This window comes from Pseudorca crassidens, chromosome 3 (genome assembly GCF_039906515.1).
Source record: "Pseudorca crassidens isolate mPseCra1 chromosome 3, mPseCra1.hap1, whole genome shotgun sequence".
Taxonomy (NCBI): domain Eukaryota; kingdom Metazoa; phylum Chordata; class Mammalia; order Artiodactyla; family Delphinidae; genus Pseudorca; species Pseudorca crassidens.
Window position 1 is genome coordinate 113,295,745 of NC_090298.1, and position 71,015 is coordinate 113,366,759.

Genomic DNA, 71,015 nt, shown 5'->3' on the forward strand with positions numbered 1-71,015 from the left:
ATGTGCAGCTACACTACCTGGAGAGGGGCGTAGAGCAGTGATACAGGTAGGGCAGGTGCTGGGAGCTGGGCTGTTTCCACTCAAACCCTGACTTTTCTGCTTTCTGGCTTCCTCACTACTCTGGCAAGTTGCTTCACCTCTCCTGGCCTTTCCTTCCTCATCCGTAAAACAGGAAAAATAACAATACCCAACCCACAGGATGACTTTAAGGATGGAATGACTTAATGCATGCAAAGTACTTAGAATAGCACCTGTCGTTGGTAAGCTATAGCTCTCCTTTACTAGGCTCTGACTGTGTGTGTGCGCGTGCAGGCACACATCCGCTCTCCTCCCTGATTGCTTCCCTGCATCCCTCTCAGGCTCACAGCCTTTCCTAGACACAGCCGCACCTGGGGGAACCTCAGAGGCAGAGACCTCCCTGCTTTGGCTGTCCTTAGAAGCAGCCATCCAAGTCCCTTTAAGTGCCTCCTCTTATTGCAGCATTTACCCCATTCACGTCCAGTCAAACATCAGGAGGCCTCTGAAGGAAAGAATGAGGAGGAAGATGCAGGAAGAGGCTGGGGAAGGGGTGTTGCACTAGCTGACGCTGACAGGTGTGCCCTTGGGCCTGCCTGCTGGGTGAGGGGGAGTGGAGGGTGCAGAGAAGTTGGGGTGGGTATCGTGGGGCACGCGCATGGGTTTAATTTTGCCCTTTCGTTCCAGGGTAAAGGAGAATGAGTTTGTTCCACCGTGTTAAAACCAACAGGCTAAATTTTGTGGCTCTCATCTCACAAGCTCCCCAGCCTACACAGATTGCCTTCTATACCCTGGATTCAAATGTCCAGAGCTTTTTGGTGGAGGCAGGGTGGTGTCAGGTTAGAAGCAATTTCTTGGGCACTTTTTTTTTTTTAATAAATGTATTTATATTTGGCTGCGTTGGGTCTTCGTTGCTGCGCGCGGGCTTTCTCTAGTTGCAGAGAGCAGGGGCTACTCTTCATTGTGGTGTGCGGGCTTCTCATTGAGGTGGCTTCTCTTGCTGCGGAGCACAGGCTCTAGGTGGGCGGGCTTCAGTAGTTGTGGCACGTGGGCTCAGTAGTTGTGGTTCACGGGCTCTAGAGCACAGGCTCAGTAGTTGTGGCACATGGGCTTAGTTGCTCCGCGGCATGTGGGATCTTCCCGGACCAGGGATCGAACCCGTGTCCCCTGCATCGGCAGGCGGATTCTTAACCACTGAGCCACCAGGGAAGCTGTCTTGAGCACTTTGAATGTGGCTCTCAGAATGGCTGCTACAGAGCCAGCAGCTTCCCCTTTCTGCTCTCTGATGCTGGCACAGCTCTGCAGCTGAGGAAGTGGAGCCTTTCTTTTCAGCTAACATGGGGGAACCTTCCGTGAATTGGGGAACACCGGCCCCAGAGACGCTGACGCCTTCCTGCTAGGGAACTGAACACCCGGCTAGGGAAGGTGGGGAGACGAGGCAGGACCAATGTTCCTTAAGGCCCATCAGAGTCTCTGCCTGACCCGGAAGGCCGCACAAGTCAGTCTAGCCCAGGGTGTAGGGTGGAGCACCCACCTAAAACAGTGCCAGTCTCTGTCTAGAATCCACTGGAAGGGGTGTGAATTGCACCAGCAGGGATTTAGGCTAGACCTTTCAAAACACAGTCCATTAATGAATCTGTAAATGTTAACTGGGTTCCTTGCTGACTTATGATGAGGTTATAAAAGAAGCACAGGTATAAATACGTGGGCCAACTGTGATGGCAGACCCAAGGGCTAAAGGCTAGAGCTGGTGGACATGGCAAAGGAGAATCTCCATGAAGTGGGAAGGTCATGGAAGGGAGACCAGCTGAAAGAACAGTAGCCCAGAAAGGTTAAGGAATTTGCCTGAGGACACACAGCTTCTCAGTAACAAAGCCGGGTTTAAAGGGAGAGTATTATACAGGTAAGTGGAAGCAAAGAGGTAGCCCAGGGCTCTGCACAGAAGAAGCGGAAGTGGGCTGTGTGAACCGTGTGTGGGGAGGGTGGAGGAAGCACGTGCCCTGCAGGAGCCAGAGCTGACCCTGGGACACATGGGAGAGCAGGCGAGATGGATGACGAAGAGGAATTCTACGAAGGACTTAGAAGCCAGGCGCAACAGAGGGAGGGCAACACCTTGGAAGTGTTTTGGTGTAGGAACCAAATTTGGTGTAGGGTGGATAACTTTTATGCTCTAATGTAGCCTTTTCAGTGTGTTCCAAGCTTTGTTCAATGTGCATGTATTTCTTTTTAAATCAGTGGCTAAAAAAGATGTTCATTTAAAAAAAAAAAAAGAAGAAGAAAATAGGCAGAGAAGTCTGGATTTTCTCTCATAAACAATAAAAGCCATTGGTAGTGTCCTAGGAAAGCAGTGCTTTGGTGAAAGTGGTGTTTGGGGAAGATAAGACCAGTAGTGGTGGGATAGATGGATGGCTGTCGATCAGAGGAGGGGTGTGGGCTGCAGGTGGTGAGAGGTGAGGCCTTGGGGATCTGGGGTATTTGAGTGGTCGATGGGGAAACAAACATCTAGGAGCAATTTAGAAAGAACACTTGTAGGGTCTTGGTGACCGATCGCATGTGCGGGGGGGGGGGGGGGTGAGGGGTGGGGGGAGAGGCAAAACTGGAAGCAGGCTTTCCAGCCTTGGGCAGTGAATACAGAAATGGAGAGGAGCTGGACAGAGGCGGTGTGAGGATTAGTGGACTTGGGAAGGCGTTGTTTCTCTGGGGCGTTTGCCCTCCATGCAGGAAAACTTGACGGGAGCAGAGGAAAGGCATGAGTAAGCTTTGCTTCTCAGGCCAACAATCGTCTGGTAAGTTCCCTACAGTGGGCATCACTCCATAAGAGTATTTGAGGTCAGGCAATTGAAGCAACCTCAAAAGTGCCTCTGGATTCTTCTCTTGTAAGATATTTTATCTGAGCCAAATCAATGCAACTCTCTTGTGAAAAATCAGTTTCCCTGGAAATAAAGTTGGGTTCTAGCCAACAAGTAGCATTTGGCAAGCCCTGATTAAGAAAGCCAGTGTTCAGAGAAGTTGTGAAAATACAAGTCATTTAGGAAGGTAAACACTGGGTACCTAATGCCATTTTAGGGCTGTGACAGCTGTTCTGTCTCTATCAGTTGTAGAGCCTGAAACTACAGGTTTATTTTAAGTTCTTGCTGTTACAAACCTGTAGACCACCCACGCCCCCTTTGCAGGCTTTGAAAGGGGAGACGAATTGAAGATGACCTGGACTGAACACAATTTCCTTTCCCAGTTCAGCGAGTGGAAGCCACCAAATACCCAACAGCTGGACCTAGAGAAAAAGCCACTTGCCAGTCACCCAGGCATCTTGACTGTCATTCACAGTGTGAGCTGGGCTTCCATGAGAGCAAAGATTTCCAATGTGGTCCTTGGTACAAATTTTCAGGGGTTTTTTTTTTTTTTGGTCAATGGCTATGTTTCTTGAAAAGTTTTATGTAAATTGAATCCTATTTTAAACGCATCTGAGCTTTAGCTATTTAACAGAAACCTGTAGGCCTGTGCTTCTCAAACTTTGAGGTACACACAGATGACCTGGTAAGCTTATTTAAAATGCAGAGTCTGATTCAGTGCGGGGTGGGGGTGGGGCAGAGGGCAGTATCTAAGATTCTGCATTACTAATACGTTCCAGGCTGCTGTTGATGCTGCTGTTGCACATCACATTTTGAGTGGCAAGGTTATGGAAAATCCTTGAAAAACCAAATCTGAATCCCCTAAATTGCACTATAATCACCCCTTAATTTTAGTAAGTGGGGATGTTACTTGCCTTTGTTTGTTGGGTGGATGGAATAATTGCAGTGTGTAAAGTACCATTCTAAGTGCTGTGTATTGTACAAGGAATGGAAAATTTCTCCCAAATTTGATTCAAGTACTCTTAAAAATTGGATATCTCATGCCAAAACCCACCCTTCCCTCTCCCTGGCGAGTAGTGGGGAACTGAATTGTAAGAGCTCTCTCATTCACTACATGGTGGCAGGTTAGAAAGCCCAAGTGTCCTCTGGGAATTATTTTGACCGTGTCACCTGTCTTCACTGATGCCTAACATCACCCAGAACACCACCCAGGGAGGATGGCAGAAGGGAGGCATGAAGTTGGTCAAGCGGCAAATGCCAGGTCTCCTGCCGACAGACCCCAGAACCAGTTTCTTTCTGTGTTTCCTTTGCGGAGAGCTTGTTGGAACTACTCACTCATCTTGATGTTGAAGCCCTGTTGTCAAGCACAGCAGGGTTGTTTTCAAAAACTAAACTGTTCTTGGTGATCTCGTAAAAGCCACAAAATGAGAAACTAGTCACTTTTATAAAGTGTCTGAAAAAGTCTAGTAATTATTGTTCCAAACAAGCCTCTCTTTCTCTTTAGTTGGTCTAACATGGAAAGAAGAGGGAAATCTTTCCCAAATGAAAGTGAGCGGGGCCAGCCGCAGTTGGTGGCAGGACATCTGGGATGGAGGACCCCTGTTCCTTTCCCCAGCAACATCTTTTCCTGTGGAAAAGCACCCCTCCCACAAAGCAGCAATCTGTGGTGGAGGAACGTGTTTACATTCACAGGGCTCTGCATTTTCTGGTTTTGGAGGGAGGCGAGTGGTGGAACACAGAGTTGGAATTTTTTTTACATCTAAACAGTAAATGAAGTATTACTGTAATCTCTTTCCTGAGCTCATGGAAAAACTCAAGTCATCGAATGTTAGTTTTACAGATCAGGGAAGTTTTTCAACGAGATTACCTGACTTGTCCCGGAGCCTATAAATCTTGCTAGAGGGAGAGCTGGGCTGGGGAAGGCACAGCTCCCAGGCTCTTACACACATGGGGCATCTTCCCTAAAACTGTGAAGCAGCCAATGCTCCCTCCCCAGGGGAGACATCAAGCCCAAGCTTGAATCTCTGTGAGCACTTCCCAGTGTCCTATGCCAAGCAGTCCTGTTGAAACAGAGAAATGTTTTGTTTTCAATCAATTAAATGATTATTTTCAGATGATTACACTTCTGTACGTGCTAACCTATCATATCTTTTCAGTGATCTCTATTACATAGTGCCATTACTGGGAGAGGTAATATCTGTTGGCCACTTTACATTAATTATATCATGTAATCTACCCTAGAGTCCTCTGAGGTAGGTTTTGTTATCAACTCTATGGGCAAAGTAGCAACTGAGGCTCCGAGGGGTTGAACAACTTGCCCAAGACCACACAGTTTGTAAGTAGTAGGACTGGGATTTGAACCCAGGTCCCCTGCCTCCGGAGCCTGCACTCAGCAGCTTTGTTTTACCAATGCCATCACTCCGGCAAGGCTGGCAATCTACCTGATGGATCCTGGCTTGGGCACCCCAGCTTTAAACCTAAACCATGAAGCAAAGTTGCTAAAGGCTACTTCCGCACTTTTCAGCATGTATCCTTCCCAGAAACTTCCTTTCATTCCTTACCCTACCCTTCTGGTCGGGACCACCTCGTTTTTATAAAGGAGTTATTTTACAGCAGCTTAGACTAGACAATCCATGGAGGCTGCTGTGTTCTTAGACCTCAGCCCAGATTTCCAGCTCATGATCTTAGCAGCCGTCCACCTTGACTCACTGAGTAGTCATTGCCAAAGACACCTCTTTCTTTGCACGAGCACTGTCTGAGAACAAAGCCAGCAGATAAGATTTTTGATGTGGAAATCATCAAAACAGTTCTTCCTATCCCCTGGCTTTTCTTCTTGAGGCTCCAGGAAAAAAAAGAAAATGATAAACCCTACAGTGAGGAAAAAGGACTCATAGATAAAGTGGAGCAAAATCGCAGGCGCCTGAGTGCTGAACTTAAAGCCACGGGAGAGGCGTCCTCCTCCCTCAGAAAGTTGTTTCCAGGAAAGTCCACTCATTCCAGACTGAAGTATGCGTTTGACAGTCCTCACCAGCCAGCAGAATGAGCCCCATCTGAACAGAGATAGACAAAGGGATCATCTCCTCCAAAGTGGCAGAAGTCCCAGCCCGGGAAGCAGCGCCCCACAGCTAGCCAGGGGAGGGACTGTCCCAACCCTCCCTCCAGGGGAGATGGGAGGAGAGGAATGAGCAAGGGGATCAGGGAAGGACCTGGCTCTCCCCAAGGTCAAAACCACCCCGGAACATCCCCTGGTCTTCAATGAGGAAGGTACAAGCTGGGGTTAGAATGTTCCAGAAGACATTCCGTAGTCTTGTGGTCTTTGGTTTGCTGACCAAAGACTAGGAACCGCACAGTGATAGGGTTCAGCTTGGACCCTCTGCCCCACCTGGCAGTGATGGTGGCTCTCTGAAGTCCTCTCCTGTGGCCTCTCAGGGTCTCCCTGGGCCCCGGTTCTGTCAGGGTTCCTGCTCTGTTTCCCCTCAATCCCTCCAGATGGGTGCTCCCCAGGGCCTGCCATCTCCTCCTCCTGTTCTCCAACACACGCGCCAGAGGGAGACTGCCCAAGTCTAGGGCTTTAGCCACCACCTGCTAGTGTGATGACTCCAATCTGCATCTTCAGTGCTCACACCTCCCCTGAACTTCAGACCTTCAAAGGCAGCTCCCTCCTGCACATCTCCACCGGAAACGTGGGTGTCTTGTCAGGCATGATACGAACGCACCTGGAGTCATGCCTCCCTCCCCACGGGCAACCCAATGTGCACCTTCACCAGCGCAGCGTGCCCATCGTGCCCGTCCTGCATCTGATCATCCCAGCTAGAGACCTTGAGGTTGTCCCTGACTCCCCACCCCGCTCCCCTCCATGCCCTCAGGTTTCCCAGTCTAGTCCATGCTACCACTGAAATCTCCCTGAAACCTGAACCGCCCTCTCCTCTCCCTCCGCCACACTCCCAGCTCAGGCCCTCAATGGCTTTTACTCCCTCTGCGCTCTGCCCCTCCTCCAGCCCCAGACTGCTCTGCTCCAGCCTCTTCTTGCTTCCCTTCCCCTCACTCTGATGATCCCCTCCTCCCTCCCTCCTTTCCAGCAATGTCCTAGCATGTCCAGGCCTCTGTAGACTGTGTCCCCTGTCTTCCACACTGACTCTCCCCTTCCTTTCTCAGATAATCTTCTTGGAAGAATCGTCCACACTCTCTATGGCGCCATCACTTCATCAAACCACCATCATCTGGCTTCGCCCTCCTGCTCCCATAGCCAAGTCCCCAGCGCCTGTCTGTTTCCTACAAAGCAGATAAGCTTCAGATCTGTGTGCAGCGGTACTCGCTGCTCACAGCCCCCTCCTTCTGGGGCTGCCCATTGCCTCCTGCTCTCTGTCAGCACTGCTTCACCTCCTTGCTGGCTGCTCTCTGCCATGCCTCCTCTCCATCATCTGTCGTCACCCACCTCTTGCTCCACACGCCCAACCAGAGAATCCATCCGCTCCCATGCCTTCAGCTGCCTACAGCTAAGGCGGACTCCCATGTTTGGATCTCCATCCCAGGATCCTCGATGGAGCCCCAGATCTTTACATACAACTGCCCACAAGACAGCTGGATGCGTCGCAAACACTTCAAGTCAGTATGTCCAAAACCACTGACCCTTTTGCGGCAAATCTGCACCTCCCTCCATGCCCCTGCCAATAGCACCTTAGATATCCCTGGCTCCTCCCCGCCCCCCCCCGCCACTCTCTGGGTACAGCCTCCATGTTCTGCCGAGTCTGTTACCTCCTAGACACCCCCTGGTGTGCCACCCTTCTTCACGCCCACCTCCACTTCCACGGAGCAAGCTCTTGGTCCCCTCCTGGTCACCTGACCTTCCTGCCTCCAGTCTTGCTTATTTTATGTTATCCTCTCCTAGCCTGCTCCTGCCCCTGGCCTGCTTCTCCATCATCTGCAGGACTCTTAGCTTGGGTCTGGGTCCTGTGACATGGCTTCCCTTCTCTCTCTCCTTGACTCTGCCTCCCCGTGCTTCAGCCAGCCGGACACTTTGAGGGCCCAGAACGCCCTCGCTTTGCCTGGCTAACTCCTTCTCACCCTTCCAGCCTAGAGCAGGTGCCACCTCCTGTCAGGCCGGTGCTTCCTCGAGGCTCGCAAGGCCCCAGCTGCCCCTCCCCATAGCAGCTTGTTTTCTGGCCCACGGGTATCCGGCCTGTGAACTTTTTCAGAAAGAGCCTGGATCTCACTCACGCATCCGTCTTTGTCTCCCCAGGCTAGCAGCTCAGGTAATTGGTGGGCGATTAATAGGTGCTTCAGTGAATACTTATCTCCCTGCCAGGTGACTGTTTGTTTACTTGCTCTGAGCTCCTCCAGGGCAAAAATCTTGTCTTTGCTATCTTTTTCCAGCATCTTTCTCACACTTAGTGCTATACAGATGTTTATGAACAGAGACATTTCTCCAAAGAAGATATACAGCCTGCCAACAAACACATGAAAGAATGCTCAACATCATTAATCATTAGAGAAATGCAAATCAAAACTACAATGAGATATCATCTCACACCAGTCAGAATGGCCATCATCAAAAAATCTAGAAACAATAAATGCTGGAGAGGGTGTGGAGAAAAGGGAACACTCTTGCACTGCTGGTGGGAATGTGAATTGGTACAGCCACTATGGAGAACAGTATGGAGGTTCCTTAAAAAACTACAAATAGAACTACCATATGACCCAGCAATCCCAGTACTGGGCATATACCCTGAGAAAACCATAATTCAAAAAGTGTCATGTACCAAAATGTTCATTGCAGCTCTATTTACAATAGCCCGGAGATGGATACAACCTAAGTGTCCATCATCGGATGAATGGATAAAGAAGATGTGGCACATATATACAATGGAATATTACTCAGACATAAAAAGAAAGGAAATTGAGCTATTTGTAATGAGGTGGATAGACCTAGAGTCTGTCATACAGAGTGAAGTAAGTCAGAAAGAGAAAGACAAATACCGTATGCTAACACATATATATGGAATTTAAGAAAAAAAATGTCATGAAGAACCAAGGGGTAAAACAGGAATAAAGACGCAGACCTACTAGAGAATGGACTTGAGGATATGGGGAGGAGGAAGGGTAAGCTGTGACAAAGCGAGAGAGAGGCATGGACATATATACACTACCAAATATAAGGTAGATAGCTAGTGGGAAGCAGCCGCATAGCACAGGGAGATCAGCTCGGTGCTTTGTGACCTCCTGGAGGGGTGGGATAGGGAGGGTGGGAGGGAGGGAGACGCAAGAGGTAAGAGATATGGGAACATATGTATATGTATAACTGATTCACTTTGTTATAAAGCAGAAACTAACACACCATTGTAAAGCAATTATACTCTAATAAATATGTAAAAAAAAAAAAAAAAAGACAATGAGCGTGTACCAAGGTGGCGGACCCCACCCTTCTCCACGGTTTCCAAGAGTAGCTTGGAGTCTAACAAAACCTGCCATATATATACATATATACACACATATATATATATATATACACACACACACACATATATATATATATATATATATATATATAGTCTTCTGTCAATCAAAAGATTTACTCCCTATCCATCTTAAAGTTAGCAAGTTGGGGGAGGAGAGAGGTGCGCGTGGAATGCAGAGGCAAGTATGATGGGTAGAATATTGTGGGAATCAGCATGGCCTGAGACCGCTGAGGCATGTTCGGACTCAGGACCCTGCAAACCTCGAGGAGGGAGTGAAGGAGTGAGGCCCCGTAGGCCCGTTGGTGGACGCTGGGGAGCACGGGAGAGAGGGGCTAGTTGTGAACGATCTTGGGCCGCGGAGGGGGAGTGGGCGGGGCGCGGGGCGTCCGCAGCCCGCCCTCCGCCCGCTCCCCGCCCCTCGGGCGGCTCCCTGCGCTCCTCTTACTTAACCTGCCGGCGGCGACGGCACTCGCACTCCCGCACCGCTCGACCGCCCGCTCCGCGCCGCCTCTCGCTCCATGGCGCTCCTCGGGCAGCTACTGCCCCTCGCCCTGGCACTGGCCCTGGGCCCCGCCGCCACGCCAGCGAGCCCCGCCAAATCTCCCTACCAGCTGGTGCTGCAACACAGCCGCCTCCGGGGTCGGCAGCACGGGTAAGAGGGCGCCCCATGGGGGGCGGAGGGACTGGGCGTCGGGGCCGTCGGAGCGGGCTGGGGGCGCCGGAGACAAAGCCCGAGCCTAAAGCAGGCTGTGTGGGACGCTCGGAGGGACCAGCCCTGCAGGAGGTGGAGGGAGGGAGGCGGGGACGATGGAGGAAAGTCAGCAGGAGGCACTGTGTAGAGGAAGCGGATGGGAGAGCTGACCCATCACCCCAACTCAGGCCAAGAGCGTGAGAGGGACCCCGGGCTTTGAGCTTCTCCCAGCGGAGAGCGCTTGGCAGCTCTCTGCCCCGAATCACCGTGGGAAGGTGGCCAGGGCAGAGAGGGAGCCCACCCAGCAGGGCACAGATTCCAGTCCAGCCAGGTCCTTGTCCAGTACCTTCAGCTGTGTCGCTGGGGCCACACAAGCTGGCAGCAACCGAGGCCCCCAGGCTCCTGTTCACCTGTCCAGGCCTACACCCGCGACCTGGCACCAGACAGTGCTCTCCAGGGGCAGCAAGGGCAGTGCGGCATCTGCTCCCCAGGCAGATGAAGAGCAGGAGAGTGCGCTGAGCCTCACACACATTGTACAGATGGGGAAACAGTCTGGAGGGGACACACCACTTCCCCACAGACCTTCAGTACGTACTGGAGCAGGGATTGGAATCGCTCTTAAAACACTGGCTGGGTTTGTAAATTTGGGACATTATCATTGCAGATATCCCCTTGAGACACTGAAGATGTGTTGGTTTTAGGGGGCAAACCCAGGCAAAAGGTCTGACCTGGTAAAGACCCTGGCCCAGACGCAGGCAGGGGTGGGCAGTGTTTCTACATCCCAAACTAGGCCCTCCCGCTTCACACGTAGCCAGGCTGTGCTGCAGCTTACAGCCCACCTGGGTGCACCGCCTCCTTTTTCACAACTAGGTAGAACTGTATGTGGACAGTCGTGTCACGGCCCGAATGCCATTGGGTCTGGCATTTGCTCCCAGGTGGTTCCCAGACCACCAAGTGACTGGGCAGATCTGTACTCAGATCAAAACTCACCATTGGAAGTGATCAGTGTTGTCTCCATAGGGCTTTACAAAGCCTTGGCTCCCCGCCCTTCAAAGCGCCCCCTCCTTGGGAGCGGTCATCCTTGTACCCTCTGCCTGTGTGTGGCCTTGTGGCCTTACTTGGCCGTTCAGGTGCCCGGGGCTGTGGGGAGGGGACTGATGAGAGTGAGTCTGACCCCTCTGCAGAGTGAAAGCCATCCAGGCCATGCTACAGCCTCAGCACCCTGCAAGAGAGAGGAGAGCACAGGGGATGTCCCGGGGGCTTTCGCGAAGTGAAAGATGCCCCTTTGACTTAGGCCGGGTACAGAAGGGTGAGGGGACAGGGCAGAAAGACGAGGGGGAGACGAGGCATAAAGTCAGAATGTGAGCACCTGGCATTATCATTGTCTCTGCCCAGCTCACCATCGTCCCTCTGCCTTTCTTACCTATGGAGCATGTCCTGTTTGGGTGCTGCAGTCCTCCTGGGAGGTTTCTGTTCCTGCTGTATCTTCTTAGGCACTAAGTCAAGAAGAAGCCCCAATAGCATGCCCTGCAGCACTGTTACCTGGAATGGAAGCTTCCCCAATGGTGTTGACAGGGTTCCAGCAGGAGCCACCTCTGTGGCAGGCCTCCTTCCTGTCAAAGCCCAGAAAAGCCACAGACCAGCTGGAAAATAGGTTTTCTTTTTCTTTTTTAAATGCAAATGCTCTTTATTTTAAAGTTCAGACATTAGATCAATTTCCTCCCTCCCCGCCCTCCCCCCACCCCTGCAGGCTAATCCTCTCGATTAGCTGCTTGCAGTGCAGTTGGAAAGGCCTATAGTGATCTGTGATGGACGGGATGGTCTAAGCAGTCCCTGGTGTGCACCCTCCCCCAATAAAGTCTGGACACGCAGGCAGGTGAACTGTGACAAACAGCTGCAGACACAGTTGCGTTTACTCTGATCTAAGTGTCCCTGAAAACCTCACAGGGCTGCCTGACTTTGCCCTTGTGGGTGGCACCCTGTGCAAAATGGATAACCGTGTTCAAACTCCCGCCATCTTTTAAAGTGAGATCTGGTGGGAAGGGAAAGGTAAGCTCTTCTTTTACGGAAATGTATGTGTGCTTCACATGGCGTGAAGGAAGAAATAATAAGCAGGCCCTCCTCACCCTTTATCACTGTCACCACTTTCGCTTTCATCTATTACCACAACACAGTGAGCTCTGTAGTGTGCGTTCCCATTTTACAGATGGAGAAACTGTGGCTTGGTGAGGTGGAGTGACTTAGTCCAAACACAGAAATATGTTGGGAAACTAGGGACTACGATGTGGTCTCTTGACTCCCGGCTGTTATCTGTGTTGCTATAGGGAAGGAAAAAAAACAGTACTGAAAGAGAAGTAAAAATGCAGTCACACTTCCAAATATCAACAACCAAAACTGGACTGAATTTTCTGAAGCAGTTGATTTTCAAATCCAAGTTGAACAGCAGAGCTGTTGTGCTTGAGGTAGAAGGCCCAGAAATGGGGTGCTCATTTTGATTAAACTTCAGCATAAATTTCCTGTGTACACAGCCCACCCCTCCCACCCCGATGTGAGAGGGAGTACGTCACAGAGACCCCCAGCCTCCGCTCCTGTCTCAAAGGGCAGCGGCAGTGGAAACTCGCTCCGCAGAGGAATGTTGGAGCCACATCCACAAGAGACACTGAAGATTTTGCCAAACGCCTACGGAAAGTTGCAGGGAATTCATCAACAGTAATTGTTTCCTGCTTGGTCAGATAGAAGAACTTCTGAAATTGTACAGCAATAAACAGCACCTACAGCTGGAGTGTGGCCAGCGGGGACTCTCTCAGGGTTATCTGGGACTGCTGTAACCTATGAATGCCGAGCAGCAAACTGAGAAGCAAGTTGGCTTCTGTAAAAATCCTCTGGAGGCTGTGGGCATTTGGTCAGACTCAGCCAGGAGCAAGGGGATAAGGGCTGTTCTCCCTGCTGGCCTGCGGTTTCCTCTCTAGCCTCAGCTTCTCTCACCCTCAGGTTCTTAACAGTAACTCACTAATGTTTACTGGGCTTCCTTGGCCCACTCACCTTTGCCTGCTGAACCATGAACTGGACAAGAGGTGACATCCAGGTGGTAGAAGAGACAGGGCAGAGAGGTAAAGGGTCAGTGTGCCCTCCCACCCAATAACCTGACTCTGAGTATTTGAGAATTGACCAAGTTCCTGCAGCCATGTAATGGGGACGGCAGGTGCTGCCCTCACTGCGGTATCAGTGTCTTCCCGAAAAACACCATGCATCTCAAATGAGGCCAATTGATTATATTTGTAAGGTATCAGAGGAAATGATATTTAGAACTGACACCTGAGGTTCTCTGGGCGTAGAGGTTTTGTGAAAGCCCGCAGTCTCTCCGCTTTGCTTTTCTCTGGCTTGTGATTCAGCCAGGTGAACTGCCTGCCTCCGGCTCAGGAAGACTGCCTCCACTTGTCACCACACAGCCACAGCTGCCTCCTTCCCCAGGGGCTCCCAGTAACTGTCCTGCCACCACATGGCCTGAGCATGGTTTGGGTCAGAACTTGGTACACCGGGTAAAATAGGCAAAGACAAAAGCCCACGTCTCTGGGAAAGCAGACTTCTCAGCAGAACCTGGGTGTTTGCGCAGGGTCGCTCAGGATGCTTCTGAGCTGGGTGCTCCTGGGAGCAGGTCATTCCAGGCCCCGCTGCACCTGATCTGGTGCTCAGCCGCATCTAGAACATGAAAGAAAGAACAAGGCAGCACACCTTCCCTCGGGGTTCTTTGGAGGGTAATTGAAGAGAAGACATACACGCCCTGATCAGTTTTGGGTTCTGTTTGGTAGCCAGCGTCAAACAAGGGCTGTATCACTGGTCAGAGGTGGACAGAAGTGTGTCACCTGGGGCACTGGAAGAGGGCTTTCTGCGGGGAGTGGGATGCAAGCCGGGGCCTAAGTAATAAACGACTGAGTTCAGTGAGTGAGCATCTCCTTCCAAGGTCCTGACAGCAGCTGGCCATGCCCCCTAGTTTCCAGGGTGGACGCTTCAGATAGGCCGTGTTTGGGAGCCAGGCAACTGCCTAGGGACGCAGAGGATGTCTGTGTGTGGAGCTGCCTGGGAGGTGCTGGGGCCCGGACCTCATGACCACGGGACCAGCAATGCCCACAGGGAGGCCAGGTTAAAGCCTGTGAAAGTTTGGGCTCCGTGTGGAGGAGAGGTGCAGAGGAAGGCTGGGGGGCCTCTCTAAGCTGCTGTTCTTAGCAAGCACACCACTTTTACTTAGCTGATATTCTCCATCTATAACACGGAGTCTAAAATTTTTAAGATGTTTGTAGTTACACTTACCAAATGTCTGTGTCAAAGAAGAATGCTTAAATGAAATTACATCACTGTATGAGATATACTTTGACAATTTTTAAATCGGTGGGGGGGGATATTTTCAGGGGGATGCTGGAAATCTAGGTCATGAAGGCCAGAATGTACCCCCAAGTCAGCCCCTGGAACCAAGACCGAAATGACTGTATCTTCTCCATATCTAGAACATTCTGGTGACCCAGGAGGGCCCACGTGGTGGGAAGGATGTGGAGGTGGGTGGACATGCTGACCATCTTGCTAACACGGCAGCTTTTGTTTTCAGCCCCAACGTGTGCGCTGTGCAGAAGGTCATTGGCACCAACAAGAAGTACTTCACCAACTGCAAGCAGTGGTACCAGAGAAAGATCTGCGGCAAATCCACGTGAGTATCTGGAACTACCCGAGACCGCCAGCCACTGGGGAGGCTGCCCTCGATGTGCACGGACTGCAGTCGCCCCTGGGCGTGGGCTAGCCTTCTGGAGCCATGAAGATGCGTGTGCAGACATGTCAGGGGACTGTGTGCTTAGGAGTGGTGTTTTTTGTAGGCTGACCAATTTTGTTTTTCATTTTTAAGGCTCCTGACAATACTTGGATACATTTTTCAGGGCTGACTTGGGATTGCAAGAAACATGAAACATGGTGTGCGTGTGTGTGTGTGTGTGTGTGTGTGTGTGTGTGCTTCCTAATCCTCACTAAGTGATACAAACACAAATATTCAGTGGAGAAGCCATCAGCCTCTGACTCTGGGAAAGAAGGCCCATTGGTGAGCTTATACCCGCTTCCTGCTCTGCAATCCAAAAGACTTAGAGCGCCTAGAAATAGGCGCATAATAAGACAGCATAGCGTATTAAGAACACAGGCTCAGACTCCCTGATTCAAGGGCTGGCTCTGCCACTTACCTGGGCAGGTGGCTTCACCTTTGGAATCCTCAATTGCCTCATCTGTAAAGTGGGAATAACAGTAGGACTACCTTACGTGATTGTTATGAGGATTGAATGAAATAATGCACAGAAGAGGCTAAATTAGGTACCTGGCGCATAGTAAGTGCTCAGTAAATGCCATCTGCTGTTATTTGCAAATCTCAGCCTTCCTCAAATGGAAGTGAGACACGGGGGGTGTGGACACCTGTGGTTACAGGAGGCCTCGCTGGTGCCTCTGTCAACACAGCACGGAGGTAGACGGCATTCACCCCAACTGCCCTGCGGCCTGCGTGTTCTAACAGAATTCTGGGGAAAGCTAATCTATTTTCGCACCAACCATCAAAAGATCTCAAAGCTGGCTCTCTCCTATAGACAGGAAGATGTGCCGTGCATAACTCCCTGAGCCACTTGTGAGGAACGGACCTTCTTCTCATCTGTGTAATGAGAGGATTAAGAGATGCTAAGCCATGATCTTGAAGCCTTCCCCATGTTAGGGATTTTTAAATGTATTGCTTGTGACTTGCTTTTGAGCAGATGTCTCCTCTAACTGAAGGAAGGGAAAACGCTCTTTCCTTGAGATGTACCTGGAAATAAATATCCCAACTTGTGACCCTGACTGTGTCCTAACACAGTTATCAACTCTAGTATGGATCAGGGAAATTGTAGATCAGGGCAGAGGTGAGGAGAGACCAGTAGCTCCCTGCGAGCCTGTCAAGGGCAGGGCCATGACAATTGGTTCCCCACTTGACCAAGCCCAGCCACAAAGGCAAGAGTTGAGTGAGCTAAGAGGACCCACCTCCCAGGTTTAGTGAACAAACAAACCCCCAGCTAGAATTCTTGCTGCTGTGGACAAAAAGAGATTATGCAAATAATATACCACACATCCTTACCTGGAACCCAAGTTAAAAAAAAAAAAAGAATACCTTCAGTACTCTTTGACTTTTCCCATGTGTGTATATTATTTACTAAAATAAGCAATTAATTACTTAATTAAACACAGAGCCAGGCCTCACATAATTGCTTCTTGGAAGATGACAAAAGCCCTGGTATCAAGCATCTCAGAGCCCTGGGTTTCAAGATGCCACCTTTTTGTTCTTTCTGGTTTCCCTAAAAATGGGACCTACTTAGGATGTCAAGCTGGCAACAGGGTGGCGTTGGCCATGGTATTTCAGGGTGGCCCGTGTTGAAGCATTTGTCTGACTAGTTAACAGTAGCTTGGGAATATTCCCCAGCAGTTCCCAGGCTGACGCTGTTGTGGATGATGAGTCGCCTTGACTTATTGGCTCTCGGTACCTGCACCCTTCTCCACTGATGTGCCAGGACGGGTGCAGGCGGCACAGCTGCATGTTGGCCAAATGTTCTTGATAAGGGGTCATTAAGGTGTGATGGTGCAGCACCAGTGAGCACAGGGCACTGGGGGAAGGAATAGACAGGTAGGTGTGGGTGGGGAAATGGAGGTGTAGAGCAGGGCCAAGCAGAGCCCAGGGCCCAGTCCCAGCCATTGAGCTGGTCTTACAAAGCCAGAGGGGATGACCTGCACTTACAACTCTGCGATGTTCTGTTGCTTTGGGCAGCTTTAAAAAGAGGAAATCGGGGGCTTCCCTGGTGGTGCAGTGGTTGAGAGTCCACCTGCCGATGCAGGGGACACGGGTTCGTGCCCCGGTCTGGGGGGATCCCACATGCCACGGAGCGGCTGGGCCCGTGAGCCATGGCCGCTGAGCCTGCGCGTCTGGAGCCTGTGCTCCGCAACGGGAGAGGCCACGGCAGTGAGAGGCCTGTGTACCGCAAAAAATAATAATAATAAAAAAAGAGGAAATGGGGACAGAAAATCATGAGTTGATTAAAAAAAAACTTCACGATCCAGGATAAGAAGGTCCCTTCCTGGAACATTGCGTGCAGCGTCAGGAAGGTGAAGCTGACCGGGGAGAAATCCAGAGAACTCAGGGAGGGAAAGGGGAAGGGGTTGGATTCATCTCCACTGTCCCCGAGAGAGCTGAGAAGGGGCAGCCTTGTAGTTTGCTTGTGCCCGGGATTAAGACCCATGAAGGGGCTGCCATCTGGGCACCGGGAATTCAGTGCCATAGCTAGTCAGGAGAGGAGAGGGTTGTGCTGGCTGGAGTTGATGTCATCCTGGTGACAGTGGGTCCTTTGGTGCATTTATTTGGGAGATGACCAGACTGGGAAACCGCAAGCATGGTTGTGGTTGGAGCAAAGAGGGCATTCTCAGCATGTGGTCAGCCTGGGCAGTGGGGATCTTCCTAGCGTGACTCCAGGGAAGAGGCTGGGGCAGAGGAGTGCACTGGGATGCACGGCAGCAAAGGTCACCAGGGGGCCCAGGACCCACAGCAGAATTTGAACTTGAAAGCAGATAATTGGCACTAAGTACAGGACCAAGGGATGAAGGCTTTGCCGGGTGAGGTCACGCAGAGACCCAGGAGCCTGGAGCCAAATGTCTGCTGCAGTGAGGCCCCGACTCCACCTCCACAGAGGGAGGGAGGGGAATGGCCACATTCAGCACTCAGCACTCCCATCAGGCCACCGCATCCATCATCTTTAGACGATAGCTTTTCTGTATTACCGAAAAGAGTCTTGGTGCTGTTTGTCGAGCCTGATGCATGGATTTTATTATAGGAAGTAGTTACCAGTGGGCCCCTATTTAGTGACTTGAGTGAATTTTATTACTTAGAAATTCATTTAACTTCGGATCCTAAAGAGCGCCAGTGTGATACAACAGCTAATCAAGCAAAGAGGGTCATTTCAGTCCTCGGTGATGATCAGTAACCATAACATTTTTACATACAGCAGCTGAAGCAGTGGTGCAGGAAATTGTGCTCAGGAAGCCTGGCTGCCTCTGACAGGCCTTCTTTGTAGAAGCCCCGGCAAGAGGGAGGTCCATTTAACAGCCAAGTCAGAGCTGACATCATGGGGATGTAATGAATCATAGCAGGAGCTCAGGCATCCTCAGTGTGGCACAGGGAGGGCCAGCGCAGGAGCTAGCAGGTAGGGGTGGCAGCTGCCCATTCCAAAAGGCTTAACGTTGTTTCACAAGCAACGCAATTCACAAGCACAGTAGCCGAGATGAGCTGGCAGGACATTCCCCCTTCTCTAGTAGCAAGCATTGCTTTGCCCAAGGGCTGAAATATTAATACTTCTTCAGCACTGCCTTCAAGTTTAGACATTTCACTTCTACCAAAGCCAGCTGGTGTATGGTCGAGATTTTCCATCATTTGGCAGAGCTGTTACCTGTAGATCTTATTCGGGCAGGGCACCCAGGGACATCTGCAGTGAAGCTGAGGAAGGGCCTTCCTTTCCTCCCTCTCCTGTATCCCACAGCCTCGGTCCCAAGAGGAAAAAGAAGAGGATGGTGAGAAGCCATCTAGGGGTGACAAGCTATCCTCAGACCCACACCAGCACCTCCTTCCCTGTTTCATATTCCCTGTGCAGCCCCCTGGGACCGCGTGGCTAACCTGCTCTGAAATAACTCAGGTTTGACGTATGCCAAACACCTCTGTTGTGCAGTGCTTCTGAAGGTTCTCTCCCATTCTGTAGACTCCTAGGAGTCAGCTTAGCTGACAGGGAATCTTGTTCTGTTGAGTATTTACATGAACCCATGTACCATTTGGGGTAAGTCCCTATGGTAGGCAGAATAATGACCCCCTAAAGCTGTCTACATCCTCACTCCTGAACCTGTGAATATGTTACCTTACAAAGGAAAAGAGACTTTGCGGATATGGTTAAGTTAAGAATCTTGGAGGGGGTGGGGGGGAGATGATTATCCTGAATTATCTGATGAGTCTAATATAATCATAAGGGTCCTTGTAAGAGGAAAGCAGGAGGGTTAGAGTCAGAGAAGGAGATATGACAATGAAAACTGAAGTTGGAGTGATGTGACCACAAGCCAAGAAATGCAGGCAGCCTCTAGAACTGGAGAAGACAAGGAGTAGGTTCTCCCCTAGGACCTCTGGAAGGACTACGGCCTTTGGTTTTAGCCTCGTAAGGCCAAATTCTGACTCTAACATCCAGAATTGTAAGATAAATTTTGTGGTTTTAAGTCCCTAAATTTGTGATTTGTTCTAACCACAATGGACCCTATCTATTAACTTTCATAGCTGTGTTATGGGGAATTTTATTACATGGGATTTGATCAGTGGTCTCCTGCAAGGCATGGCTCTCAATGAAGTTATTAACCTAACTTCAATTTGAAGTTTATACCTGGAATTTTTTAGGAAGAAGCTCCACAACTGAGTGCTTAGTAACTAATATCAAGTAGCTGGTAAGTGCTTTTCATAGGTTAGCTCGTTCAGTTCTCACAATCATCCCTTAAGGTCAGTGTGATCATTCGCCCATTTACAGAGGGGAAGACTGAGGCTCAGAAAGCCTTAGCAACCTGCTCAGTCATCCGCTGGTAAGTGGGAGAGGTCCAGTCATTCTACATGCCGCCCCCGGGGGAGAACCAAGCCCAGCAGCTAGTTTTGGTGACATGGGGGGAGCCCAAGTGAGCAGCCCTGGAGCGCCTGGGTCCACTGCCCCAGATCTCTCTCTTCAGCCCTAACACCTGTGACTCTAAGCCCCAGGGAGAAGGCCTCCTCGGGATCAACAGAGGCCCTTTGGCCCAGAGCCACCAACCTTTTCCTGGTTGCTCACCCGCAGCCTGGTGGTCATTGAGAAGCCCTGTTGCAAGGGGACTCCCTCCCTAGTCAGATGGAGAGCATGGGAACTGAGGAGACACAGCCAGCATCCAGGAGCCCTCCCCACCCAAATACCTTCACAAACCACGTGCAAACAGATGTCACCAAAAAATGTAAGTGTGTTTTCCCAAGGTTCCGTCTCATCGCTCGCCAAGCTGGACCCTGGTGAATGGGATAGTGGTGGAGTCTTTAGTGGTAGCCAGTAGGTTAAAACAAGCCCTTTTTTTTTACCAGGGGGCTCAAGATTTTCATTTTCTCCTGGGAGGCTTAAGAGAGCTCAGCTGAGTGCGGAAAATGAACCCATCCAGGCAGGCGCCTGTCTAGACCACGTCAGCCTGTGTTTGTTCAGTGATTCCCTTGGAAATCATGACACGCTGGATGGTTTACCTTCGGTCACAGGAAGCTGGCTCTCAGGCTCCGTTCCTTACCGCACTACTTCGGAGTCAGGTTAATCCCTAGGTGTTTACAGCCGTCACAGCGGCCAAAATTGTGAAGCATGCTTGGGAGAGAGTGATTGTTTTAACTTATTATATTACCTCCTTGAAAAATCATTTTGGGAAGAGAAAAACCAATGCTTCTCACTCTATCCAGTCGTGAGTAAAACTTTGGAGGGGAATGGAGGAGAGCTTTGAGACTCTATTTCAATTCTTTAGGCCTTGGATTGACACTACCTTTTGCACCCCACCCCTGCCTCTTTCAAACGCCCTTCTAAGTCAGGCACCTTCTCTGACTTTCTTCCTCAAATTGCTCTTCTGACCTGGGAAGTTGGAATAAGAAAATGAGTGTCTCATTACCCTAGAGGATATACTTTTTCTGAGGTTTTTGCTTATTGGACTGTGTCAGGCCAAGGAGAAGCCAGGAGCCTTTAATCAGAGCAGCTTTTGCTGATAAGATCCGATCCAGAGACCAGCAGATTGGTTCTCTCTGTGCAGGGAAGCCAGGGAACCAGGGAGGCACAGATGGGGGCCTCCCTGTGTCCATCCTTTCCTGCGTTCATCCTGGAGAGATGAACCTCTCCGTCAGAACCACAGAATCACAGAACTCTGTGATTGCCCCAGGGGCCCGTCTCCCCACAGCATGTGTGTTCTCCCCAGGGCCAGAGCCCAAGGAAGGTGGCACACGGGGCTGAGAAAAGGGCGTGTGAGTCCTGAAGGGTTTGGTCAGGATCACCTCAGTGGGCTGTCTTCTTGGTCTGCAATTTACAGCTGCCCTCTGCTTCTCCAGGGCCAGGCAGGCTGGTTCTGAAAAGACCTGGTGTTGTTGGGATAGTTGAGCAGGGTAACAGCCAGCTGTGGAAGCGTTTCAACCCATAAGGCTACCAGGCTGAGGGTGAGAGGCGTGGCTCACCTCATGCACCTAGAGAGTGCCGGGGATGCCAGAATATGGGTAGCACAAGGGAAGAGGAGGGAGAGGCCAGCAGGGCGAGAGGGTTAGGAGAAGCTAACCAGGAAAAAGCCTTTGGCTAGGGGGCTGAGCCCCTGCAGGGGGTGGTGTGTCCCCCACGTCCAGCCCCTGTGGGACACGGGTACAGAAAGCCCACCTGGAGAGAAGGGGCAGTGAGTGCTGACAAGGGTTATTAGCTCTGATCACATCGGAGAGACCACCTGTGTCCTTTTGATGTCAGACTTTCCACATCAGTCCACTTTCCCCCAAACATGTGCACTGTCAAGAGCAACGGAAAAGGGTCTGGACCTGCTGAAATGTGGGGAGAGTCCTAGATCTGCCCCTCCCCAGCTGTGATCCTAAGAAACCCCTTTGCCCCCAGAGCCCTTTCAGCTTTGATTCCATTCTGCATTTCCTTCTGCACGCGGAGACGTCCCTGCTTACGTCTGTCCCTGCTCCCCTGCCCGGCAGCCTCCGTTTCTCCTGTCATTCTCCCCATCTCTCCCCGCCTCCACACACACGTGGCCACAGGAACCAGCAAGTTCACACTTGGGGGGCTGACTTTCTGTTGTCCTCAAGGAAATCCTGGTGAGGCCCCCTGAGCTATCGAGCTCTCCTGTGGCTTTGTAGGATGGAACTCAGAGGCTGACACCCTAGAAGAAGGGTCTTTGGCCAGAAAAGTCTTTGGCTGGGGGCTGCAAGGCATGGAGTGTCAGCACCATGTGCATGGGGGATCCCAGAGATGATGAAGGCTTTGAGGAGAAGATCCCCCCTCCAACTGTGCTTCTCCAACTCCAGGGAAGGTCACCAGGCACTTTTAGAAAGAAGCTAAGCTTTGGGGGGCTTGACCAAATCCCACTTCCTCAACCCCAGCCATAGAGCCCTGGCATTTATCAGAGAAAGCCTGAGATTCCACGCATGCGTGTTCCCGGTCCTACGGGCCCAAGGCTTGCAGCTCTCCCTAGGTTTAGCTACGAGAAGCCGGCAGACACTATCCTACTTTGAAAAAGGGCTTCTCTACCCCCTAGAAATAATCCCATTGGCTGGAATTCTGAGTGTGAAATTGGAAGTAACCTTAGAGGTCATCTGCTTTAACTTCACCTTATTTTACAAAAGATCAGGAAGCTGAGACCCAGAGAGAGAAGTGGACTTTCAAGGCCACCCTGCTAGTTACTGATGGATGACAAGCCTAGTCCCCTCATTCTAATACTGTTTAGTTACATCCTGTTGCCTTTGAAAGGTTGTGTGTCAGTCAAATCTCAAGTTTGCTGCAGAAGATGACTGGTTTTCAAAGAGAAAACCGTGGGTTAGTCAAGATCAGTCCTGAGACCACCAGCCTGTTTAACCCTTTTAAATAGGGCTGAAAGGTTAGAAAGGAAAAGGCTGGGAGGAAGGCTGGGAGAGAAGGGGGAAGAGGAAATCAGGAGGATGGAGAGAGCAGGGCAGAGAAGAATGTGCATGGTGTCACTCAGAAATGTCCTGGGGGCTCATTTCTGGCACAGTGACACCCACAGCTCCCTAGCAGCCTGAGAATCCTAACGAATCTGTCTCTGAAAGATGAGTTAACAGGAGATGAAGCGTGGATAACAGATGAGCCAGGCTTCATCGTCACATGACTCACCCGGGCTTCCCTGAGACAACTCCAGTGGAATTGGTAAGAGCAGAATGTCCTGGGCTCACTGAGAGCACCCTCCCCCCTTCCAAAGCCCAGACTTCTGTCTGATCTGCCTGCTTCTCTTCTGGTGATGTCATCACACACCCTGTGAGTGGCCGCGGTGAGCGGTTCTGTGGTAAAGCCGCGGCAATTCAAGGCTGAGTTCTCTCCTGTCCTGAAGGGCACATCCATGTGAAAGAAAGGAAGGGGCAGGACAGGGCTGTTGGCTTCTGGTTCCAGGGCTTCCGAGGAGGGGCTGTGCTCACGCCGCTGGTGCAGGGGTGGCATTCGACGAGACAGGGGGTTTGATATGAAGCAAGTCTTTCCTAGAACGCTTCCTTCCTTGTGACGTTCTTGGAAATTCTCAGTCTTCTGGGTCTCACCAGGATGTTTTAGCTGAAGCTTTGCGTTTCAGACCTCCAGGAGGTGGTGAGTGTTCCACAGTGGACCAGTCTGAGTTAGAAGAGGAGGCTTTAAGTTTTTCTGCCAAATGACTTCAAAGTTTAAAACCATAAACGGCCAGACTTGTTCATCCACATACAAAGAATCTCACAAACTGGTAACCAGTTGCCTCCTGGAAGGACAAGGAGATGGTTGAGGGATGAGGGTGGATGGGGGGCATTTTACTATAGAATCCTTTGTAGATTTTGAAACTATATGTTTTCATTGATAAAAATTTTGTTTTTAATTTAAAGAAACAGAAGAACAAGCGTCTTGATAAAAGAAGGGCTCTGTTTTTATTTTAAAGTGTGATCGTGAAGATTGAGAAAAAACTTGATCATATATACAATACACTACCCTTCTTGGTTAGTACGTCACAGAACCAGAAGAGCATGGGCTGTTTAATCCAATGACCATTGCACGATACATGCATACATCTTACAGATGAGGAAACTGACGCCCAGAGAGGAGACGGGACTGGCTGGCGTGATCTGGTTTAGTTAGTGGCAGACTCAGAGCCAGAAAGGCCCAGGGCTCCTTCGTCTCCTCCCTGCTGCCTCTCGGGAATGCTGCCCGCTGGGTTCCCCATGAATTGTGTTGGAGATGCACTTTTGGTGAGGATGTTTTCTAATGCCACCGCGGATATGCTGCCGCCATCCTCTGACTGTATCCCGGCTGCATTGCTGTAGGTGACGGCACCTGCTGGGCACCTTGTACAAAGCTGAAGAGGCGTGACAAGCTTCTTGCCAACGAAAGGCACAAAGATGACCGAGCGTGTGGTCTCCTCTGAGAGCAGGCTATGCGCCCCATCGTGTCCCTTCCCGGAGCGAGGGCTGATGACACGGGACGGGGAGGGAAGTCCTGCCTAACACACTTGTGTGTCTCGTTACAGAGTCATCAGCTACGAGTGCTGTCCCGGATATGAGAAGGTCCCGGGAGAGAAGGGCTGTCCAGCAGGTGAATAAGCCTTGCCTGTTGGCACGGATGGAAAGGAAGGAGGGAGAGAGGAGCACCCACGTGAAGGGCAGCAGAGTCGGAATGGGGGTCCGAGGGATGGGGCTCCATGACAGGGCCAGAGGATGGAAGCTGGAAACAGCAGGTTTCCTGCGCTGCTCCTTCCTGTACAAGCCGAGTGCTTAACACGCTGGGGGAGCAGACTCCGATCCTGACCTGCCCGTGCCCTCTGCACCAGGCACAGGCTTCTGGCCTTGCTGTCTCTGGCTGGGAGTGATTCTAAACACATCCAGCGTTTCTCATCAGCCCTGCTGGAGAGTGGATGGCGTGGGCCTGGTCTCCGGCTGGGCTGGGAACACCAGGCCACCCCACCTCACTCTGTCGGAAGCCATCCCAATGGAGCTCGTAGGGTCCCATGATGGCCGTGCAGGTCCACAGACAACGTGGTACCTGTGAATTTCCTAGATCCTTTCCTTTAGTCCCACACACCCCTGGGGACTGTACAGAGGAGGATTTTTTGTTTTATTTTAACTTTGAAATCTTCACTATTTCGTTAGTGAGAATGTGAGACTGAGACTTAAAAGGAAGGGGGTGATTGGGTTGGTGCCGTGGTCACGAAGGGGGTGTGCTCGGCATGGGCTGGAGCCGCGGCCTTCCTGACTTAAGTGGCAGGACAGGTGGGAAACGTGGGATGGGGAAGGAGATGACCTGGAAGGTGGGACCCAGCCTCTGGGCCTTAGTTTCAGGCCCTTTAAAAGGAACACGAAGCTCCCTGTGTGAGGGGAAGGGCCTCCTGAGCTTCCGGCTACTTTCAGGAAATAACATTTTATTACTTATAAATACCTAAAGTACTTCCAAGATCTGTTTCATTCTGGTGGAGGCCATTAGGGAACCAGTTTCAAAAACAGCTAGATAGATCCGTAAGGCTAGCTTGTAACTGGGATATCTGTTTCCAGCGTATGTTCCCACCTGTGTTATCTAAATGTCTATGAACAAAAGCTTTGCTCTGCTTTAGTTAAAAATGATTAAGAATGACCAATCAGTTGAGTTCAAGTAGGGAGGCACTTGGCCCGTGGAGTTGTTCTAAGGAGCACGTGACCAGCCTTTTGGGCTCCCCGACAGCAGGCTCTCTGGCCTTCTCCAGCGGGTGTACCATCCCATCTCAGACAAGGGTGTGGTCTGGTTGGAGGGGCATCCCACAGGCCATCCCCGCTCTGTCCTCCGCCCCTGCAGCCCTGCCGCTCTCCAACTTGTACGAGACCCTGGGAGTCGTTGGTGCTACCACCTCTCAGCTGTACACGGACCGCACGGAGAAGCTGAGGCCCGAGATGGAAGGGCCCGGCAGCTTCACCATCTTCGCCCCCAGCAACGAGGCCTGGGCTTCCTTGCCAGCTGTGAGATGACCTCCCTCTGCCCGGGGACCCGTACTGGGGACGCTGTGACTGAGACTCCGTAGTGATTTCCCACCGTCTCAGGAAATGTCTTCCTTAAGCCCTCAGATAAAGCCATGACACTTGAGCTAAAATAAGCCCCCCCGGGTGGCTTCCAATGCCCCATCCACTTAAGTGTCCAGACAGACGTTGATGCTCACGGGTGGGGGTCCTTGGCAGAATGGGGGTCCCCGGGGAACCTTTCCCAGGGTGGCAGGGACCCCTCTGTTGAACGTGGGGCCTGCAGCCCCCTCACTGCCGTGCTGACCCTCCTCCTAGGAAGTACTGGACTCACTGGTGAGCAACGTTAACATCGAGCTGCTCAACGCCCTCCGCTACCACATGGTGGACAGACGGGTCCTGACGGACGAGCTGAAACATGGCATGGCCCTCACCTCCATGTACCAGAATTCCAACATCCAAATCCACCACTATCCCAACGGGGTAGGGCATCCCGCTTTCCACAGCTCTGCCCCGTGCCCCCCCGAGCCCGCGCCCGGTCCACACGTGGGGCTGGCTTCTCGGGTGGTGTCCCACGGGTGAGGTCAGCTGTGCCTAGCCATCTGCCTCCTGCACCTGCTTCTCCGCCGCTCGTGGAAGCCGCGTTCTGTCCTGTGTTCTCCCCACCTGGGCCTTCGAGGCCGTGCCTCCGAGGTGTTAACTGCTCATGCTTGCTCCTTCTCTGGGCAGATTGTGACTGTCAACTGTGCTCGGCTGCTGAAAGCCGACCACCATGCGACCAACGGTGTGGTGCATCTCATCGATAAGGTCATCTCCACCATCTCCAACAACATCCAGCAGATCATCGAGATCGAGGACACCTTCGAGACCCTTCGGGTGAGGGACTGCCCCGGGGGAGGCCCAGCTGGGGACCCACCACCTCCCAAGAGGGCCTTCTTCTGCGGGAGGGGTGGAGGATGTCTCCATGTTCGTGGGCGCTTAGGTGACATGGAGCAAGTTCCTTGAAATGCCCATGAACATGGCGAGTCCACTAATCAGGCTGTCAGCTTGACCCCAAGGAGACATCATAATTCCCTGCGGGGAACTTCCCCCTGCTGGTCTCCTATGTACTTTCCCTTCCTTGACTCCCCTGGGAAGCTCAGAGGTGGACTGCCTGGGCATGCACTGTGGGTTCCAGCGGTGGGAGGGCCCTTCCTCCCCGTTGCTGGTTCTCTTGTGTGGGTCTAGATAAATGGCCTTTCAGCCTGCATGATCTTCTGGATCACACGACCCCACCGTGGGACCCCTGATGTAGCCATACCCCTGTTTCCTTGGAGCCCTGATCATCAGAGAGGACACATGTATAGACACAGGCATGGAGTCTGGGATTAGACTTCTGGCCTGAGTTCTGCCTGCTCTGGGGCCCCAGAACGCTGTTCCTGCCCCCCTGCCCAGCAGGCATTTATCTCACCACTGGGGTGGCAAATGGGCCTTCCTCTTGGCACCGGCCGCTCAGAGGAAGTTAGCACAGGCTGCTCCGTCAGGGTTTTTGCCCCGATTCAAGGAGAACTTCCTGACCACAAAGGATACCAAGTGGGCGTGGGATGCTTCTTCCCCTGGAGATCGCCAACACAGAGAGACAAACATCCCCGGGCTGGGCTGGCACTCAGGTGTCCTCAGGAAGTGGCTCTGGAGGGCCCTAGGGAACCTGCCCTCTAAGCTCTTCCCATGCTTTCCTTCCGGGTCACTCAAAGGTCAGGGGTCTGCAGGGGGACAATGTTCCCACAGAGTTGGCGGCACAGCTTTTGATGAATAGCAGCTGGTCCCCACTGAGTAACGTCCTCTTACTGTTCAGGTTTGGTACATATCCCTTCCTTTTTTCTTCCCTTTGGCGCTTTCGAATGCCCATCTGTCCTTCTGCTAACACATACTCGTTAAGCCCCTGCTGCTTCCCAGGTGTGCTCTGTGTGCCCGAGGGATAGAGGAGAACAAGACAAAGCTCTGTCCCCACTGGCACTGGTATTCTTCTGGGGGACACAGACAAGAAACAGACAAGGCAGTCACAGGTCATGCTAAGTGCTGTGAAGTCAGGCAGTAAGTGGTGAGCAGAGGAGGCCCGTGGGGACCGGCTGGTCCAGGCAGGGTCTGTCTGGAAGAGGTGACCTTTCAGCTGAGGCCTGAATATTGGAAATGGCCAGTTATACAAGACACAGGGGCAAGAGCTGAGCTGGCAGAAGGGAGATCGCGAGTAAGGCTCCGAAGCAGGATGAGCAGGGAGGAGGCCTGCAGGGCTGAGGGAAGAGTACTAGGCAGCCAACAGGTGAGGCGGGAGTGGCCAGGCTGGTGAGGCCCGATCCTACGGGGCCTTGCAGACCCTGCGAGGAGTGTGTCTCATCCTGGGAGCAGCCGGACGCTTTTAGAAGATCATTTTCCTGCTCTGTAGAGAAGGGGTTATGTCATCCTTATGCTCACGGAGCCCACACAAATAATTATCGCCAGTAACGATTGAATCGCACGATGTGAGAAGGACAGCAAGCTGTGCAAGTGTGTCTAATAGACTCATTTTCATCTAGGGGCGGGGGCAGGGGCTGGGCAACGCCAAGTTGACTACCTAGAGAAACGACATTTTCGTCAAGGCCCAAGGAACGAATAGGAGTTAGAGAAGCAAAGAAGGGGGAAAGGGCAGAGGGAACAGCAGAACAACAGCCCCGGGGTGGAAAAGAGAAAGGCAGGGCAGCAGCTAAGAGGTGGTCAGAGTGGGCGGAGCTCAGGCTGGCAAGGCTCCTGGAGGCCGTGGGAAGATGTAAGCCTTGGTTCAGCCTATCTTTTCATCCAGGGCTTCTACAGAAGTCTGGATCCCTCCAGAGGAGCACTGGTGAGACTGTGTGTGCCCAGAGCCTTCAGGGAACGCTGCATCTTCTCCCCTCCCCACAGGCTGCCGTGGCTGCATCCGGGCTCAACACCCTGCTCGAGGGTGACGGCCAGTACACACTCTTGGCCCCGACCAACGAGGCCTTCGAGAAAATCCCCGCTGAGACCTTGAACCGGATCCTGGGGGACCCAGAGGCCCTGAGAGGTGAGCACCCCTGGGCTTCTGCTGCCGCCTCATTGGAGTGGCCAGACTAAGGCCAAGGCCTGCTCTTGTCCAAGATAGACACGCTGCCTGCCGTCCTGTCCCATTGCGCCCAACTGGCTGTATCTCTGCAGAGGCCACGGCAGAGCGCTGGTCAGAGGGGCGGGTGAGGAATCCAGCAGCCTTTTTCCAGGTACACAGCTGGGCTGAGGAGGGAGGTGGAGCTGGAGGTCCAAAGCAAGCTGTGGCCAGAGTCTGGAAGAGTTCAAGGCCCAAATGATCAAAGCTAGAGTGAGGCTGCCAGAGTGGGCAGTAGCTTGGAGGTGTGGGGAGGGGGTGGCAGGTGCTGGCATCCTCGAAATGGAATCATCATGTTGACCCTTGAACTCTTCCTGTGTCTGGCCAGGGGCCTCAGGGATAATCCAAAATTACAATGAAAAACCCGAAACAGTCAACTCTTGACTCTTCATTGCTGAGTCCTTCCTAACCTTCTCAGTGAGCTGATAAGTTAGGAGGAGTATCGATTATTGCTGGAGGAGAGGGAAGGACCATGTGAGGGCATGTGAGGGAGATTAGGAGGGGAGGCCAGGCCCTGCCACCCCAGCTCCCCAACTCCAGGACTACTGAGATGCTGCTTGCGGGTCCCTGGGTCCCCTTCAAAGGGGAGTAGGCCCCAGGTCCCCTGTGCACTCCAACCCTCCAATCACACTTCCTCCTCCCAAATATAATCCAGGGATGACTTCATTTCTTTTGAATCTATTTAAACCCACCTTCGACATGCCTAATGCATTTCAGACACCCCATAAATGTAAAACGTTCTCCTTCCAGCTATGCAGGGCTGGGAAAGGGCACATTTCTGAAAGCACAGATGGGGATCTCTTATGTCCAGATATGGTGGTACCAGGAACCCAGGCCGCAAAAGTGAGCATGGTACAGTCAAGGAAGTTTAAACCTAGTTGGTGTAACAGGCTTAAAAACGGGTCACTGGGGATCTGATGCGCTGAGCGTAGTACTCAGAGATACTCCCAAGGTCACGGGGATGAGAGCAGAGGTGGGCACCCGCAGCCTGAGGGTCCTGAAGGCTTCCGAGGAGATGAGACTTGGGTGCCTCTCAGCATTTTAGCTGTTTAGTTAGAACCGTTTTCCCCCTAAAACATGTTTTGTACGGAGCACATTTTTATCTTTGTAGCTATCAGAACACCTTATTATAAAGTGAAAAAAACACCCCAAGTGTATCCCTTTTGCACATCTGCCTTTTCCCACTTTAAGCTGTTTTCTCAAAGCGAGGGAGCTGTGTGTGGGGCTGCCACTGCAGGCCGGAGGGCGGGCGGCCACGGTCCACCTGACAGCCTCCTGGTTGCTAGCGGGTCAGCAGATGGACGAGAAGTGCCCGTTCACAGACTGGCTTCCAGCCCTGGCCTGGCTCACCCTCCGAGGGGCCCTGGCAGGTCACCCACCTCCCCACCCCCGGCCTTCAGCTTCCTTCCCTGAGAAACTAAATCCCCAAGGCCTCATTCCCACCGCGGTCTTGCCGTCCTTTGTCTTCCCCACCGGCTGAATCGGGTCAGCACTGGCCTTCAAGGCCCTCAGCACTTCTGCAGGGCCTCAGAGCTTCCTCCTGCCTGTGACAGTGCGGTTTTGGTTCCCACACTCAGGACACATTGGAACTCGCCTCCGTGGTGAGCACGCAAGACAAAGGGCCCCAGGGACCCTGGTGAGCGACAGTCCCGGAACGGCTCTGCCTGGCTGGGGCTGGGGCATGTCCCCTCCACTGCTCCTGCAGCCTCAGCACCCCCAGCCCCTGCCCTGTCCCTAAAGCAGCACTTGGGCAAGTAATTAAACGATTCTATTTATGATTTACGGGTGGGGTGAATGGGGCTGCAGAGACCATGTCTTACTGATCACCATCCCCAACCTCTAACAGGCTCTGACGACTAAGTAGACCCTTGGGGTAAAATGAACAAAAACAAATAAAATGTATAAATAATTCAGAACTTTCATTTGCTACAGTTTTCATCTTTTTCTACCACACTTTACATTTTCATAAAGGTCGTAGATAAAAAAAAAAAAATCCCAAGGTAAACTCATTTGAGTTTTCCCCCTATCTGGGAAGTTCAGATACAAATAAGAGAATTCACCCTGAAGTTCAGGTACTGAGAAGCTAATCACGAGCATTTGCTGGGCGTTTACTCTGTTGTCAGCCGCTGTGCTGGGTGCGCACATTCAGAGTTTCATGTCCTCCTTACATCAGCCCTAGGAGATGAATGCTGTGCTTATCTCCACTTGACTGATGAGGAAGTTGAGACTCAAAGAGGCTCAGTGACTCGCCCAGGGTCCCCCAGCTGCCAAGTGGCCGAGCTGGGATTCAAACTCAGGTAGACTGCACGGAGCCCAACTAGTTTTAGAGGCTAGGAGGAGGAGAGAAAGAGGAGGATCCAGGCCACGTGGTACCCCAGGCTCGTCTGCTTATTGGCCTCGGAGAGAATGGAATCCTAGCCAGGGCAGGCGGCGAACTGGCGCCTCAGGTCAGCCTGGCTGGCACTGACTTGACCTGTGTCCTGTTCGGCCCCCAGACCTGCTAAACAACCACATCCTGAAGTCGGCCATGTGTGCCGAAGCCATCGTGGCGGGGCTGTCCTTGGAGACCCTGGAGGGCACCACGCTGGAGGTGGGCTGCAGCGGGGACATGCTCACCATCGACGGGAAGCCCATCATCTCCAACAAAGACGTCGTGGCCACCAACGGTGTGATCCACTTCATCGACGAGCTGCTCATTCCAGACTCAGGTGATCCAGGCCTCGGGGGCCTTGGGCCTGCCAGGTCTCCTGTCCCCTGTGCCGTCCACGGTGGCGCGGCTGGGGGAATTTGGGGATCTTGGGAGCCGCTTCCCTGTCTGCACCCAGCTCACAGCCTTCCAGGAGGGACAGCCTGGGCACCTGGCAGGTTGCAGTCAGATTTTGGAGAGCTGCAGGCTTGGGAGTCCAGGCGTTACCTTGTGGGCAGGGGAGAGCCATTGGAGGTGTCTGGGGAGGGAGTGACTCAATCACGGAAGCCTTTCGGAAGATCTGCCCGCGCTGGTTGGGCACAGAGGGCATCTACTGACTTCAGAGCATTTGCCTTCTCAGTCATGCGCAAGGATCCCAGGGGCACTGACCCAGGGAAAAAGGACTGAATGGACTTTGGCTTGGGTCCCCTTCAGCATCCTTGCCCCATCCTGGATTTCCAGGCAGTTCTACTGCTAACGAGTGAGGGAATTTCACAGGAAAAAACAAACCCAGAAGAACACTTTCTGTGGGTGTGGTCACTGGCATTGTCAGCTCTTCAGAAGCCATGACACAGACAAATGCTTTCTTCCTCCCCAGCATTGGACAGGACCCTGACCAAGGGCTGGGACAGAGGCCCTCTGCCCAACTGAGCCTCACCTCACTTCCCCAACCGGTGAGGTTTTCTGGGTGACCATTCCCCTGATGACACAAACCCGCTGTGCCCCAGCAGTGTTTAGAGGGGTTGTTGACTCAAGAGATGACATTCCTGCTGATGTATGTCATGCTCTGGGATGGACGAATGATAAATGAAAACAGTACTTCTAACTTTTGAACCCACGTTCTCCTTCCTTATAGCCAAGACGCTATTTGAGTTGGCTGCGGAGTCTGATGTTTCCACAGCCGTTGACCTTTTCAGACAAGCTGGCCTTGGCACTCATCTCTCTGGAACTGAGCGATTGACTCTCCTGGCCCCCATGAATTCTGTCTTCAAAGGTATCGTGGGGAAGGCATCCCTGTGCGTTTGTCTCTGGGGACAGCTGCCCCACCGCTGTCACCTCCACGGCACCCTCCCCAATTTACAGCTCCCCGTGGACCATTCGTGCTTCCACCCAGCTCAGCCAGAAGCAGATGTGACTTCACCAGAAAGTGAAGAGGCTCTGCGATTTCATTTGGTAGAGCAGAGGATGCACGTGGCAGTCTTGTCCTCAGAATTCAAGAGTGTGCATCTGTTGGGAGAGCAAAGCACTCCCTTGTCTTTTTATTTGCGGGATCAGTTGCCAATGTGATAGGCAGGACGTCAGAGTGAGGATACAGCTGAGCCATGGCCATGGGGAAGGCAGAGAAGGGCCAAGTTGTGTCCGTGCCTACCCCTCCCTCTTAGGGCAAAATTCCAAACACCCTTGATTATCTAGACATTTTTTTTTTTTAGTTCTCAGAAGATGCCAGATGTTAAGGAATATTGGCAGCCTTGCTTGATTTCTCAATTTCTGTTTCCAAATGGAAGGAGGGACGGGCTTTCTGCTGCATTGTCTGGACCTGACCACACCTTCTCTTGCAGATGGAACCCCTCCAATTGATGCCCGATTGAAGAATTTGCTTCTGAACCACATGATTAAAGATCAGCTGGCCTCCAAGTATCTGTACCACGGACAGATCCTAGAAACTCTGGGCGGCAAAAAACTGAGAGTTTTTGTTTACCGTAATGTAAGTTCTGGGTCCTAAATTGTGCTCTTTCTTTGTCTCAGCTCCAAGAAATGCAAGCTATATTCGTGTTAAAAAAAAAAAAAGTGTTGAATAAGCAGGAGCTACACTCAGCCCTCCTTGGTCCAGAAGCTTCTCTTCCCTCTTCTCCTGTTTCTTCTCTCTCTTCAAACCCAGTAGTTACCCTGGAATATCAAATAGGAAGTACAACACAACATAGCCCTCGCTCGGGACCAGCCAGCACCATTTGGCTAAAGACAGTTGTCATTTGTTAAATAAATAAATGAAGAGACTCGATCTCTTTATTTGATCATTGTCAACGGCCCTCTCGTGTCACGTAATAATCCCATGATGGGCCCTCTCGGTACATTTATCGGGGCCTCTATAGCTCTTCTTTCTTTGAGGAACGCCAGTTTTATTTTCTTCTTTCCTGGAGGAAACACATGCTTTTATCCTAGTCTTGACGCTGCAGCCCCGTATATATTCACTGATCTCTGCGGAAGAAGCCGTCAGGGCGTGCCCTGAACAAATCGGGAGGCCCCTGCTTTGGGTTGGGGGTAACCTGGCCTCTCTCTGCCCCTCTTTTTGTACAGAGCCTGTGCATTGAGAACAGCTGCATCGCCGCCCACGACAAGAGGGGCAGGTACGGGACCCTGTTCACCATGGACCGGGTGCTGACCCCCCCAGTGGGCACCGTCATGGACGTGCTGAAGGGAGACAGTCGCTTCAGGTAACCGGCCCCATCCCAGGGCGGTGCTTCTGCAAGTGGCCGTGCTGGGGCAGGACGGTGGCCTCAGCTGTCTGTCGAGCTCCCCACTTCCTCGGGGCTCCAGTGAACACTGGCCGTGCGCCCGTGTGATCTCCTGAGACGGGGATTCGGAAAGGACGAGGGTCCCCTTGGAAACTTAGGTTGAGAAGAAGGGTCGCTTCTGGGAGTATGATCCTCACACCCGTGGGAACAGGGAGGGGGCTGCCCCTGTATTCCTGAAGGGCAAGGGAAACATCCTGCTCTCCTTTTAAAGTCCCAGGGAAGCTGAGCACACCTGGCTTTGCGCGTGCGGTGAGTCTCGCTCTGTCGTGTCTGCTTACTGCCCCTGAAGTTTCCTTCCTTCTCAGGCTCCTGGTGTCCCTTTGTTTTCTCGCCTCACTCTCTCCATTTCTGGTTTGCTCACTCACCCCTGGGTGCTGTGACATCGAGCATTTCCTGTCACTGAATTCAGCCATCTGCCCAAGAGCCTAGGAGACCACCCACCCTCTTCCCCACCCCCACTCCCCGGAATCACATCCCTCGGGCCCTGGGGCTCAGTCAGTCTCTGGGTCAGCCATGGCACTGACCTCTCCCTACCTCCTTCCGCCTCTGGCCACTGACTTCTGGCTTTTACCCGAGCTTAGCATCTACGGAGAGAAGATGCAGACCGGAATCGTTTCCCGTCTGTACGAAACCCAGCAAGGGGTGCGCATGCCAGTGCTCTGGGCTCCACCTCCCCACAGCGGTGCGGTATTTGGGCAAGTGACAACCCCCCCTCACACACACGGAGGGAGGTGACCTTTTCCGTGTATGTGTCCGCAGCATGCTGGTAGCCGCCATCCAGTCTGCAGGGCTGACCGAGACCCTCAACCGGGAAGGGGCCTACACGGTCTTCGCCCCCACCAATGAAGCCTTCCGAGCCTTGCCGCCGGGAGAACTGAACAAACTCTTGGGTAAAGAGCAGCCTAAGTACATTTTTCAACTTCTCTAAAGTAACTGTGTCGGTCAGGGTTTCAGCAGGAAACAGTTGGCACATTAGGAAGGGTTTGACTGTAAGGAATTTAATGACAAGACTATTTGCAGAGGTGTGGGCAGGGTCAAAGGAACCAGCAAAGGGTGATGGTACCCGGTGTTTACCGCTCCAGGCCTGGGGGTGCTGGGGGCAGGGGGTGGTGGGGGGAGGGCCGGTCCAGGGAGACCCTAGGAGGAGGGGCATAGCACAGTGGCTAGAGCCGCAAGCAGCTGCTGTCAGAACCATGACAGGGAGGCCACTGGGTGCCTTGGCCTCCTTCAGCGGCCACCTGGTGGCTGACCACAGGAGGGGGAGGGAGCCTGGATGATGCACTTGACGGTGGTCGGCTTCCCCGGGCAGTGAACAAGCCAGAGGAGAGTAGAAGGGAATTGAGGGTAGATGACAACCAGCCCAATCAACAAGGCATGGCTTCCCCTGCGGGCCTGTGAGAACCTGCTCGTGAAGCCATTTACCTGCATCACACGTACCTCAGGATGAAAGCTTTACCGAGAAGCTCCTCAAGGCCCTGAGCAATTATGTTGAGTATGTTTGAGAGACAATCTAGTGGTGAAGAGCTTGGGCTCCCAGATTACCCGAAAGCAGACCAAACCCTGCCTCTGGCGTTTACCAGCTGACCTCTTGCAGGTTGCTTAACCTCTCTGGGCCTCGGTTTTCCCAGTAGTAAACTGGAGGTGGTAAGAGTACCTTGCTCAGAGTGTTAATAAGGATTAAATGAGCATTGCCCACAATGCTGGGCACACGTCCCCCATCGATAATGGGATAATGGCTATGATGGTGCGGAGGTAGGATGGGCCTGCGGTGTTTACTCTGACGCGTGCCTGTGAACGACGCATCCACCCAGTGCGGAAGGGTGAGTCTGAGGAGGAGGAGGAAGGATCCTGGCTGAGCCTTGGGACCCGAATCGTCTGCACCTCCCTTCCCGCTCTGGAGTGCAGAACAAAAAGCTCGGGGAGCTGTGAACTGAATTTGTGTCCTGTTTAATTTTCCTTATTGCTAAGTGAATGCCTGTGTCTGTGGTGCTGACGTATGTTCCTGAGGAGAGGGGAGACATTCATCCTGGACATAAACTTGCCATTCTCTCTCTGTTCAGGAGGAACGGAATATTCCCTAGGTGTCCCAAGCCTGCTTGGCTTGCCTTTCATTTTCATCTGTGCGGGAGCTGAGGGAGGGCTTGGGCAAAGCTCCCGCTACACGCCCTCCCTCAGGCCTGCGGGCAGGATTAGACCCCAGCACGCCTGGGGCACGGAGCCCATCCCCTGTGTTAGAGGTGATCCAGATGTTAGAGATCTCAGAAGAAGGAGACCCCTCCCCTCCTGGGGGCTGGCTGGGCTCAGCACCTCCAGGCCATATTTCGGTGGAAGGGAAACTCTTGCCAGCTCCAAGCTGTGGACGTCTGGAAATCCCTTTGCACCTGGTGGCTCCATCCCGTGGCACTCATGTGGATTCGTCCATAACCAAGTGAACTCCCCAAAATACTTTAAAGCTTCCTCTGTTCTCAGTTTCAAGTTGCTGGAAATAGCCGTCCATAAGCCCTGGGGATACCCAGCCATTTGGCTGGTAACATGAGTATCAGGGGCAGCCCCGATGCAGAGGAGAGGGCAGCTGGCAGCCTTAAGGTTGCCTCCCACTCTTAATTTGGGGACTGCCTGTGCACCTTTATGAATAATTGGCTGCATTCCGCAGTGGGTGGAGGAGCTGATGTGGGCCGGAAGGAATGCTGAGACGTGACGAGGAGGGACGCTGTGGAGGGATCTCCCCTTCGGCCCTGACCTCATTGGCTCCATAGCTCCTCCAGACCGCAGCTGTCGACTCTTTTAAGTTCTCCCTTCAGGAAACAGCCGTCTCAAAATATGCATTTGTGGGCAGAATGTGTAAATATTTCACTACTGTGTCATAACTATTGGGAGCCACGTTGATGATGAAATGTCTCAGATGCCAGTGCTGTAAAGGCCCCTGGCTTTCCAAGCAAATATTTAGTCATGGAAACAAGAGTCATACTCACAGAAGAGTATAGATTAAATCCTTCTCAGCATCACAGAAGCGTGTACTTAACCTAGCAGCCCATCCAGTGCACAGGTAGAGTCATGGCCACGGTCATATGCCTTGTTCCCCTGACCATTACACACATGGTGGGTCGGAGGGCTGAGCACACAGTAGGTGCTCAATAAGTGCCTATTACCTGGGCAGGGGGTCTTCCCCTCGGGGGTGACTGCTTCCATCTTCTCCTTTGGGCCCTCTCTGACCACACCCGTTACCAGCCTTAGGATTAACTCTGCTTTCTTTTCCCACAAACCTGCAGGCAACGCCAAGGAGCTTGCCAACATCCTGAAATACCACGTTGGCGATGAAATCCTGGTTAGCGGAGGCATCGGGGCCCTGGTGCGGCTGAAGTCTCTCCAAGGCGACAAGTTGGAAGTCAGCTCGGTGAGTACGTTGAACAATTGAAAGGCTGGCCGTGCCCTACCGCTGGGATTTAGGGCACATCTCATCCCTGGGATGGCATTAGACACACACTCTGTGTTTAAGAAGCATCTTGAATCTCTGAGTGTATTTTGAAAGAAAAGAGAAGAAAAAAGGAAAGAAAAGAAAAAAGAAGGGGCTTCCTTGGTGGCGCAGTGGTTGAGAGTCTGCCTGCCGATGCAGGGGACACGGGTTCGTGCCCCGGTCCGGGAGGATCCCACATGCCGCAGAGCGGTTAGGCCCGTGAGCCATGGCCGCTGAGCCTGCGCGTCCGGAGCACAGAGGGAGAGGCCACAACAGTGAGAGGCCCGCGTACCACAAAAAAAAAAAAAGGAAAGGAGAAGAAAAAGAGTCTTCAGGGAAATCAAGGGAGATTGTGGTTAGACCGGAATAAGAACTTCCAGATCTTCAGGGGAATAAAACATCTGATTGGCATCTGGGAGAAGCTATTAAATCTTCCTTTCCTTAAGGAAATGATAGTTACTTACAAGTCTTGAAAGGTCAATTCCCAGTCCCCTTCCCACTCTGTCCCCCCCAAGTCCAGGGGTTCACTGAGCTGTACCATGAACCAGATCAACCCAGGAGGCTTTTTCTTCTGACACTTGTTCTGTGAACCTTCCCTTACTCTGCACATTCCACTTTGGAGCTCCCTCCGAGGGGCCCTACCTTGAAGAGAGGGAACAGATAGGCAGCCCAGCTCTGCGAAGCTGCCTGTGGCCTCCCTGGCTGTACCAGCCAAGGCCACTGACACCCCGTGGAGGGACCACCCTTGCAGCATGTGGCTGGCTCAGCTTCTGCTCCCTGCGCCTCTCTCCTGGCCTCCAGCCATCCCTGTGCTCACCAGCTTCTCCCGGGAGCACGGGAAGGCAGGCAGGGATGGCATGACTTGTTTGACTTCTGCAGGTCACCTGAGAATCTCCCAGCTCCTAGTCTGGGATGTCAGGGTCCTGTCGGTCTCAGGCTCCAGTTCCCCCTTCCCCCTTGGGTCGTTCAGGAAAGCCTGAGACAGATTTACCCTGTGAGAAACTCTGAAGCCAGGCATGGAGGAAAAGTGGAAAGAGCCCTTCACCCAGAGCTGGACGCCTGGCTTCTGTTCCCAGCTGTCCCACCTGCTCAGCTTAAAGGAGGCCATAATATCGACCTCCTCACCACGCGCTGCTGTGAGGATAAGGGAATCACACAAAAGAGCACTTTGTAAATTGCAACACGCTGGGTCCACACAAGGATGAAATTGAGTCTCCCAGACCGAGGGTCTGTAGCTGACAGGGTCTGTTCCAGTCACCAGAGTGTCCCCAGCACTTAGCACAGGGTCTGGCATCCAGAAGTGCTCAGTAAACATTTGCTGGGGTTAAGAATGGATAAGGGAAACGTGCTTGGTGTTCAACAATTGCTGTCTCTTTTTCTCCCAGAAAAACAACATGGTGAATGTCAATAAGGAACCTGTTACTGAAGTTGACATCATGGCCACCAATGGCGTGGTCCACGCCATCTCCAGTGTCCTGCAGCCTCCGGGTAAGGCCCTAAAGAACCATGTCCCCGCTCATCCTGCTGCTGGCCCTTCTCGACACACAGCCGTTGGTGCTCGATAGAAACCCTGCTGTAAGCAAAGATGAGAATGATGTGGGATGTGTGGACTGAGCATCTGTGGACGGCATTGCTGGGTCTGGTTGAAAAGTAACTTAGGAACTCTTGGTTCAAAGGCACTACACCCAGCACCTCAAGGACAGATTTCTCTTTGCTGAACTGCCCGGCTGTCCTAGCCCTGTTCGAACAGAGCCCAGTTGTTTGTTACATGTGAACGCTGTGAACGTGGGTCAGAGCACCCCTCCTGCAGCATCCCGCCCTGGGTGAGCTCTCTTCACCTCCAGCAAAGCTGCACTGGAGCCTAGCCTCTCTCCTCAACCTGTGCATTCACCTTTCTTTGAGCTCTCTCCCCACGGGCCAAATTCCACCACGAGTTATGGAAAGTTATAAAGGAAGACTTCCTCTGAGAATGTGAGCCAGAAAACCCAGCAGTGTCCCCTCAGTCCTGGTGGTTATGAATGACACGCTAATCATTTCTCTCTCATTGAAGCTGCCTTTCTTTTTATCTGCAGCCAACAGACCTCAGGAACGGGGGGACGAGCTCGCAGACTCTGCACTTGAAATCTTCAGACAGGCATCCGCGTTCTCCAGGGTAAGATGCCTGCCTACGCTGGCTCCTGCCCTGAACAGCCTTGGGTCCTGTGCTTGGGCTCCTGTCTTCCTTGGCTGTCCTCCCAGGGCTCTCCCGTAATTTCTCTCCACTCCCATGGGGCATCCTTAGCCCTGGCCCGTGTGGAGTTTGGAGAAAAGAACCCAGGCAGCCCCGGCTTCCTTTGTGGGCGACAGCCGAGGCCTTCCAAGCGAGGCCTCTGAGCCTCAGTGCATGGGGAAGCCGTAGCTGGTGAGAACGGACACAGCTCTGGAATCCAGCTGACCGAGAAGGGCACTCCATCTTGAATTTTCCTTACAGCGGACTGGCCTGCCCTGAGCCTGGGCTCCGAGTTACTCTTCTGTTTTCTGTGATGCAGCCCGCCATGGCCAGTGCTGGGGCCCTGCTGGGCAGAGGTGTGGGTGCCGGATCCAGGGCCCTGTCTGTGTGGGGCACCTCCCTTCCTTGCCTCAGCGCCACCTCCCTCTCAGAACCTCTCGGAATTTCTGTGCTTTTCCTCCCGTTCCCCAGCTTGCCCAGGGCCCGGGGGGGTCCACTCAGGCTCCCTTCAGGTCAGGTGGAGCCCCTTGGGAATACGGGTCATGTTACAGAAGGTTTGCATTCCCACAGAAGAGCCTGCTGGAGGTAGTCTTTAACCCAGAGGTATGGAGCTGGAATACGTCCCTTTACTTTTGGACATAGGGCTCTCCTTCGCGCCCCTTGAGGAGGGTTCTTGGCCCAGAGTTCCTATTCCTGAGAGCCACCCCCTGTGCGGTCCCAGCTCCGCAAGCTGCAGCGGATAGTCTGGGGGGAAGCCTGACTTCGGGGCATCCCAGGAATGTCCGCCTCAGAGTCCCTTGGTTGGGGCTAGCGCATCATCACTTGGGGCTGCCACGACTGACTGAGTGGCTCCCCGGGGCCCAGCAGTTCCACATTCCCCTTCCTCTTCCTCATTCCCACCATTTTTTTTTTTTTTAAGAAGATGTTGGGGGTAGGAGTTTATTAATTAATTAATTTATTTTTGCTGTGTCGGGTCTTCGTTTCTGTGCGAGGGCTTTCTCTAGTTGTGGCGAGCGGGGGCCACTCTTCATTGCAGTGCGCGGGCTTCTCACTATCGCAGCCTCTCTTGTTGCGGAGCACAGGCTCCAGACGCGCAGGCTCAGCAGTTGTGGCTCACGGGCCTAGTCGCTCCGTGGCATGTGGGATCCTCCCAGACCAGGGCTCGAACCCGTGTCCCCTGCATTGACAGGCAGATTCTCAACCACTGCGCCACCAGGGAAGCCCCCATCCCCACCATTTTTTCTGAGCAAGGATGGCAATGGGCAAAGCCACTGCCATGAGCAGGTGTAGCTATTACATCCACTGGACAACTTGACACCTTGTGTTTTCTTTCAGGCTACCCAGAGCTCTGTGAAACTAGGTAAGTGTGGTCTGGGTTTGAAGTCCTTGTAGACGTGTTTGGGTCTTACCCCCAAGCAGGCCCAAACCTGCCATCTGCTGTCTATAGCTAAGAACATCATGGTGCAATAAAACATGGCTTTTGGGGTCAGACACAGAACACCTAGTTTCCTTCTACCTAAGATGGAGATAATAAGAGTGCCAACCTTTTTAGGGTTGATACGAGTTTTTAGGTTTGAGAACCTGGGAATATTGCACAGGGGCTTGGCAGGAGCCCATGATGAGGTCGTGGCCCCAAGCTGGTAGACGTAGAAAATCCCGGTTCAGAACATTGCTGAGTAAGATACGAAGTTTCACAAGCCAGAAAGCACCTGCTCTGTGCAGGAGAGGATGGCAGAAGAAGGCTGCTTGGCCCTCGTGCTCGTGATTCTGACAGTATCCTAGACAGACATGGGAAGCCTGCCCCTTTTTCACCTTTCACATCTCTCTCTTTCAGCCCCTGTCTACCAGCGGTTATTAGAGAGGATGAAGCATTAGTGCGAAGGACCGCAGGAGGAATGCATTTCAGCAGCTCCCCACCAGTTTCTCTCAGTTTGCCAAAGAGACTGAATGTCTTAGAAACCAAATATCACACTTCAATGTACCTGGGCCATAATGTACACCGTAATGAGATCTGAGCCTTGGGAGGGTGGGGGGAGGAGGGAGAGAGAGAGACTTTAATTTTTGCCCCCTAAACGACACTGTTAGCCCCATTGCATGCAGAGACCTGGATGTCACTGCCTGACATTCAGTTCCAGGAAGGACCTGTCCCAAATGTGGAACTTCCTGCCTATGCTACTTACTCTGGAAAAGGGAGCCAAAGTTTCTGAAGCTCACAAAACATGAATCAAGCAATCCAGCATCATGGGGGTGTCGTGGCACTGTTTCTGTAGAGCTCTTTCACAGTTGGAGAAGTAGAAATGGCATCCTTATAAGCTATGAGTTGAACTGCTCTGTCAAACATTTCTTGCACCCACATGTGGCTTGGACCCTTCTGTGTGACCTGTCCAGGTAGAAAAGAGAGGGTAGGTAGAGTACCCAGAGCTCAGGCTTCCCCCGGTTGTGGTAGAGACATGGTGTGTCTGTAATAATAAAACCAAAGAAACATATGCCGCTGTGGATGGGAACTGTGTGCTGGCTTGGGTATTTCACAGGGTTGGGTTTCTATTTCTTGGGGCTGTGACGTGCCTTCCACGGAAATTCCACCAGAAGCAGCTAGGCGGGAAGCCCTGAGGGATGGTCTAGGGACGACCATAGCATCAGCTTCATAGGTCAGTCGCGAGGATGAAGGGACATGATTCTTGTAAAGCACTCGGCACAGCATTAAGTATCCTTATTCTTATCACGCTGTCTGGAGCTGCTCAGGATCAGTGTAGCTGAGAGCCTTTTTTTAGTGTCTTTCCCACAGGCAGCCCCCTTTCCTGGAGACTGGGACGCCCCGCCTTCCCCCACATCACTGCCAAGGCTGACTGAGAACTCATTTCACTTAGGGGACCAAATACCCAAAGATGGTGCTGCCGGGAATAGAGCAGTGGCGCGGCAGACAGCCCCTCCCTGGTGTGGCTTCCGGTCTGGGGAAAGACAGCCGTTAACACGGCATCCAATACGATCGTTCATCCATCCATTCCTCAGATGTGAGTGTTAGGCCTTGGGGAGCAGACATGGCCCTGTTCTCATGGGGGAGAGACTCATTCGTCAGCTAATGGCAGTGCTGCCTGCCCAGACACGTGGAGTCGGAAGGACAGCACCGTGGTTCTGTGACAGGAAGGAATCTGAGCATGTGGGGGCCGGAGAAAGGGACACCCAGGAGCTCCTGGATGTGGGAGGAGGTAAGAGGAGTTGAGGGAGCTGACCTGGAGGGGTGGAGGTCAGGCTGCGGGGGGCTCGGGAGACGTCCCAAGAGGTGAGGTTTAGCCTTCTGCACGCTCCCGCCACTTTCCCACCACTCTGCCTGGCTCCCCGCCCCCAGGGGCTCGTACAGGCTTGGGCTGCCTGGGATGCCCTGCTCCCCCTAGAGGTGCTGCTCTTTGAGCACCCAGTATTGTACACACCTGGACTCTACAGGATGCCATCAGAACCCAAAGAGGTGATTAGTATAACTTCTATAGATCCTTTCATTGAAAACAAAAATCACCACACATTTCCTTAGCAATGCCAAAGCCCCTCCACCTGTCCCTGTGACCCCAGCCCTGTCCCTACCCCAGCCTCCCCAATACGGGGGGCTCCATCCATTCTTTCAGCTGGAGAGCCCTCCTTGTGACTGAGAAGCATGCACAGGCATGGCCCTGCCTCCCCCTCCCAGCCAAAGAGGATTGAATTCCCTTTTGGGGTCCTAAACATCCCCACCCCTGGAGACTCAGGCAAAGCATTAGGTGCTGCCATCTGAGGATGGATGCCGAGGGCCAAGGGGTCGGCCACTGGATGTCTCCAGGGAGGGGTGATCGCTGGAGGGAGGGGTGTGCTGCCCTATGTTGCATCAGAAGGTCAGAGAACAGCCCAAGCCAGGAGGTTGCCCAGGCCTCTCTGAGCACTGCCTGTTGAGCGCCAGCCAGGTAAAGGAAGGCGAAGGAGAAGGGAAAGGGGCTTTGCTTGGTTCCCTTCGCTCCCTGCTGTCACTCTTGGGCTCCCAGGGCTCTGGGCTAGAGAGGACCACAAAGACCCTCAGCACTGGGGCCCCGGGGCCTTCCAGGCTAGGGCGTGCGTTTCCCACACACAGGCCAGCTCAGGGATGGCGCCAGGGCCACTGCGTTGGGCTCTGCTCCTGAATGCATTATCTTCTCTATTTCTTACATCAGTCCTCCTGTGAAATGCGTAAGGACTCGTGGAATCTCTATTTTACTGCTGTCAAAGTGGAAGGTTAAAGGGGTGAGGTAGTTTGCCAGGTCACAGAATAGGAAGAGGCCGGCGCACAAACCCTACACTCTTAACCATCCCTTGTGTCCCACCCGCCCCAATGTCCATTGAGGAGGAGCCCCGGCAGCCCCGGGCCAGCAGGACACGGGTGGCCTCCTGAGAAGTCCTCTGCTTGCACAGCCTAGACCGTAGCTTGTTGACGTGCTGCTGGGGAGCCAGGAGTGGGGTCAGCGCCAGCCATGGACACCCCAGACACATGGATGTCAGCAAAGAAGGGAGAGGAGAGGGATTTCCCATGCAGAGGAAAGTACCTCTGTGCTTGAAACCATAATTCAATGGCATGGTCTGAGAGGAGCTGCCCGGAATATTGTGCTCAGAAATCTTTCTAAAGCCAGGAAAGAAGGCCACGGGATGAGGGTTGGGCGCGGTGCCCTGTCCTGGAAAGTCAGCTGGGGCCACCTCCCTGGCCGTCCCTGCCTGGCGAGGAAAGGAACACACCCGCTCCACGGGATCCTTTGTTCAAATCCCAGATTGAACCAGTTCAGAGAAGAAGCGGAGTGGCTGTGGGAGTCTGGTACAACCCTCTACACACACACACCCCTCCAATGGCCTGAGCGGCCCAAGACGGAGCCTCAGGCACAGATACCTTGCACTCCACACCTACTCCTGGGTTGGGGGAGGACTCTGGGTGGGGAGGAAGACAGCAGCTGAGGTCTGGTTGCCCCACAGGAAACTTCCAGCTCTGGCCTGCTGGGGGCGGGTTCCACAGAACCATCTGTACCCCAGGCGACGGAGCTCCTTGCGTGACAGGGGCGGTAGAGTTGACGCTGAGACCTGAAAAGTGAGGGGCTGGGGAAGAGAGTTTGGGCTGAAAGAACATGAAGTGCATAAAGTCTCCAAGGCATGTGCTGGAGAGATTTGTGCGGCCAGAGTGGGGAGAGGAGAGGAAATTGCTGAGATAGATATCTGGGATCAGACCATGCCTGGCCTCGTGGGCTGCGGTAAGGATTTTAGACATTATCTTTCTGACAGGAGCCACAGTGGGCTATCGCTGGGAGAGCTGCGCCATGGTCAGATTTCTTTTATTGTGGTAAAATAGACATAGCGTGGAGTTTACCATTTTAACCATTTTTAAGTGGACAGTCCAATGGCATTAAGTACATTCACACTGTTGTGTGACCCATCTCCAGGATTCTTTTCATCTTTCAAAACTGAAACTATATCCGTTGACACGAATTGCTCATTCTCCCTTTCCCCCGGCCCCTGGTAACCACGGTTCGACCTTTTGTCTTTATGAATTTGACTACCCCAGGTACTTCATATAAACAGAATCGTACAGCGTTTTCCCTTTTGTGACCAACTTATTTCACTTAGCATAATGTCTTCAAGCTTTATCCTCCTCATAGCACGTGTCAGTTTCCTTCATTTTCAAGGCTGAATAATATTCCATTGTGTATATACCACATTTTCGTTTTTCATTCACTCATCAGTGGACAGTTGGATTGCTTCTACCTTCTGGTTGTTGTGAAGAATGCTGCTATGAATGTGGGTGGACAGATATCTGAGTGCTGCTTTCAGTTCTTTTGGGTGTATACCCAGAAATGAATGGGGGAGAAGCTGCCAGTGGAAGAAAAGTGAAGGTTCTGTTTTGGATATTTTACTTTGGAGAAGTCGTTCAACATCCGAGTGGGATGTCAGAAAGGCCTTTAGAGCTCAGGGAAGAGGTCAGGCCTGAGATGGGATGTTTGGGTGTCATCAAATGCTGTAGGTGCTGTTCAGAAACACTGACTGGGTGAGATCACCTAGCGAGAGAATATGGAGAGAGGACAGTGCCCCAGACAGAGCCTGGGGCTGCCCCAGCGTTTAGAGGTTTGGCGGAGGGAGAGAAAGCAGCCAAAGGGGTTGAGAAGATATGTGAGGAGGCCTGGAAGTCAAGGCCTTCAAGAAGGAGGGAGCAACAACCATGTGAAATCACTGGTGTGCCCATTGGATTTGGCCACGTGAATGTCATCAGAAACCTCGGCAAGAGGACTTGAATCTGGAGTGAGAGGGAAAGAGGGGTGAGAAGGTGCATTTTCTGCTTTGAGTGCTTGAAGGGATGCCATTTTCAAGGGCTGATAAACCTGTAGGTAAATGAAAGACTGGAAATAATCTCTTTGTTCAGAAATAATCTATTTGTTCAACCTCATCCTTTATGCCTGGATCAGAAACCCCTCCCCCCATTCCCTGTGAATCCATTATCACAGCCCTAAGAGCTTATTTGGAGTAATTCCCTAACTTCCTTTTCCGCTTCCCCTGCTAGCGAGTGATCTGCTGTGAGGGAGGGACTCTGTCCCACCCCCAGGTCCCAGCGCCTAGCACAGGGCCTGGCACACAGTAAGTATTCAAATGGTGTCACCCCAGAGCCTGGTTTCCAGAGCACAAATGGTCCCTTCATTCAACATGGCAGGCTCAGGGCCCTGTTGCTCTCTGAAAAGGAAGAGGAGGCTTCCTAGACAGTTGGGGTATCCTTCTGGGGGGCTCTCATGGATGTAGGTTGGAGGAAGCCTGCATCCAGCACCCTTCTCAGGTCTCTTCCAGAAAAGCAGACGGTGGCCTCGTGGGCATCCCTGTCCCCGAGGCAGCTTCAGTCCACTTTGGCTAAGAAGACTCCCTGAGAGAGCACACTCATGGGTCACCACGCCCCAGGTCAGGGAGAACATCTGGCTCCAGAGAACAGACATATGGCTACTTAATCACATCGAAGGAGACTCCCCGCTCCCAATGCAGGTGGCACGGGTTCGATCCCTAGTCACGGAACTGAGATCCCACGCTGCACAGTGCAGCCAAAAAAAAAAAAAAAAAAAAAAATCACACCACAGAGCCAGTAACTTCATCTCAAGCAGGTGACCTGACCTTCTAACAACTTCGGGGAGGAAGTTTCATGCTCAGAGAGTTACTCCCCCTTTCCAGGATCCTCTTCCTCCAGTTCTGTTACAAGGAAGAAGGTCTGAGATTTGGGAGCAGCAGAGAGAGAGAGAGGAGAATTAAATATCCTTTAAATATCCTTATTTGGGTGGAAATGAGTTTTTAAATGAACAGATGGAAAACTACTCTCTTCACTGTCAGGGGGGCCAGTGAGTCCCTGTGGCTTCTTGGCAACAGCTCATACATAATTCAAGTTCAAGGAAGCCATCTGTACGCAGGGCCCTCTCCCTGATGACAGCTCTCAGTCGGGCTCCCAGACGTGAGGATGACGGAAGTGGAGGAGAAGGTCAGTCCCACCGTGGTGGGGGAGGAGAGTGAACACAGGGCCAATGTGTAAGCACCCTGTGACCTCCGTTCTTCAGTCATGCAGCTCCTCCACACGTGCCTGAGAACGAAGGAAGAAGAGTCTCTGAAGTGCCGAGATGCAGCTTCCAATCCCAGCCCAACTCGGAGAAGAAACACCTTCATTCAGATCCTAGTAACTTCCAGCCTAGAGCAGGGATTCCTAATCTTCCATAAACCAGGGACTCCTGACAAAAACTGGGGACCCTTTCCTCAGAGGAATGCACAGGGACCTACAACACAGTTTTGATGACCACTCCCCCTTGAGTCCTATTCTAAACACTTTCACACGGGCCTGAATTCCACAGCACTGCACGCTTCTTGGTGCGGCAAGCAAGTCTGCCCCAAAGCACCTAGCTTAGATACACAGTAGGTTGTCAATAGATACAGAATGAGTAGGCCATCAAAGCGCAACCCGTTTATGAGCCTACAACAGGGCATCGTGGCTGTCCCTCAATGGGACAGTGGCAGCTTGACAGCAAGAGAGGAGAGAAGTCGTAACCCGGTGTGATGTGGAAAGGCCTTCAGAGAGCCTTCACAGAGCAGCCCACCTGGGCAAACCTGCAAACACATGCCGGTGAGAAACCCTGCGGGTGCCAGGAGTGTGGGAAGACCTTTACTCAGAACCTAAACAGTTTGCAACATGGGAGAATCCACACTGGTGGGAACCCCTGGGCACCTGAGTAATGTGGAAACACCTTTATTTGTGGTTTACAGTTTACATACTTGAGACGTTCATCTAGGAGGAATACCCCCTACAGAAAATAGATCTTTGAAGGTATTTATCAACCATGTTTGGAGATGATGGAATTTACACCAGTGGATGATTAAAAACAAAAGCCCTTTTTCATCTTTCTAACCTTATGTTTAGCTTTAGGTCTTAGTTGTACATTTAGTTTTATTTCCTAATATGTCTATCATTTTCGTGTTAACTTTTCAATCCAATTTGAATTTGATTTAGTCTAAGACTGGGAATTTCACCTCCAAATTTTTATCTCATCCCCAGGAAGCCAGCAGTTCCTTCCTTCCCCAACATTTTGTTTTGCCTTCTTGGAGATACATTTGATTATTGGTATCAGCTTATGTCTCGACCACATTTTTCTGTTCCTTTGATCCACATATCTGTGCTTGTACCTGTATCACACCACTTAAATTGGTGTTAATTTAGTATCTTTTAACATCTAATAGAGTCAGATGTCTTTGCTTTTGAAGATAACTTTTTCCCTTTTGTAAAATTAACACTTCCTCCTTGCAAAAGGTTCAGAAAATATAGAGAAGCAGAAAGAAAAAGTAAAGATGACTTATAACTCTAACAACCAGTGATAGTCTTTGTTAAGTTATTGCCACAGATTCTTCCAGATTTTGTCTTTGAGGAAAATGTGAGCATATATCACATACTGTAATCCTCCTTTATCTTGCCCAAATAAATTACTAATAAGTTTCAAGATAAAACAGGCATTGTGGTAGGCCAAATTATAAGACGGCCTACTTGACCTCCTCACTTCCTTGATGGCCAAAGGGAGATTATCCAGGTGGGTCCAATGTAATCACATGCCCCTTATTTAAAAGCAGACTTTCTCCAGCTGGTGGCAGAAGAGGCAGTCAGAAGTTTGCAGCGTGAGGAGTACTCCGTGCGGAGTTACTGCTTTGAGGATGGAGGGGACCAAGTGAGAAGGCACACAGGCCACTCTAGGAGCAGGGAGCAGCCCCACGGACAGCCAGCAGGGAAATGGGGCCCTCAGACCCTCAACAGCCACTACCTAAATGAGCATAGAACCCAATTCTTCTCCAGAGCCTCCAGGTAAGAGCCCACTGACACTGTCAGTTCAGCCCAGGGGACCCTGAGCAGAGAATCCAGGCATCCCGGAATTCTCATAGAACCGCGAAATAGTTGGTGTTGTTTTAAGCCACTAAGTTTGCAGTAACTTGTTACAGGGCAATGGAAACTAACATAGGCATTTAAACGGGTAAACGATTAAAACGAAAAACCCTTTGATCAACTTTCTAACTGTATTTTCAACATTAGAAAAATCATGTTTGGTGATAAGCCTGAGTTTAGTTTCATTTTCTTTACTCAGCATCTGCGGGGGCCTCTGAATTGCCCTCGCTCCGTGAAAAGCCTGTGTCCTGGACCAAGATGGGGGTCTCTGGGGCTGGGCTTCAGGACCAGGCTCTGTGAAGCCCCACCGGGCAGGTCACGGCCCTTCCTCTGGAAGTGGGGTGATCCCCTGCCTCTAAAACTGTCCCAGACCCACAAGAGACCTGCTGAGAGCTGGGGGTGTAGAACTACCTTGGGTTGGCCACACCCCCTCCTCACATGTTCTAGGGCACCCCCCCTGGTGGGTTCGCCGTCACCCCAAGGGCACCCACACACAGTGGAACTACACTTGACTGTCAAATTATGATGCCCATCAGCTGGGCCTGTGCGTGTTCACGGGGGCTTCTCGGAACAAGTGCCCACCTTTGCATTTTAACATTCTTAACAGCCTGCAAGTTTCTAGCCTATAGTAGCCACAGGTGGCTGCAGAGCCGGCTAGTAAGAGGGAAATTGGATCACAAAGGGCCCTGGAGCTCCTCCAACCCGCGCCCCCCCCCCCCCCCCGCCGCCATGCCAACTATAATAATTTGAACGCTAGGACACATTCTCTTGGATTCTGACCCAACTCTGACTCAAAGCTCTTCTAACCACTACTTTGGGTAGCCAAGGGGAACCCATACATCCAGCAGGGACCCAAGACCGGTGGTTCTCAATTCTGCTGCCTGTTAGAATCCTGAGGGACTTTTTAAAATCCCAAAGGCTAGACCTCATTGTCAGAGATTCTGATTTTAGTTAGTTTGAAGGGAATCAGGACCTCAGTAGTTTCAAGACCTCCCCTGGTGATTTGAATGTGCAGAGCAATGGTTCTCTACCACTGCCCTGCCTAAGAACCCCCTAGGGACCTTGTTACAGATGCAGATTTCCACACCCTGCCCTGTGAGATTCTGTTTCAGCTGGTCCTGGAGAAGACCAGGAATTAGCATATTTAACACACACCCCAGGTCGGTTCTTCTCGGACTTGTTAAAATGAGGACTCTGATTTAATGGTTCTAAGATGGAAGCTCAGATTCTGCGTTTCAAATAAGTTTCCAGGTGACACTAATGCTACTTGACTGGGGGTTACACTCTGAGTGGCAAATGTCCCATCAGATTTGGAAGAACTGCCATAGACGAAAGTTCCTAAACTCGTAGTCCTGGGAAGTGTGGTCACAACAGCAACACCTGTGAACTGGTCAGAAATGAAAATCTGGGGGTGCCCACCTCAGACCTATTGGATTCGAAACTCGGGATGGAGCCAGCAATTTGAACAAGCCTGCCAGGTGATTTTGATGCAGGGCAGGGTTTGAGAACCACTGTTAGATAAATGGCCACATCTGCTGGGGCAGCAGCTCAGGGCCGGCAGAGAAGTGGTGTCTGGTTCTCTGTCTTCTCTGCTTTGGGCTCCAAAGGCAAAGGTTTGTTTCCCCAGGGGGTCAGGTCAGGTTGAGCAGGAAGCAGACGAAGGTCCTGCCAGCCTCATCTGGAACCCAGCATGAATCCCTCAGTTTCCAGCTGTGTTGGTATCATCATGCAAATATGCAAAAACAACATTCTTAAAAGGAAGCCACTGACTTTATGATTTTAATGAGATCTGGCTCAGCCCTCTCTCAGGATGTCTATGTAGTGGTTCACCAACACCTGCCAGGGAGAGCAATACAGAGTTTGTTTGTTTTCTCAATTGAATGCATCAGTTTTTTGGAGCCTAAACGTCCACTTCTGGAAAGCAAAGGGATTTCCCTGGCCTGAGGAAATAGGGAAAGTTAACACCTCCCTGAGAAGAGGGGGTGGGATTATCCCTCTGAACGTTCATTCTTCCAATTGATATATATCGGATGCCTGTTGCATGCCAAGAACTATGCTAGGAAACGGAGACATGGCTCTGGTGGCAGGAAAGTGAGGAAATTCTCCTGGGTGTACGTGAATTATTTTATGAAGTATAAGACGGGGCCATCAGTTGGGGAGGAGGTATGAAATAATTCTCCTAGAGTTCTTTAAAAATGTAGACTCCAGAGCACCACTGAATGATCCTGATTCGGCTGCCTGAGGTGCAGCCCAGGAATGTGAGGTTTTAACAAGATCCTCTCGTGATGACTGTTGGGGGTGAGTCCTCTGAAGCATGGCAGTAAGGGTTTGCTGGTTTGTTTTGTTTTAGTTAAGTAATTTGTGTTCTTCAGGTAAAATTAGAAAATAAGGATTGAATAAGGTCCAGTTTAATCCCTCCCTCCTCCCCCGTCACAGCTAATAGCTCAGCTTCCAAGCTGGACCTAGCGCACCAGTTCCCCTCTCACTCAGTTTCTCCCCCTTGCATGGTTCAAGGTCCTGTGGTTGGTGGGTGGGTGAATGGGAGAAGAGAGGGAAGCTCCTCTTTCTGCGCCAGGACTATTTTCCCCCAGATGAGGGGTGTTTGCTTTCGGGCTGTCCGCTGTTCCCAGTCCTCTTTCAGGATCCTGCTGCCGATCTGGTGGGGAGAAGAAGGGGTGCACGAGCCTCAGCTTTCTTCGTACCCACCAGCTTGAGGGGCATCAGGGGACCACACGAGGCTTGGTCACCCATCGCCCGAGGGCACGCGGTTCCAGGAATTCTCTCTGCCTGGGTCGCCCACAGGCTGAAGGGAGGTGCTGGGAGCCCCAGGCCTGAACCAAGCCTGCGGGCTGAGCAGTGTGAGGCGAGGGGGTGGGGGCAGCGGCCCCTGAGAAGACTTGAAAGCGGGATAGATGGTGGCGCGATCCAAGGCGCGCCAAGGCGGGTGGAAGGCAAGGTCGGCTGGTGCGCGGTCCCCATCCTTCAGAGCCAAGAGGAGAGTTGGCAATGGAGCTTGAGAGTGCCTCCGGGAGACCCTCTCCGTGCCCCTGGCCCCCTTCCCCCAGCGCGCTGTCTCCTCCTCCCCGGGGTCGCTGGGATTTCCTTCCCCAAGAACCAAGGACCCTCATACCAACCGGCCTTTCCGGAAGGTAGCACGTATCTAAAGCCCTGAAGAAAGCAACTGCACTTCCAGGCATTTCATCTCAAAAATGCTCGTGCGCGTTTGTGTGCTCAATCTGGCCTACAAAGTGCTAGATGGGGCAGACACTACGAAGGTCGAAGGTCCTACCTGAGTGCGGCTTAACCCCACATTAAACCATGTCACGTACAATGTCTGGAGATCATGATGGAAACCCGGTGGAGGAAAGATAAGGGCAGAGATCTTTTAATAGGGAGGGAGATGCGCAGCCGATCGTTCCACGGGCATCGTTCCACGGGAGTACAACCGCGTTGCAAGGGAGGGCCAGCTGAGGTGTAAGGAACGGGAGATCTCACTATGTGGCCCACTGACCGCAGCACACACAGAAAAAAAGTCGGCAAGGATAAGATAAATCGCAGTGATTGTATTAAAGTTGCAGAGGCGTTTTGTTTGTACTCGTACATGTAGGATATCCGTAATCCACACCACGGCCTCGAGGTCGGGGGCTCTGACCTTGACTGTAAACCTCTAGTCGCGTGCATTTCTTCTTTTTTTTTTTTTTTGCCGGCACCTATCCGACCTTGCAGTAGATGTTGGTCAGTCGGTCATCTAGGACCAGACTGACTTGGAACCCAAGAGTGACCCATTCCATGCGCTCCATCCAGCCATCAAAGGATTTTTAATTCAGTAGACAAAAGGGTGAGAAAGCACCCACGGGTCTCAAACCCCAATATAGGAATCAGAAAGTCCAACGGAACTGAGTAACCGCTTCAGCTAAAGCCAACCCGGATAGCTAGTAGTGATCCTAACTTCTAAAGGCTTAAGGAGTGACGAGGAGGGGCGGGGCTACATCTGCGCCACGCCCCCGAGTGGTTTGCGTCACCCTGTCCTTCCCTGCCCCCAGCTCCGTGCCTGAGAGCTTGTCCCAGGCATAGGGAGGCCTCTCAGCCCCGCACACCCGCCCTTCTATTGGCACCACGGAAAGGGCCGGGAATCCGTGGCGGGAGGACCCATGAGCAGTCTCTGAGCTTGCCAAGGGCTGAGGCCAGGTTGTTTTAGCTCCGTGTCAGGCGTTGAGCTGGGTCCTGGGGACACAGAATTTGTAGTCAGCAAGTGCTTTTTGCATGGGAAGGTGAGTGAATTAATCAGGGTTTCGAAGTCGAGGAGAAAGCCGAGATGGGGCCCACAGGCCCAAGAGTTTAAAGGCCCATAGCTCAGGAGAAAATCCATGTCTAGGATAAAGTAGGGTGACTTGTTTTTCCTTTCCCCCACCCCGCCCCTTTCTCTCCACTTCTTTTCTTTTGGAGGATTCGGAAGCTAGATGGAGACCTTACCATAAATTGCTAACACAGGGGCTGAGACCTCAAGGATAACAATGTCTCAGTTTATTGAGCACACACCAGGTACCAAGCTCTGGCTTAAGCATTTTCCTCATTTAATGACCAGAAAAACTCGGTGAGGTTGTTAATGATGGCCCATTTTGCACATGAATAAACTGAGACTCCGAGCTAAATAACTGAAACATTAGAAATTGCAAAAAGTGACAGACTTATTCAGGAACACAACCAAAGTTTGGACTCTCAGGAAAGGGGAAGAGTTATCTGTAGAATCTGTCTTTTAAAATATTTCAAATAATTAGTAAGCTCCACTAGACAGATCTATCATTTTGCTCTTTACTGTTTCCCTGTACCTAGCAGAGTGCCAGGTCCACAGTAGACACTCAGTAAACATGTGGTGAATGAATGAGTGAGTGAGGACAGTAGAAACCCATTATGTAAGAAACCGTGCTGCCACCAACCTGAGTTGAACCCCCAGCTCCCCCTACTTCCTAGCTATGTGACTTCAAACTCACACTTTGCACTGTTTTCTTTTGTTTTTTTGCTTTTGTTATAGTTTTTTTATAAATTTATTTATTTTTGGCTGCATTGGGTCTTTGTTGTGGTGTGCAGGCTTCTCAATGCAGTGGCTTCTCTTGTGGCAGAGCACGGGGTCTAGGCGCATGGGCTTCAGTAGTTGTGGCACACAGGCTCAGTAGTTGTGGCTCAGGGGCTTAGTTGCTCCGCGGCATGAGGGCTCTTCCCGGACCAGGGCTCGAACCCGTGTCCCCTGCATTGGCAGGCGGATTTTTAACCACTGTGCCACCAGGGAAGTCCCTGCACTGTTTTTTTATATTCATGCTGTATGAAACAAAAACCACATGAAAAATTAAAACCATTACAGGCAATAAAAGCTATACTTGACATATTCCCGGCTACCAATACAAACCCCTCCCCAGAGGTGACAGCTATTTTTAGAAAGTTTGTTGTGCCTCCTTCTAGTCCTCTTTCTGTAAACTTACATATAGTAGTAAATAAAAACACATAACTTTGTTTGAGTTACGGCTCTGTTTTGCTTTATATGATAGGACTGTACTGCACCAGCTTTGTGGGAAACTTCACTGTGTGTCTGGGAGATGTTCCCACAACAGCATCTGGGGAGATCTCATTATTTATAATAGTTCCCCAAGAGAACATGAACTATGATTTATTTTGCCATTCTCCTTGTAGGACTGGACATTGAAGTTGTTTTTGTTTTCTGCACCAGTTTACAAATATTGTTCCAGTGAACATGTTTGCCCAAGCCTCCTCACGAACAGAGGCAAATACATCTTGAGGATAAATTCCCAGAAGTGGAATTGCTGGGCTAACATACACATTTAAAATTGTAATTGCCGTGTTGCCATCCAAAAATGGCCTACTAATAGTATTTACCGGATGGAGGCCTGGGAAGATACACTGTCATAATGGGCTTCATTCAGGCCAGGCACGCGGTAGGCTTGGTAAGCATTTACCAAAGCAATTGCCAACGTTCATTTCTATCCATTCCCAGCCCCTGATCTGAGCCAGCCCTGGCTGTGGTGCCTTGAGCCAGGTTGAGGAATGAGAACTGGCCAGCAGAAAGGGGAGGACTCAGCGGCTGCGTTCCAGGCGCTCCCCCTGGTGGGCAAATGTCCCTGGACAGTAAGAAATCCCCCATCTTTGTAAACCCTAAAGCAGATGATACTCATTCCCGCTCAGAACCCTGATAGACCTCCTCTCATTCTTAGAATCCCACCCAGACTTCATTTTGCTGGCTGCTCTGGTGCCTTTGTGCCTGTCTCATAGTACCTCGTGCCACTCTCCTCTTCCCTTGTTTTGTTGCAAAACCACATTGCCTCCTCTAGTTCCTCAAGCATGCCCTTTCTACCGCCTTCATTCTTTCTCAGAGATCCCCCCCCCTTCAAGCTCGTCTCTAATACTCAGCTCATATGCCACCTCTTCAGAGGGCCCTCCTGTAGACACGCTGTCTAAAGAGCCATCTCTCTACTCTCCGCATCCCCGTTCCCCACCCCTTACTCTTTGTCTAATCAGCCTGTGTATTTCCTGTACTAGCAAGTTCACGCCTAAATAAACCCAGACGTTTCCAAGTGTGGCAGAGTGCAGTGTTATGAGGGCAGGGACCATATCTGTCTAACATGTGATCCCCATCTCCCAATGCCTGCCAACAGCACCTGGCAGTAGCAAGCACTCAACATTTGTTGAATGAGTGGATGAATGAATAACTAAATAATACTAACAAGCAGAAATAGAATTGACATTGAGAGCTAACAGGGGCTAAGGCAGAACACGCTTCCCAGGGTTTTGGCTCCGTTTCTCTTTTAGATGCCCTTTATGATCAATAAGAAACCATTTTCCTGGGGTAGGTTTTAGCCAGGGCTATCATCCTGTGTGCTGTGCAGTGGAGTGAAGGCGCCAAAAGGCAGGGGTGGTTTTGACATCTTTGCCTCAATAATCCTTGCCTTAGACTACAAGGTAGACCATATTTTCTGGATGAGCAAACTGACACTCAGAGAGGTAGAGTAAGATTCACAGCTGGTATCAGCTCAAAGAATGGGAGTGTCTGGTGAGAGGAGGGTTAGCAAACAATCTTTTCCTCTAGTCCAAAAGGACACATTGTCTAAAGGAAGTACAGCCCCACACTTATGGCATGGTGGCCCTTGTCAGTGGAGAGATCTACACTGGCTGGGATTGGGTGGTGGACACACCCTTAAAATCATCTACAGTGTGCCAGGCCCCTCAGACATGATTAAGAGGTGAATTCAGCCTTCAAAAGCCTCACAGCCAAGAGATGTGATAGACCATTGTTCTGTAGGATGTCAAGTGTTATGTTTGGACCGTGGACAAGCAGGGAAGCCACATGGCCATGTTGTGCATACTTCAAATCTGGGCATTGCCTTTCAGAATGACCACAATGTGAATGGGGCTCTCTGGAGCTGAGCAGTGTACAACCTGAGCAAATGTATGTAGCTCCTGAGGGGGATGGGATAAGTCATCTGGAACTAGGTGATCAGTCTGAGAAGAGAGACTAGATCTCAGGGGAGCACCAGTATGTAGGAGTCTGTGGAAGAAGCAAAAGCCAGAGAGGCAGGAGGAAGACCAGGCTGTTAGAGAAATCAACAGAAGAGGAATCAAGATGGAGAGGTAGCTAACAGCACCAAAGGCCCTGAAGGGTCAAGCAGAGAAGGGCTCCCACGTGACTGGCAACAAGGAGTTCGTTGGTGACCTTGGCAGGAGTGACGAGGATGAGAGTCAGAGTCGTGTTTATTGAGAGGTGAATAGGCTATGTGGACAGAGTGAGGGTGTTAAGTTCTTTCTGGAAGTTGGGCTGTGAAAGGAGAGAGGAAGCAAGGGTGGTGAGGGCCTTCAGGAGTGAGGAGAGCTTTGTTCTATTGTTGGGCTTTCAGATGAGAGCCTTGTGCGTGTCTCAAGGCTGTTGGGGAGGAGGTGGTAGCAAGGAGAAGTTGAACACTCCTCAGAGAGTGTCTTTACCTGCGTGATTCACAGAGGACAGTGGGAGGGGGGTGAGATTCAAAGTGGGCAAAGGTTCCAGATGATGGCGAGTCAGGATTCCAGAAGACTTCTTGGAGGTGGTGTGCCTTAGACCTGGGCAAAAGTGGCCCCTGCCCTATGCCTGGTGCTTTAAAGAGCCTTGTCTGCAAAGCTCTCCACGAGGCAAGAAAGAATTGTTGAAGAACCAAGGGAAAATGCATCCCCAGGACTCTTCTAGATCATACTGTAGGTGACTGGAATACCAAAATCACCTGCCAGAAGGGCCCTGATGGTCTTCCAGGGTCTATGTGGGCCTTTTTCTCAGGATATCCTCCCAAGAACAGACCCCACCCAAAGAGAAGCCAATTTATTTTTATGTTGCTAGCATCACTCTAATACTACACCAGAAAAACTCATTATTAGAAAACAACAGACCGGCATACCCCATGAACATAGATAGATGTAAAAATTCTAAACAAAATCTTAGCAGAATCAAACAATCTGTAAAAGGGATAAAATATCATGACTAAATAGGGTTTATCCCAGAAATGGAAGGTTTGCTTAACCTTCATATAGTTGGTTAACTAGCATATAGTTCACTATATTAACAAACTAAAAAAATATGTATACACACACATACACATGCACACACACAGATACATAAACACACATGAAATCATAGCAGTGGATACAGAAAAGGCATTCAAAAATCCAATATCCATTCCTGATTTTTAAAAAATACTCAGTAACCTAGGAACAGCAGGGAACTTCCTCAGCCTGATAATGGGGATCTATAAAAGACCTATATCCAATATCATACCTAAATGTCAAAGACTGAATGGTTTCCCCCCTCTAAGATGAAGAACCAAACGGGAATGTCCAGTCTTATCACTTTTATTTAATATTACACTGAAGGTTCTACTCAATGCAATAAGTCAAGAGAAATAAGTTATCCAATTCAGAAAGAAGTGAACCTGCTCTTATTGGCCAATGACACAATTGTCTATGTAGAAAATCCAATGGAATATACAAAAAGCTACTAGAACTAATAAGGGATTTTAGCAAGGTTACAGGATACAAGATCAGCATACAAAAACAATTGTATTTTCATCTACAGCAATAAACGACTGAAATTGAAATTTTCGAAAATACCGTTTACAGTAGCAACAAAATTTATGAAATACTTCTGGATGAATATAACATGTGCAAGACCCATAGACAGAAAACTGTAAAACGGTGCTGAGACAAATTAAAGAAAACCTAACTAAACGGAGAAACATACCTTGTTCATGGCTCAAAAGATTCGATGTTGCTGTCAATTCCCTCCAAATTGTTCTATAGAGTCAATACTCTCCCAGTCAAAATCCCAGCTGGATTTTTTGTTGATAATCTGATTTTTTAAATTCATATAAAAATTACAGGACCTAGAGTAGCCAAAACAACTTTAAAAAGGAAGAATAAAACTAAAGCACTAACACTACCTGACTTTAAGATGGCAATAGTTAAAACAGCGTGATATGGGCATCAAGATGGACAAATAGGTCAATGGAACAGGACAGAGACTCCAAAAATAGACCCATGCATATAAAGACAACTGATTCTCCACGAAGTTGCAAAGTTCAGTGGAGAAGGTGGTAGTCTTCTCAATGAATGAGGCTGAAATAACTGGTTATCCATATGCCCCCCCCAAAAAAAGTTTGAGCCATTCCTCTCACCATATACAAAATGGAATTATTTTTAAAAGCTAACTAATGATGGATCATAGTAAAATCTAAAACCATAAAACTTTTAGGAGGAAATATTTTTGACCTTGAGTTTGGCAAAGTTTTCTTAGATGTGAGAGCAAAAAGCATACTTCATAAAAGAAAAAACTCATCAATTGAACTTCATGAAGATTTAAAACTGCTCTTTGAAAGATGCTGTTAAGAGAATAAGAAAACCATGGACTGAAAGTAAAATCTTTGCTAATCATGTACCCGATAAAGGACTTGTGTACAGACTATAAAAGAACCCTTAAAACTCAGTAATAAGAAAACAAGGTCATTTTATTTTAAATAGGCCAAAGATTTGGACAGCTCACCAAAGAAGATATGTGGATGGCAAACAAACACATGGTAAAATATCCTCAACATCATTAACCTTTAGGGAAATGCAATTAAAACCACAGTAAGGGCTTCCCTGGTGGCGCAGTGGTTGAGAGTCCGCCTGCCGATGCAGGGGACACGGGTTCGTGCCCCGGTCCGGGAAGATCCCACATGCCGCGGAGCGGCTGGGCCCGTGAGCCATGGCTGCTGAGCCTGTGTGTCCGGAGCCTGTGCTCCACGACGGGAGAGGCCACAGCAGTGAGAGGACCGTGTACCACAAAATAAATAAATAAATAAATAATAAAAATAAATTAAAAAAAAAAAGAAAAGGCAAATTAATCCATTTTGGCAGAAAGCAGAACAGCGGTTGCCTGAGAATGGTGGCGGGTGGAGTGGGAGGTATAGGAGAGTGGAACTATAAAGGGTGGAAATCTTTGGGGAGTATTAGATGTTTTCACTATGTGATTGTGGTTCCATGGGTGTATGCATATGTCAGAACCTATCCTGTGGAGTTTATTGTGTCAATTATACCTCACTAAAGCTGTTTAGTATATAGGCCCATAGTATACGGACCTCCCTTAATACTCTGCCTTTTGGTCCACGAATGTTAGGAACGAGCTTAATGATAGCCCATCAAAAGATAAGGGTGAAACATTTAGAAAGATGAGGAGCATATAGCCTTTTCTAAGCATGTATCTGTGAGTGTGCTGTGTTTGTGAGTGACAGAAAAAGACATTTTTCTCAATTGCCCAAGCAGCCAGAGATTTCAAATAGTTACCAGATAAACATAACTTAGAGCAAGTATTTTTTTACTTAAGTATAGTTGATTTACAGTGTTATATTAATTTCTGCTATATAGCACAGTGACTCAGTTATACATATATATATTCTTTTTCATATTCTTTTCCATTATGGTTTAGCACAGGATATTGGATATAGTTCCCTGTGCTGTACAGTAGGTCCTCATTGTTTATCCATCCTATATATAATAGTTTGCATCTGCTAACCCCAAACTCCCACTCCATCCCTCCACACCCCACCACTTGGCATCCCCAAGTCTAACAGCAAGTATTTATTTAGCAACCACCATAACGCCAGGCTTGAGTTTGATTCTTGACAAATATGTACAGTAATCCTTTTGACCCTCTCAGCAAATTTACAATATTTTGACGGTTTAGAAAACTGAGGCTCAGAGATCTCAAGTCAACTCTCCAAAATTACCCAGCAAAGAAGCAGCAGCACCAGGACATGTGGGGCTTGAAATGGCTGGACTGGTTCCCTCGCTCTCTTTGTGGACCCCTCCCTGCAGGCAGTTCCCAGTTGGGTGGCTGTGGCTTGTGGCTGCATGTGGGCGGGTGTTAAGACAATAGACCAAGCCTGTCCAAGGGCTCAGCCCTCCAAGGTTTGCTATTGTATGTGGAGCTATATATAGCCAACGGTGGGGAAGAAAGAGAAAATAAGATTTACTTTTTGGAGGCTCAGAGGTTTGAAGCAACTTGAAAGGTCCTGACAGCTTTTGCAGACCGGAACTGAAATGTCTTTGGCTAAGCACTCTAGGACTGTGGTGTTTTGGCAAGGGGGGAGATGTCCTGGCCCCGAGGTGTGACACGTCCCTCCGCTCAAAATAGAGACCAGCCATTTCCCAGATCAGAGTCAGCTGGGGGTGGGAAGACAGGCCTAGCCCTAAGGCCTCTGACCATTGGAGGGTCTGGCAGCCCTGCTGGAGAGTGGGAAATGGGGTGAACATTCAGGGCCCCTGAGGGCCTCATGCTGGGTTTAGGGGATGGCAGACAAGGGCAGTGAGAAGGCTGCTGTGTCGCAGATGAGGGAGGTGCTGGTTCTTACTCGGCCTGGTATGGGGGGCGGGGAGAGAGGGGAACATGGAGGGAGGCTTGAGGACTGGGAAGGGTTTCCAGGGAGAGGCCAGTCCCTGCCAAAGTGCGATGGTGGAGGTGTCGCTGAGGCTACAGGTCGCTGGGTGTGGAGGGAGATGATGTTTCCTATGCGGGTAGTGAACAAAGAAGGGTCCAGAGGCTGGATGGATGATGACCCTAGAGGTGTGAATGAGTATTCAGAGGTGATTTTCTAACTGGGCGAGAGTCAGTAGTGCCTGTGGGTTGAGATCCCCTGCGAGATCTAACTCAGTCCCAGCTCCAGGGCTGACTGTGAGCTGATTTGCCACCCTGTGGGTTAAATGCAGAAATATTTCTGAACTGTTTGGTAAATAGCCACTGCCCAGATCCCCTAAAATGACCCCCCCCACAGCCATCCCTGCCCTCCCCTGCCCCATGGTAGCCTGCGCCTCGCCTCCCACAAATCCAGCCACCAAAAGGTAAATGCTTAGCCCCCCTCTGATTGGCTGGTGCCAGAGGAGTTAACTATTTGGATACCACCTTTGATGAACCCCAGAGAATCACAGGAGTCAACTGCTATTTGCTATGTGCCAGTTAACCACCATTCTAGATGCTTTACCTACTTCTACAAGAACAGCAATAACAATGAGATAACAATAGCTAACCAGTACTGGGGGGTCGTTAGGTGCCGGGATTATGCTAGGTGCTTTGCTTTGATTATGACGTTTTAATGCCCACTCATGAACTGTAACCCTATGTGGTAGGTTCTGATATTATTCCTGATATTATATTATTCCTTCCTCCATTTTGGAAGGAAAAAGACAAAAACCCCAAGGCCCAGAGAGGTTAAGTAACTTGCTTTGGGTCACATAGCTAGTAACTGGCAGGTCTCGATTCAAACCCAGACCTTGCTGAGTTTAAATCCCTCGCTCTGGCATTAGTCTCTATTTGAGAAATAATTTGTAAAATGCTCAAAAAATGGAAAACCTTGGTTCTAATATTAAAAGCACTCCCTTCCCTTCTGGTCTGAGAGTCTAACACCTTAGTTAGGAAGTTTCTCCAACTTTGCTGCTTAGATGTTTCTAATGCATCCTCAGAATTTGATGGATACCCTCTCCTGGTATGAAAACAAGTTTGTGCCAGGAATTTCCCAGTTAATCTGGTTGAACAGTGGCCCTGAAACACTCTGTACAGAGGATGCAAGTGAGTCCTGGCCAAAGTCTACAAGAGACAGATGGGAAGATGGAACCTTCCCCAGGTCCATGCCATCCATTTGCTCTCCAGACTCTAGGCTGTTCCTGGAAACACTCCTTCCTGATTCTTTTTTTATTGTTGGACTGAAGTCAGTGTAAAGGCCATTAATCTATGCAGCGTCTCATTGGCAAGCCTTATAAGAGATGCCCTGTTCCTGAAAGCAGGCCTCTTTGTGACTGTGTTCCAGGAACTGTCCAATGTATTAATGGCTGGTCATTAGCCTGCACTCATCCATTCACCAACCATCTAGGGAGGGCCAACTATGTGTCAGGCACTGTTCTAGATACTGGGGATAGAGCCCTGAATGAAACAGACCCTGCCACTGCCATCACAGGACTTGTTGTCTAGGGAAAGGAAGAGATATTAGACACGTGATAGCAGAAATACAGCTAACCGTGTAATTATGCTTTATGATCAATGCTGTGAAAGAAAAGTAAAAGGTAAAATGAAAGTTGACGCCAGATCTTAGATGAGATTGTCCTGGAAACAGGAAGAAGGAATATCACGAGTAATATTCAAGCTGACACGTGAAGAGGCAGCCAAGTGCAGGAAGGAGGGGATCTCAGAAGAAAGAAAGTCCCAGGCAGGGGGAACAGCAAGGACGAAGGCTCTGGGGTCGGGTAAAAGTTTGGCACTTTTGAGATCATGATAGAAAAAAAACCCAAAAAACTCACATCGTATCTGGAGTTTAGTGAGCAGGGGAGAAAGTGAGAGGGGATTATGAGGTGGAACAGTGAGAGTGGGGGCAGATTTTCTATGAACAAGAGTCTCTATTTAGGAAACGCAGATGAGGATTTAGGGCTTGAGGAGGGCAGTGGAACCATCCCAAAACAACACTCTTTGGCGGAACAAAGATAATGATAAGAGGAGGAGCCCCCTCAGATTTTTTATACATAAGGAGAATGAGGACGGCCGTTGCTTTCATTAAAAAAAAAAATTATCTTGGGCTAAAATCATATCATGCTGGCAAGGGAAAGCATTCTTGATTAAAATAAACCCAGACAGGTCAAGTTAGTAACATATCCTGAACTTTTAGGGGCTGGGACATTGCCTTAGTCAGGTTTCTTTTAGTTAACAGTGACAGAGACCAACACTAATTATCTTAAGTTAAAAAAAAAAAAAAAAAAGGTATGGATTTAAACAACTGGGGAGCCTAAGGAGTAAACTGGCAGGGTAGAGAGAGTCAAGCTTGTCATTGTCTGTCCCTTTCGGTCTTCTTAGCTCCGTCTGTTCTCTCTTTCCTTCTCTCTCCTCACTGATTTACTCTGACGTGGCTTCATTCTAAACTAGGCAACGATGACATCATGCTACTTCAGATAAAAGAGCTAGATTATTGTGTGCATTCTGAGTCATAAAGTCACATATTCATGGATCTTATACCCATCCCTGAACCAACTGCCAGGAGGACAGAGCCATCTGATTGCCCGGGATCAGTTGCACCCAATCATGTGGATCAGGGAATAGGAGTGTGGAACTGGAGAGGGGTAGTCCCCAAAAGTGTCCTGGCAAATGAAAACAGATCCCTTGTACTTAAGGGGTGCAAAACTTATCCTGCCTCCACACATAGAATTTAATTGTTCCATTGTTTTTATAAATTAAAAAGAAATGTTACCCATAAACCTACCATCAATTGTTAATATTTTGCTGTTTATCCCATCAATCATATACACACTTATGCACATAGAGATACACATATTTTATTCGCTTCGTTTTCCTCTTTTTTTTTTTTGTAGTCATTTGGTAGGAGAATTTAACTCCAATGGCATTAACTTTTAATTTTTTTCCAAAGAAACTTAAACCTCTATTCCTCTAATCAGAGATCTCCCAAATGAAACTCTTGTTGACATTCCTCTATGTAAACCTCAATCCAAAGCTTTTACTCCTTCCCATCTTTCTTAACATTTAACACTGATATCAAAAGCCCCCGTCATCATTTGATTTTAGATTCAACCATAAAGGTTACAGTGCTCTTGTTCCCAAATGTTTTTGTACTTTTCATCTTACCATAGCTTACAATCTTTATTTCTGATTTAAATTTAACCTAGAGTACTTTCCGTAGTCCTTTCTCCCAGAAAACATGAGTGTATTTCTGAGTCCTCGCATATCCAGAAAAAATAGTCTTTACACATAAATGACAAGTTGTAGGATTCTTGGAATGTAGTCCTTTTCTTTCAGAATCTAGGATCACTGTTTCACTGTCTTCTAGTTTCCACTGTTGCAGAAGTTTAATACCAGTCTGGTCATTTTCCTTTGTAAGTAAGATTTCTGTGTGCCTGGAAACATGTTGGATTTTCTCTTTAACCTCAAATCTGAGAAACTTCACCAGGGTATGATGAGTTTGGAGTTCTTTGTGCAAGCTGAAAGTTGATGAGCCCTTTAGTTCTAAAATTGCAAGTTTTTCTATAGCTGATTGTTTTCTTTCATTATTTCCTTAATTATTATTTTTCTCCTTCTATGCCTTTTGCCTTAAGGCTCTCCTGTGGTATGCACACCACATCTCCCAGAGCTACCCTTTATGAACCTTATCTTGTACCCATGATTTGCATTTATGTGGGTTATTTTTGTTTTGTTTTGTTTTGGGTCTCTGGGTACGTGTGCTGCTTCCCTCACTTGATTTTCCAGAACACCAATTCCATTCTCAGCAGTTAACTGGTGCCTTTTCCAGTTTCTTGGTTAATTAAAAAAATTTTTTTGCAGTCTTCAGGCTATATCTTCTTTACAGTTTTCAGTGTTAGATATTTCTTGTCCTTTTTCCATTGGAACTTCTTCCATAGGTGCATCAGTACCTGCTGGGGACTTGGCTTCTCTCCTTTAAATGGCTGTGAGCTTTCTTTCCTCAAAACATCGACAGTTTCACTCCACTGTCTTCTGCTGTATTGTATTGTTGAGGAAAATTCTGATACAAGCCTGATTTTCATTCCTTTGTAGGACACCAGTTTTATTTCACCTGAGTACCTAGAAAGCTGCACCTATGCTGAGGTTGGTGACGGGGAGTCTTCTGTCTTTAGTTAGTGAAGGTGACATCTAACAAGCAGTGGACCACCCTAAGAGCAGTTAGATATCCCCCATTATCTTTTTTTTTCCCCCCACCCGTGACTCCAGCAATCAGCTATTGGGCTTTAGCCAGTTTACCATTAATGGAGAGTCCTCCTGATGTCTATGACCACTACCCAGTAGTCTGGTGTGTAATATTCAAAATAGTTATTTTTCTGTTTGCATGGATAGTTCTGTGAGAAGATGTTGGGGGTGGGGGAGAAATGATTACAGACAGTAGTTAAGTTTCTTTATTGCTAACAACATAAACTCTGTTTCTGTTGTGTTATTCGAAAGCCATTGGGGAGCTCCAAGAATTGATGTTTGCATTAGAGAAGTAGGCTTGGAAAATTGGGATAAACCGATGGAGGTAGGATGGCTGGGGATGAAACGGGGAAAAGTCTGGTTACTACACTTTGCCAGCTCTGCTCTCCTGAAGACTCATCATGCTGCTGGATTCTTAACCTAGCTACTGCCACCGTGAATTGTTCCTGACGGTCCCTGAATCTTTGCACTACTCATTTGTTGCAAACACAGCAGGCAGGGTAGAAACATTCCCCATTTGGGCTTTCATGGTGGCAACGGGGCTCAGCCTCCCTCCGGGAACTATAGCATAAAGGAGTCTCTCCCAAAAGAAAGGGGTTTTAGATGCTGCCAAGCCAAATAGGGCATGTGTCCATCTTAGCAAACATCAGTGGGTTTCTGATTTCTTCCACTAAGTAGGAGTTTTTAGTTCTGTTTGGGAATCGTGACACTTTCTCAGAAATGATGAAGCAGATGCTGTCATCGCCTTGCCTGCACTCTCTTGGCACTCATCTCTGCACAGCACCTGATTACTCCAAACATCTGCAGCTCTCTGCCAGCTACAGGGATGCACTTGACCTCTACCCAGGACAGGTTGGAAGAGCCAGATACTTAATGTCCCTTGATTCACTTCTCAACCAAAGACAGGGCATAGCCATAATGGATAAGTACACCAGCTTCCATGTTCCATGGTTGGGGTATCTCTGGGATGTATTCCATACTCTTTCCTAGTGTTTCCCAGCAGGGTTGAACCCCAGCTGCCCACAGTGGGAAATGGTTTGATAACACAGCCTTTGTTTCCTGTCTCCCTTACCCATTCCCCTACTTGTATTTCCTGAGATCACCTCCCAAATAAACTACTTGCACTTAAATACTTGTCTTAGGGTCTGCTCTCGGGGTTACGCAAACCCAGACCTTTGGTGAAGCCCTGTTTGGACTGGGTTCAAGAGTACTTGGAATGAAGGGACAGGGCTGAGGAGTCCTGATCCTTTTCCCGCTTCTCACTTGGAGCTGCTGAAGAAGTATTAAGGCTTTATCCTGAAATCCCACCCTCTGTATACCTTTTGACCCAGTGTTTTCACTCCTACAAGTTTATCTTACAGAATGACGCCCACTTGTGTGCAAAGACACAGAATGACGTTTGTTTTTTGACTGTGATAGAAAACCAAATGGAAACACTAAAACATCCATTGGTTGTGTCAAACAAATTACAGTGCATCCCTACAATCTAACACAATGTAGCAATTAACAATAATGCTACCAATTTCCAGGAACTAATATGGAAAGATGCCCAAAGTATACTGTTGAGAGAAAAAGATCAAACTGTAGTTTTAATTTGCAAATCGGTATCTAAGTAAATATTTATGAAATGTCTACGTGACAGGCTTTCATTGTCCTGGTTTTTAAAAATTTCATCAGTTGCCTTACCTAGTTGTGTTTTACTTAAAAAATGGCTTCTTTTCTAAACGTATTCAAAGAAGATAAGAAAAGGAGGATTCAGGGTACCTTTTGAAAACTGTTTAGAGTTGATAGTTTGAACACCTTATATAGAAGAATTTTCCACCATTTTTTATGAAAGACCTGATTTGAAGATAAATATTATATATGAATATTTGTACATATATCTGAGTTTGACAGTTATGGAACATACGTCACTGATTCCCTTCTGTGCTGTTTGAATTTTTACCCTCACCCTGCCAGGGTTTTCTAAGTCTCCCTTCCTAGTTAGTGGCTTCCTACTCTTTGGAATCCTTGCCCTTTTTTCACTGCCAGATTCTTCTGTGATCTCCTCTGAACTCTCTACCCTAGCAGGGCAAAGAGCCATATTTAACCATCCTGATAGGACTGTTTTCCTTTTTCCAGTTCCCTCACACTTGCATCTCTTCCAAAGATATTCAAAGAAGATGAAGAAGAATGCAGGGAAGCATTTTAGAACTGTTCAGAATTCATAGCTTGAATACTTTAAAGCTTTAAGACACTTTTTTTTTCCATAAAAGACTTAAGTTGAAGAAAAATATACTGTGTAATATTTTCCCTGCTCCCCATCCTATGCACGACTGGCATAAAGTGTTGCTTATTGTAAAGCAATTGGTTATTATGACTCCTTCCGCAATTTAATTTACCTCAGGAAGCCACCTTCCTCCATAAAGTGGGAGAAACAATGGAGTCTTTTACATTCTCAGTAATATGGTGCTCATTAGCTAAATGCTGACTTTGTTGGGCTCTGGAACAGAACAAAATATCCTAAAGCAAGGTCATGGGTGTAGCACACTGTAGAGAAAGGGGGCCCTCACCCCTGTGTCTGAGTCCTGGGTGGGGACAGAGCCAGGCTGGGAGTCTAGTGTGGGAGGCTTGCTGCCCAGGAGGCCTCTTCACCTTCTCCTGGACCTGAGCCCCTAGGGAGTGATAAAGAAGGGACAGAGGGGGACATTTCAACCTCCAGGGCCAGGTGTGCCAGAGTATCTTAGAGACTGGTGGTCTCCGTGGTTTTTTTCCCCATGATTTTTTTTTTTTTTTTTTCCCAGTACGCGGGCCTCTCGCAGTCGTGGCCTCTCCCATTGCGGAGCACAGGCTCCGGACGCGCAGGCTCAGCGGCCATGGCTCACGGGCCCAGCCGCTCTGCGGCATGTGGGATCTTCCCAGACCGGGGCACGAACCCGTGTCCCCTGCATCGGCCGGCGGACTCTCAAACACTGTGCCACCAGGGAAGCCCCCCCATGATGTTTTGATCGCAACTACCTCTATTGGTAAAAATGTCTGAACATATACTCCCAATATAAGTCATAATGATACACTATTGAATATCTTACAAACAAAAAGAAATAACATCTTAAAGGATGAAATTTTAAAATAAAGAAAAATCTAAGTGTAAATACAAGACCACTCGATAGCTAGGTCAGGAGCAGTCAATCCTACGGTCCCCAGATGAATCATGAAATGATCCCCGGAACTTGCAGCTTTAAATTCAAGCAAGTAACCTCATACCAACCCCTACCCCCAATATTGCACCAAAATATTTGTGAAGGTACAGAAAACGTCCACAGCTTACATTGCCTGAAGGATAACCTTAAACGGAATTTGGGAAGAATTTTCACCAAATTTAGGACTAATAGAGTAAGACAGAGAAAAAAAATGGTGACAAATCTTGCTTCATCCATGAAATAGAGTATCCCTGTTTTCTAAAAAGAAGGCAGAAAGAATCTTCAGCAACCTCTGTTTTCTACCCTTTAGGAGTTCTGCAACACCCATGCAATCAGATAGACATTTCAGAACACCGGGAGGCTGTATTTTGAGGAGCCTGATTTCCCACACTCCACAACACCGTATGTTCTACATCCATCCAAAGACTGCAAATCGCAGAAAGGAGGGCAGGGAGTTTGGGGGTGGGCAAAAGAGAGAGAGAGATGGTATGGAGAATTTTAGAGGGCTGAGGTCCCAAGGTCAATGCTTTGACAAAAAGAAAGAGCAAAGAGATCTTCACAGCGGCACTTGATGAGGGTTTGCAATTCTCATTTATTCCATCAATTGAACCCATCAGAGAGCCAGGAACTGAGAAGTAAGAGAAAATCTCCCTTAGGACAAGAAGCATATGACAAGTGATATTCAGAGCCCTTATCCCTCACTTAAATCAAGCTTTTATAGATTTTTTATGTCAGAGTTCCAAGTAAGATCTTACATGAAGAAAAAGTTCTGCTGAAAATCATAACCGGTATTCCTACTGGACACTGGAAATTGGATCATGAGCTATTACAGCCACCTACTCTACTGTTTTTCATCTATTGATGAAGAATGGAGCTGGGCAATCCACCCACTCATCTGCCCCTGTAGTTAGTTCTCTCTTTGTGCAGAACCAAGTGGGGAAGGTGAAGCCTGACAAGGGACAGCTAAAACCCTCGTGAAGAGTCACAGGAACAGAAATAACATCTTAAAAATTCAGTGGAAGAATGTAACGATAAACATGACTTTCAGCAAATCCCAGAAGAAAATTTTAGAAAACTGTTTAGCACCTTCAATAAACAAAGCTTCTATGAAATAGGAGTAGAAAACCATAAGAAGAAAATAAGATGAAAGGGCTAGAAGGAGGGCAAGGAAAGTACTATATTAATGGTAAGATTAAAATCATCTGAATTGGAGGCAATAAAAAACTAAATGACCAGAAAATTGAATCACTGACATGAAGGATAAACTCTAGCAGTCTGCAAAATGCAGAGGAAATGGGGAAAAGCAATAAAGATTAAGAGAAAGGAAATGATCTACTTGGAGGATAAATAATAGAGACTAATTCCAAGAAGAGTAGGCTATCCTAAGTAAGAATCAAAATAAGTGGGTGTAGAAGCAATAAAACATAATTGAAACATTGCAGAGATTTTTTATTAACTATAAGGATGTGAATCAAAAACACAACCACAAAAGAAGAAATTATAGGCGAATGTTCATCTGAAGTTAGGAGGGGTAAGAGCTCTCTAAATGGATGAACAACATCAACAATAACAAATATATTTATCAAGCTATCAATGAGTTTGGATATATAAATTTTTTTAAGTTTAAAGAGCATCACAGGGCTTCCCTGGTGGCGCAGTGGTTGAGAGTCCGCCTGCCGATGCAGGGGACACGGGTTCGTGCTCCGGTCCAGGAAGATCCCACATACTGCGGAGCGGCTGGACCCGTGCTCCATGGCCGCTGAGCCTGTGCGTCCGGAGCCTGTGCTCCGCAACGGGAGAGGCCACAACAGTGAGAGGCCCGCGTACCGCAAAAAAAAAAAAAAAAAAGAGCATCACAAAATTGAGGTGAATTACAAATTTTGAAAGCTGTCTCTGATAACTATGATAGAGGGCTAATGTATTTAATATATAAAGAGCTTTCAAAAATAAATAAAAATACAGATGCCCCCACCAAAGAAACTTGTGCAAAGATCATAAATTCATTAAAGAAAGACTCAAATATCTGATAAATATTTGAAGACATATTTAACGTATTTATTAAAGATACACACATACAAGACAGTAACGACATATAATTGTCTGCTTTTTACATTGTAGTTTTTATTTAAAGTGGTAATACTTAAATACTCAAGGAAATTCTAATGTAGTTGGTTTTGAAGAGTATATTTGATTAGTGCTGACCTTCTCCTATTTGAAGGATTCTTCTTACGCTTTAGGTTTCAGTTTTACATTCACTTCCTCCAGCAAATTTTATCTGACCACCCAGGCAGGGTTGGTTATGTTATCCTGTTATAATTTCTCATTACACTTTACACTTTGTGGCATTTATCTCAACCATACTGTGACAATTTGTGTGATGTATTTATTCAACATCTGGCACCTCACAGAGACT

The 71,015-nt window shown here is 49.8% G+C and overlaps 1 protein-coding gene across 1 annotated transcript; it reads left to right on the top strand.

Moving 5' to 3' along the window:
* Positions 1–9,781: 9,781 nt before the first annotated feature.
* On the top strand, positions 9,782–42,236 carry TGFBI (transforming growth factor beta induced). The gene is made up of 17 exons (XM_067731815.1): positions 9,782–9,971; positions 14,611–14,709; positions 24,306–24,370; positions 25,601–25,761; positions 26,077–26,241; positions 26,488–26,634; positions 28,672–28,813; positions 31,384–31,596; positions 32,431–32,568; positions 33,134–33,279; positions 33,870–34,006; positions 34,847–34,977; positions 37,357–37,481; positions 38,927–39,029; positions 39,614–39,693; positions 41,086–41,110; positions 41,585–42,236. Exons 1-17 carry the CDS (start codon positions 9,838–9,840, stop codon positions 41,623–41,625), a joined length of 2,052 nt encoding a protein of 683 aa, XP_067587916.1. The 5' UTR covers positions 9,782–9,837; the 3' UTR covers positions 41,626–42,236.
* The last annotated feature ends 28,779 nt before the right edge of the window (positions 42,237–71,015 follow it).

Coding starts and splice junctions, on each gene's coding strand:
- TGFBI (XM_067731815.1), top strand. CDS start 9,838: ATGGCGCTCCTCGGGCAGCTACTGCCCCTCGCCCTGGCACTGGCCCTG. Junction 26,242..26,487: donor TCCACCACTATCCCAACGGG/GTAGGGCATCCC, acceptor TTCTCTGGGCAG/ATTGTGACTGTCAACTGTGC. Junction 32,569..33,133: donor CATGAATTCTGTCTTCAAAG/GTATCGTGGGGA, acceptor CTTCTCTTGCAG/ATGGAACCCCTCCAATTGAT.